This window comes from Canis lupus, chromosome 31 (genome assembly GCF_003254725.2).
Source record: "Canis lupus dingo isolate Sandy chromosome 31, ASM325472v2, whole genome shotgun sequence".
Classification (NCBI taxonomy): Eukaryota; Metazoa; Chordata; class Mammalia; order Carnivora; family Canidae; genus Canis; species Canis lupus.
This window is the reverse complement of record NC_064273.1, coordinates 26,048,906-26,120,994: the sequence shown is the minus strand read 5'-3', so window position 1 is coordinate 26,120,994 and position 72,089 is coordinate 26,048,906. Positions and strand designations below refer to the sequence as shown.

The window sequence follows — 72,089 nt, the reverse complement described above, 5'->3', positions numbered from 1 at the left end:
GTTAGGTGATTTTGTAATATTCTCTATTCCATTCTAGAATCCCCTGTTCTCCAAAAATACTTTTTTAAAAATTGCTTAAGATTCACTGTTTGTGCTGTAAACCTATACAGATTTGGGCAAATGAATAGTGGTATGTATTTGCCAGTACAATAACATGCAGAATAGTTTCACTCCCTAGGAGAACTCCCCATTCTTGTCCTTCCTTTCCACTTGAACCCCTGGAAATCACTGATCTTTTTACCATATGTCTAGCTGTGTCTTTTCCAGAATGTTATAAAATTGGAATCATATAATAATAGATAGTCTTTTCACACATTGTTGTAATTGAACTGCTAACTTTTTTTGGGAAGATTTTTGCAGCTAGATTCATGAAGAAATTGCTTTTTATTATTTTTTAAATTTTAAATTATTTTTTTTAAGAGAGAGAGAACGTACATGTGGAGAGGAGCACAGGGAGAGGGAGAGAGAGAGTCTTAAACAGGCTCCCCACTCAGCATGGAGCCTGACCTGGGACTCCATCTCACAATCCTGAGATGGTGACCTGAGCTGAAATCAAGAGTCAGACACTTAATCAACTGAGCCACCCAGATGCCCCAAGAAATTGCTTTTTAATTTCCCTTTCTTAAAATATCTTTATCTGATTTAGGTATTAAGATAATGCTGGTATTTTAGAATAAGTTAGGAAGTGCTTCCTCTGCTTACATGTTTTGAAATATGTTATAGATAATTGGTATAGTTTCCTTCTTGATTTTTTTGCTATGGTTCACCAGTAAAACATCTGTGTGTAGTGCTTTCCTTTATGAAAGATTAGTGATTGTTGATTCAATTTCTTTAATACATAAAGGGCTGTTAAAGTTATCTATTTCTCTTTGTGTGAGTTTTGGTAATTTATGTCTTTCAAGGAATTAGTTCATGTCTTAGCATGGACCTATGGAAATTTTGCAAGGACATTTGATTGTTCAAGGACAAGAACTGAATGTCCTTACAATTCCAAAAAAATAATTAAGTAGATGATTTATTTTTTCATATTGAAATGCTAAATAATGTTTTTTAAAAAATTTCTTTGCATAGTTCAAGGCAAGCAATTTTCTAGTTTAATGGACATTGCTAAATTGTCACTTTTTTTAAAAAAAGATTTTATTTATTTATCAGGAGAGACACAGGGAGAAGGCAGAGATATAGGCAGAGGGAGAATCAGCCTCCCTATAGGGAGCCCATTGTGGGACTTGATCCCGGAACTCTGGGATCACATCCTGAGCAGAAGGCAGAGGCCCAACCACTGAGCCACCCAGGCATCCCAATTTGTCACTTTCTAATTGGGTATGTGTTTTCAATTCCCAATGTACTTTGATGGTCTATGAAAATTAATCAAAAACATACATGTGATTATAAAGGTATATTTCAAATACAGCCCAGGGAAATTGGCATTTCAGATTCCTGTTAGATTTAGGGAGAAAGCCAAAATTAGTGAGAAAAATATGTAATTGTCATGTCTTTGGAAGAGAAGTTGGGAATACAAAATTTAGCTATCACTGATAAAAGTGAGAAAGCAGTGGTCCAGAGTTCGCTTAGACCTGGTTTCCAAGATGGTAACCATGAGTCGGTTCTTACAGATTCTCACAGACATGAAGACAGACAGCTCATCCTACCTGTAGACACAAGATGAGGGATAGGTTCCAATGTTTTACCTGTTAACTGAAGAGGAGTAGCCATACACATGTGAATCATTCAGCCACACAACTTGAATGATACTGCGCCACCTCTGGGGAGGAAGAAAAATTCTACAGCTTGAGGCATTTTGGAATATTTGAGAGAAAAAGGGATAATAGTTTACTGTGAAGCTTAACTTGATGAGGTGTGGAGAGAAGCATTTTGTGAATGCACGTGAAAAGAACAGATTTTACAATGGTCATATGAAAAAGAGCAACAAAGGTAATGTAGTGACTTCAAATAAACCCTCAAACTCACAACGTGAATAAACACAAAAGTGACAGTAATAAGTGAAAATGGCAACAAGTAATATTACCAATGGAAAGGTTTATTAAAAAATAAACACAAAACATTTTCACATGACAGCTATTGGGTTAAGATTTTAACAAAAAGATAACATTACCAATAATAAAGGAAATTATCTTTTTCTTTTTTAAAAAATTATTTATTTATTTTAGAGAGAGACATGGGGGAGAGAGAGCACATGAGTGGAGGGAGAGGCAGAGGGAGAAAGAATCCTCAAGCTGGCTCTGCATTGATTCCAGGACCCTGAGATCATGACTTGAATGGAAACCAAGTATCTGATGCTTAATTGACTGAGCAACCCAGGTGCCCCAATTAAGGAAACTATCTTTAAGATGTAGGATAACCCAGATGATTTTGGTCAGTTGAAGTTTGGACAATCTGAATCTTCTTTTTCCAATGTTTCTTAGCATATATTTGCCATTGGATCATAACGGATTTACCAAAATAACTCTGGAACCCAGGAATCTTCAGGTTGGATTCCTGAATCAAAGGAAGAGGAATTCAGGCTGACTTCCTCAGAAAGATTGTCACTATAACCCATAGGACCAGTATCTGCTACAGCAAGATATGTAGCAGCAGGCATATCCCCATCCGACTTCTTAGTCTGTTCAGGCCACTATAACAAAGTATCAAAGACCGGGAGCTTAAATCACAAACATTTATTCCTCATGGTTCCTCAGGAAGCACTGGGCTCATGGTTCTGAAGGCTGTGAAGTCCAAGATCAAGGTGTTGGCAAATTCAGTGTCAGGTGAAGAGCTGCTTCCTGGTTAATGATCGGCTGTCTTGTCATCGTGTCCTCATATGGAGGAAAGTGGTGAGGGAGCTGTCTGGGGTCTCTTTTATGAGGGCACAAATCACCTCCCAAAGGCCTTACCTCCTAATATCATCACATTGGGAGTTATGATTTAAACATATGAATTCTTGGAGACACAAACATTTAATGTAGAGCAACAGTATAGCCAGGATAACCACAGCCATAGCCACATCTGGCCACCATCGCTGCAGCCCAGGCTGAAGGCAACTGTCAGAGTAGCACATGGTTCCAGGAGAAGAAGGTCTACTTGAAGAGGAGTCTGAATGTCACCATGTGCATTGGGCCTTTTATACACCCTCAGCTGTATCTGGAAAAAAACTAAAGTCAGTATGTTTACCTCATTTTGTTTTTAAGTAGGCTCCATGCCCATTGTGGATTCCAATGTGGAGCTTGAACTTAGGACCCTGAGATCAAGACCTGAACTGAGATCAAGAGGCCAGACAGTTAACTGACTGAATTATTTAGGCATCCGATATGTTTGCCTCATATCATAAGATAACTTTCTGTAGATCTATTCAGTACTTATTTCATATGGCAAGGAGGCCCCTTTAGCAAAGATTTGTTATTGTGTAATGATTCGTACAATCATATCATTTTTTAACAAAAAATTCATATCCAATTTCCAAAAGCTATTCTCACTCTAAATTTAATTACTTTGAAGTATAGGATCAATTTCATGTGATGCTATAAAACATGGAAATCTGTTTTCAAAAGGTTTGACTTTGCTAATAATCATTTCCATAATCAGATATCCAGTTATGAATAAAAGGGTATGTGGGTACAAAGAATAGGGATGTTACCTCCAGCCACAAGTCTGCAAATTCCCTGTCCTCTTTTCTTAGCAGAAAATAAAGTTGTTTTTTGCTCAAGATAATCCTAGTTATTATTTGTGATTGACAGGCTGAATATATATTCCTAGTGTTACAAAGTCATCACTTAACTCATGTTCAGTATTGTGAAATATTGGGAAATTTGACATTGACTATATTTGGATGAGTTTTCTATTATAATGAAACTTGGGCTTTACATATAAATATGATTTTCTTATATATTGTGGTTTATTTACCTCATCTGAAATATAATTTCTTATTAGTAAAACAGAGAAAGTTCTTGAATTTCCTGCATTAGTGTATAAAACCTTACTGTCCTTGAGAAGATTCTGTGGAAGACTTAGACCAAAAATCCCAGTGTAGATACTGGGCTCCTACCACTAGTCCCTTCCTTGTTAGATTTCTACCATGCACCTTGCTGTATGACCGGTCTACACAGAGTGTTTCATGTAAAATGAGGGCCAGCTTGATCTTGCTTACCTATCATCTTGGGTGGGAGGTGATTCATGCACACAGAGAGAAATTCTTCCTTTGGAAAGACCAAATCTTTACCCAGAGGAACTCCAAGGTTTTCATTAAAATGAATGTTAATCTATAAAAGTTGCTGTGCTCTATACTTACACCGGGGAGGGAAGGAAGAGATGTCTCATGAAAGGAGAGATGTCCAGTGCTGTTTCCAAGGGAAAGAAACCTAGGTAAGAGGCAGTGCATATGCAATGTCACTCAAAGATAATGTCATATATAAACATGAAAATGAATTAATAAAAGACAGTTTACATGTTCTAAGAAATAATTTTATTTTATTTTTCCATTTTGAAGTGTTTATACCAATCTTCTCTGGTTGGTCTCTTGGTTGAGTCTCAGAGTGATCAGCATGTTCCTGCATCATTGCCCTATTCCTAGCCACAAGAAGATCATGTGAAAGACAAAGTGAGCCCCCCACTTTCTACTAATGCTGCACCTAAGTTATCTCTAACACCATAAGAAATACAATTTATATCATCTTTGGGCACTGACACGTGGCGGTAGGCTTATGTGTATATGTCAATAACCCTTCTTTCTAACATGGTTCTTAATGGATTACTAACTAATTTGTCCATTCAACAAATACTTATTGAGAGCCTCTGATGTGATGATATTTAAAGCAGTGAATTATACAACTTTTGGTAACACTATTTTCTTGTTCATAAATTGAGAATTAAGTAATTTGTGTAAGGGCATTTCAAGAAGTTTTGGCATCCCATGGTCAAAAATAGAATAGTTTTGATTTAATTGACTTTTGTGACAGTGAAACATACAAAGAATTTCTCTGGAACATAAAATACTCAGTGTTTTAGTAAATATATAATGAATTTACCCCCAATTATTAATAGAAATTTGCAGTTTAAAAATGGTAGTTAGCCATGTAAGTTGGTTGGTCACATAGTCAGCATCATTGTTTTGTAATTCTAAAAAACTTCATTGCCTATATACATACCTTTTGGATGAAATGTTTCAATTTCTTACAAATCATATAAAATAACTAAAATTTCATTTTCCCATTGTTTCAGTTTACTGGGTTTAAGGGGAAGTTAGGGTCATTAAAAAGAAATATTGTATGTGGAAAAAAATGTTGAAACTACCCAATGTCAGAAGAAGAGGGAAGACCATGGTCCAGTTTGCTGAATCCTGAGAAAGTAAGAAGGAAAATTTTCCTGGAGTAGTTTTGGACAAGAATGTCAAGAAGGTGCACCAAATAACTATCCATAATCATGGTAGACTTTCTGTTATCTTTGGGATGAGAAGCTTTGGATGCAGGAGAAACCAATATAAAGAAAAAAATTAGTTCTACAGACACTGTAGTAAATAATAGAGTTCAGTTGTGTGGTGTTGGGGGACAGCCAAAAACAGAGACTGAAAGAGCCCCTGTTTTTAAAAATTTGCTGCTAAATTTTTTATTAAAACAATTTTTAGTGCACTTTTTGGTTCACAGCTAATTGAGGATAAGGTATAGAGATTTCTCATATGTTGCCTGCCCCTATACATGCATAGTCTCCCACGCTATCAATATTCTCCAGTGAAAATAGTGCATTTGTTATAAATGAAGAACATATATTGACACATCAAAATCACCCAACTCCATACTTTTTGTTACAGTTGACTCTTGGTATTGTCCATTCTATGAATTTGGACAAATGCATAATGACATGTGTCCACCATTAGGGTATCATAGAGAGTGGTTTCACTGTTCTAAAAATTTTCTGTGCTCCATCTATTTGTTCTTTTCTTGCTCCCACATCCTAGCAACTATAGATCTCTTTACGGTCTCTGTAATTTTGCCTTTTCCATAATGTCATCTGGTTGTTGTATAATCATACAGTATGTAGCTTTTCAGATTGACTTCTTTAATGTACTAATATGCCTTTAAACTTCCCTCATGTCTTTTTCTGGCTTGATAGCTTATTTCTTTTTAGCACTGAATAATATCCCATTGTCTGAATGTACTGCAGTTTATTTATCCATTCACCTACTGAAGGGCATCCCAGTGGCTTTTAAATTTAGGCAATTATGAATAAAGCTGCTATAAACACCCATGTGCAGGGTTTTATGCGGGCATAAGTTTTAAACTCCTTTTGTAAATGACAAGTAGTGTGATTGCTGTATTATGTACTAGGAGTATGCTTAATTTTGTAAGAAACTGCCAAAGTTTCTTCCAAAGTGGTGTACCATTTCACATTTCCACCAGCAGTGACAGACATAGAAAGAGAAGGTGGCATATTGTAAGCCAAAGACCAACACTTTTAGGTGCTGTTTGCAGAACTCCAAGGAGTCAGAAAATTTCAAGATAGAACCTTGCTTTGAAAATCATTATGAAATTTATTATGGTAGAGTAGTATTTAGATCATATCTAATGTGGTATTTTTTTCTGGTTGAAGCACTGGGCTCATCTTTAGACTGTAAGTTTGATGTGTTTAGATATGTAATATGTGGACCACCATTTCAATTCTTGCTCTGATCACTGAAAATTTTAATATGGAGTCTGGATAGAGACTAATTGTTGTTGTTTTAGGCAAAATATAACACTCAGGAGAATACCAAAGGCAGTAGGATTTTTTTCTTTTTCTCATCACTACCATCTCAGGCTGTCTTTCTGTTGCTCTGTTATTCTTTATTTTCACCCCCATCATCTGTTAAATATACATGAACATGCAAAAATCATGAGAAAACACTGCACGTAATGTGAAATAGATTGTTGAAAAACAAACTAAGACTTTTTTCTTATAGATGTTTTTAAATCAGAATTCATGTGGAAATATGGTGGAAATGCAATATCAAAGCAAAAGCATCTTCCCAAAATATAAAATTTAAGGTATTCCAACAGTTTAATCAACAAAGATATTGTGTCAAAGTATGAACTATGTTTCTCCTGGTAGCCTAAAATGAGTGTACTCTGCATTAAAAATATAATAGAAATTCTAAGGTCATCTTTACTGGCAGCAGGATGAGTCCAACAGGCTGAAATTCTCAGTAGAATCCATAGGACCAGAATCTGGCACAGCACGATGGTGGGTAGCAGCAGCTCTACCCATACCTGCCACAACCACAGCGAGAGCCTAGACTGTCATAATACTTGCTATAGTAACACATGATGTTATGAATGGAAGGTCCAGTTGAGGAGCAGGAAATTATTCTTAGTTTAAATGCCATCATCACAGTCAGTGGTGCATGGGGCAAACCACAGAAATTGCTGGGCTAATTATTTAAAATAACTTTTACCATAAAAATTTACTGATTCTTTTGTTTACTTAGGAAAAGAGAGTTCATAAGATTTGGTTTGCTATTATATCAAGCATCCCATAATTAAATCATATGTTTTAATAAGACATTTTTGTTCAATTTTGAAAAGCAATTACTCTTAAAAATGTGATTAATTTAAGGGAGATGATCAGTTTATTATTCACTCCCCACTCCCAAGTAACAGTAGGTCTGAAAGCCCAGGGATTACATTCCCCAATATGCCTTACAAAATAAGATTATGCATCAAATTCCATCAATGAAAAACATTTGAATGACATTTAGGAGCCATTAGAAGGCATTGGAGGTCCTTCTGAATCAGTAGACTAAGTGAAGACCCTCATTACCAAGCCTATTTTGCTTTGATGTCAAAATAACCTTGATGAAATCATGTACTTTTAGAGATTCCCCTCCCCTCCTTTTTGTGGCCCATGCTTACTCATACTTATTTACTTGATATGATGCGTTCTGGTGACTTGGTGTGACAAGAGCATTCAGTTCTTTCTTCAAGTTTTAGTTTGTTGACTTTTTTTTTTTTTTAATTTTTGAGAGGTGGGGGAGAAAGAGAGAATGAGTTGGGGGAGGGACCAAGAGAGAGAGATTCTTAAGCAGGTTCCATGCTCAGTGTGGAGCCCAACATAGGGTTCAATCTCATGATCTTGAGACCATGACCTGAGTCAAAATCAAGAGTCTGATGCTTAAGTGCCTGAGCCACCCAGGTTCCCCTGGTGGTTCATTTTCTAAAAAATAACTTCAGTTTCTCAGAAGGCTGTCTAAAAATTTAGAGTTTACATATGTAGATTTGGGAATATGTGGAAGGGACAAGATAACTGAGCTGGACACAAGTCATCATTTTTGTTAGAGTGGAAATGCTGGCATTGAGGGAATGTGTGTGTTTAGCATTTTTAGATGCTGCCAGTTTACATAGCAGTTGTGTGTTTACATGCTCACCCATAATGTTTGTGAATTCCAGTTGCTACACATTCTCAAAATTACTTGGTATTATCAGTCTCTTTAATTTTAGTCATTTTGATGGGTATGCAGTGCTCTTTTGTTGTGGTTATAATCTGCATTTTCTTGTTCTAATAAGTTGGTCATCTTTTGGTATGGTCTGCTGTAAAATGCTTGTTCAGATTTTTGGCCATTTTAATTGTGTTTTGTGTCATTGTCTAAAGATTTGCAGGCATTTTAATTTTCCACAAAAAATTTTTTTGGATATATATCATGTGATTTTCTCTCTCTGTCAGTGGATTTTTCACTTTTAGAAATAGATATCTTGGAACACTCTAGTGGTTCAGTTGGTTAAATGTCTGACTGGATTTGGGCTCAGATCATGATTTCAGGGTCATGAGATTGAGCCCTACTTCAGGCTTCTCCCTGGGAATGCGGCCTGCTTAAAATTCTCTCTCTCTCTCTCAAGAAAAAAGAAGTCTTTAATTTTGATCAAGTCCAATTTATTATTATTTTTTTTAAATGGGACTCCTGGGTGGCTCCATGGCTTAGCCTCTGCCTTTGGCTCAGGGCGTGATCCTGGAGTCCCAGGATTGAGTCCCGCATCGGGCTCCTGCATGGAGCCTGCTTCTCCCTCTGCCTGTGTCTCTGCCTCTCTCTCTCTCTCTGTGCGTGGCCTTGTTGATCTGAGAGAGGCACAGACACAGACAGAGGGGGAAGCAGGCTCCATGCAGGGAGCCCGATGTGAGACTCGATCCTGGGACTCCAGGATCATGCCCTGAGCCAAAGGCAGAGGCTAAGCCACTGAGCCACCCAGGAATCCCCAAATAAATAAAATCTTAGAAAAAAAAATTTTTATAGCTAGTGATCTTTGCATCCTGTTGAAGAAATCACTGCTTATTTCTTATTAACCAAGACATTCTCACATCTTATTTTGGTGCCAGGTATGAATCAAGATGATTTTCTTATATATTTTTATCAAATTAATCTAAAATTATATGTTATGAAGTTAATCCTTTCATCTTCTATACTGCTATGATATCTCAGTAGTACATATATGGTTACTTTGTTAAATTTGAGTCTGTTTATAGAATCTCTTTTTTTTCCATTGGCCTTTGTCCTTATACTTGAACCATGTGTTAGGAACATACATGATCATGTAATTTGCTGATGATGACAGGTCTCTATTCTCCTTTCTAGTCTCTCTTACATGTGTGTACTTATTTATTTATATGGTATTGCACTGGCACTGAATGATGGTACAAAGTTGTATCAAAGTGGTACAAAATTTTATTAAGTTGCAGCTGGGGTTATCCTTGTCTTGTTGCTAATCTCAGGTGGAAATTATTCTGTATTTCAGCATTAAGTATTATGTATTAGCTATTGATTTTAGGTGGATGCCATTTATCAAAATGAAGAAATTCTTTTGTAGTCCTGGTTTACTGAGATTTCAAAAAGTTCATGAATGCATGCTGAATTTTGTATTTTATCTGAATCTCTTAAGATTTTCATATGACTTTCTTTGTTTTTTTGTTAATGTGATGAATTGTACTGAGTTTTCATATATTAAACCAATCTAGGATTTTGCAATTTTGGAATACAGCTCATGGGATTTGGTTTCAAAATGATATATTGTTTTGGATTTTTATAGCTAAGTTCACCAGAAATAGTCCCTTTCTTACAATATCCTTATTAGGTTTTGATTTTGTTAGTGTTACATTTTTCCTATTCTGTGGAAGAACACTAGTATAATTGGTATTTCTGCTTTCCTTAAGTGGCTTAAATGATTCACCAGTGAATCTATCTGATCCTGGAGTTTTTGCACGGATGTCTCAAAATACAGATCGATTTTTCTTTCATAGGTATCCGTGTTTTCAGACTTTCTGCTTCTTTTCATCTCTCTTACTTGAATGGTCTTTCTCCAGATGAAATTTCCATTTTCACATTGTTCCTTTTGTGCATGTGGAGTGAAGGAGATCTAAATCAGTGTAGAAACAAGTTGTTGTGCCTTCAAAGGAAAAATCAGAACCATAAATACTAAAATCAGTAATGTAGAAGGAAAACCATGATCCTCTTTGTTGGAGCTGGTGTGTGCGGGGGAGGTTGGCCAGGGACTTTTTGCATGCAATTGTCAGTTACGGACACTGAGCCATCAACTAAGAGGCATGGTAGATTTTCAGCTCTTTTTCCTCAAACAATAGAGGAGTGATCCGAAGAAGATAATATGGAAACAAATTGCCATGAGCACAGTAGCATCAGGAAACAGCCAACATTGATGTTTATATGTGAACAGTGCTGTTTCTATAAGCAATACATCATTTAAAGCTTTAATATATGAGGATGAAAATTTAACCAGATCAAATGTAGAGTATTGGAGTGACTCAGAGTCACATGAAGTATTTCAGGCAGAACTGGTGATCAGAACTTTGTCTTTTCTTTTAAAATGTTTGGTATAATTTACTTTGAAATATTCTATATAAAAAAGTATAAGACCAGTAGACAGAATTTCTGTCTTCTTCACTCAAATTCTTCAATTGTAAACATTTCATTGCATCTACATCTCTCTCTCTATCCTCTCTTTTTTCTCTTTTTTTTCCTCCTCTTTCTGTCTCTTTCACACACACCTTTACTTTTCTCTCTCTCTTTCTCTGTCTTTATCTATCAGACTTAAACTTCTTGGGTATCACAATCCTGTAAAATGCCACTGTCCCAGATGTGGTACTAAAGATGTATCTCTTTAATGTCTCAATTCTAGGATTGAGGCTCCTTTAAACACAATTCTGCCTCATTTTCTGGAGTCACCTTGGTCTTATAATTGGCCTGGACTTGCTGCAGATATTTTCCAACAATAGCAGAGGTCATACATAAGGCATGGGACTACTTTTCATTGTCCTTTCCTTTCAGTTGAGAGCAGACCTGCTTTGTACAAACAGAGAGAAAATTTCACTTATGCAGAGTCTAAACCAGCAGGTAGACAAGACTCTGTTTTAAGATTTTCCTAAGGTAAATGTAACAGTTTATGTGTTTGGTATTGTTCAGCATGGAGTCAGGCAGAGGGAACAAGAGGCGTTGGTGAGGATAAAATGAAGAACACAGTGAGTGTTGGATTGAGTAAAGTCTAGCTATGGAGTATCTATAGAGCATCCTTTAGGTAATCTGTTTTATATATATATATATATATATATATATATATATATATATATGAATTAGTATTTTTAACAGGTAGCAAAAAGTAATTTTATTCATTAATCTGAATGAGGTTTATTTTCCAGTGATCAAAAGGTTGAATGAGGGACAGAACCTGTCTGAGCCTTGCATTTTATACTGCTGTGAACAGTTTCCCTCTTACCTGACAAGCAAAACCATTTTAAACAGCATTATTATTTCACCATCCAGGTTCTCTAGATGTGTGGCTATAATAACTGTAAAGATCCCTGTTTTTTTTCATGTGTCCTTAAATGAAATATATACACCCATATGCACACTTATGCAAGGTAGAGAGAATTGAATATAAAAATGAAGCATGTTGCAATGAATGAGAAAGTTTATTGAAACATCAACTTAAAAACTTTTTCCATATCAAAATTATTAAGTGAAGATGAAGGAAGAAGGAATACAATATCCAACATAAACATTTTTATGACTCGTGAGGTATTACATGTGACTTTGGTCAATCAAGTTGAAGCATGCTGAATTTGTCATATGCTAAAGTTGAAGTACTCTTGGATAAAATTTTCACCATTGGAAAGAGAAAGAAATTACGTATAAGAAGAACCCTGGAAGGATGATTGGAAAGCACAGGAGGAGGAGTTCTGCTGACCGAATGGCTCTAGAAGTTCTCAGTAGAATCCATAGGACCAGTATCTGCCACAGCAAGATGGGCGGTAGCAGCCAAATCCATACCCACCGTAGCCCCAGCCCAGGCCACGGTAGCCACAGCCCAGGCCACCATAGTAGTTGCTGTAATAGCACATAGTGTTGAGAATGGAGGTTTCAGTTGAGCAGGTTATCAATTTTCTCAGTGTGTATGCTAACATCTGTCCTGGGCCTTTTATATGCCCTGCCTGTTGGGTGTGACAAACCACAGGCAAGAGTGAGCCTCATATTTTACATTAATTTGCATTTTAAACTTTCAGAAAGAAGCCCTCATAACTGAGAATCCTTTGCTATTATGTCAGGATTCCCACAATCAAAGTCAATGCTTTAACAAGCAACCTTTGTTATTTTTGGAATGCCTTACTTTCTATGTTTTCATTAGTTTAAGGGCTATGATAAATTTGTATGGGGAGCTAATTTTTCTCCTGTCCTTAATTATTCTTAATTTTGTTATTTTATTTTTCATCTTACAATGAAATGTGTGGTTAGGAGTGATGTTGTCTTTATGTGGGTATATGGGTTCATGAATTGGAGTTATCAATGAAGACACAAAACTGCTAAATTACCTATTTGTTTTTTTTTTAAGGAATAAATAATTATTTCCCCTAGATAGGAATTTCCAGTGATTATGTATAATAAAATGGCCGCTTATATATTCCTTTGTTGTTTTAATGCCACCTCTTCTTCCACCCTGAAATTTGTAATTATTCAGTATTCTCACCTTGGTCTAGGTGATTTTACTATTGAATCATGTAATTTGCTGTTTATCTTTTTATTCATTTTTCTTTAAGTATAATAATTAAATTGTTTGGGGGGATATCCAACTTAGTGAACTTTTATGTCACACTGCTGCCAAAACCCAAAATTGGGATACTGATGAAGACTCATTCATATGTAAGTATAAATATGAGATCTTTCTAATTCTCCCCTCTCTGGACCCAGGATTTCCCTTGCCTGGTCCGTTGCCCACCAGAAGTAGCATGACCTCAGTAAAGAAAACATCCAAACTGGGGCACCTGTGTGGTACAGTCAGTTAAGCGTCTGGCTCTTGATCTCAGCTCTGTTCTTGATCTCAGGGTCATGAATTCAAGTCCCACATTGGGTCTACTTAAAAAAAAAAATTTACAAACCACTGGCCCAGTACTAGTTCTTACTGGCAGTCATCTATGTATCAGTGATGCTTAGAACAGAGATAATATCTCATTTACATAAGGTCTAGACTCTTTCCTAAAAATGCTTAAACTACACAAAAGAGTTTCTATTTCCTTAAGCAAACCCTGAAAGATATACCTTATATTACAGGCATATGTATGAGGCATCACTCAGGAGGATAATGTACAATATATGTGTGGATTATTGCAACATTGCAATTTTATTGTGTTAAAAAGTAAGTTTCTTCTTCCTGGTTCTAAAAGATTAATCTCTTTCATGGTAATCATGGAGAAAAAATCCTGCCAGTTTATAATCCTGTATCTAATGAAAATACCCTTCAAAATTTAATATAAAATAAAGATTTCTTTCCAGAGAAAAGGGGCCAGTAGACCTGCATTAAGAAATACTAAAGAGCTTTCTTCTTGTAGAAGAATGATGCCAAATAATAATATGGAAATTCAGGAAGTTATGAAGACCAAGGAAAAGTGAAATACATAGCTCGTTATCAATGGCTGGGGAAATGAGCTGTGAGAGTAGGGTGCTTACAAGCTGTTTGGAGGTGACAATGCCCTGGGATGGATTATAGAGACTGAACAGGGTACAGTGTCATCCATAGATCCTAGTGTGGTAGAACAGGACCTGAGCGGAATATGAAGGCTATTTAGGGAGAAGAGCAGGGGGGTGGGGAGGAGGGTGGACAGTCCATTGCAAGATGGCAGTAGTTGAGGAAAGTGATCACAGAGAAAGGGGTAACGTAAGTGGTAACTATCCAGAGCAGGGCCTTGGAACCCTGATTAGGTTAGGAGAGCATCTCATGATGGAGAACAGCAGGGGAGGCCCCGTTTGGGGGTGCTGGAGTCTAATCTGGTTGAGGAGAAAATTTGTCTAGTCCTGCACAGGTGATAGAGACTGAGAAACATAAGTTGGGCATCCACATGGATCAGAGGCACCAGTAACTGATTGTAGGTTCTTGGAGCACATATAGGGTGAAGAGAGTGTCTTCATAGAAGTTGTAGTATGGGATTTCATCAACAGTGAAAATTGGTTATATATTGGAAGATTAATCAAATAAGTACATAGATTAAGGCAGTCATTGATCATGGCTGCCGTGTACAACTGTGATGGACAGAAAACCAGAATGAACATTGTGAGATTGGGCTGGAATCACAAGTATCAACGTGAATGCGTGGTTTTCAAAATATTTATATAGATAGGGCATAAATGTAGATGTGCATCTGCATATAATATAGATATGCATATGTTTCTTAGCTTGGCTACTGAGAATAGCACCTCCCAGTGACAATGAGCACATCTATTATCTAGACCTTCGTTTTTAAATGCTTTTGTCCAGAAAGAGGAACCAAATAAAGCACTTTGGAAAGTTGGTTGATGCCAGTGTTATAGCAGAAAAGTCAAAACATGAGATTAAACTGTCTTTTGTGCCAAAAGAAATTCTCAAAAAAATGATAAGAACATGTGTCAAATGTTGTGTCAAAATGTGTCAAAATGACACAGAAGCTAGCTTGAAGGGTTTCCTATTGCCCAAATACACCATGGCCTGAACAATAATTAAATAACAATAGGATTTAATTATACTATAGCCATTGAATAAAATATAAATTTACGTGTATTTATGGATATAAAAGAAATGTATAGGGGTGCCTGAGTGCCTCAATTAGTTAAGAGTCTGCCTTCAGCTCAGGTCATGATACCAAGATCCTGGGATTAAGCCCTGCATTAGGATGCCTGCTCAGTGGAGAGTCTGCTTCTCTCTCTCCTCTCCTGCTCCTCCTGCTTGTGCTCTCTTTCTCATTCTCTCTGTCAAATAAATAAATACAAATTTAAAAAGAAATGTATAAATAAGTGGGAGAGAAGAAAGTTTTTCCTTATAGTAAAATGCCAACTGATTACTGTATAAAGGATGATAGATTTTGAAAAAAAAATCACTAATAGGTACCCATCGTACTGATAATCAGTTCAGTCAAAAAACACAAAAAGGCTCCAAGACTAGTAGATGAAAGCTTACTGAGAAATGGCATATTTCTAAAAATGACTCCCCACAAAGATACTTCTTAATTACAAAGCAGTAGCGAGTATCTTCACAGTAGATAAACTCAGAAGCCACCACCATAACCAGATAATAAAGGTTAACATTTCTGGGAATGGGACCATCAAAATCATGCATCATATATGTAATGGGGGAGAATACAGCATCATTTCTGTAATACTTCTACCTCAAAGGAAGAACCTAAATCTGGCTCTGAATAAACACACATCAAAATTGTGGGACATTCTTCAAAATAGCTGGTCTATAAGCCTCAAAAATGTCAAGATTGTGAAAATTTAGGAAACACTGAAAAATTATCCAGGTTAAAGGAGGCTAATGAGATGTAGTAACTAAATGCAACATACAATCCTGAATTAAATCCTTTTATGTGAAAGTCATTATTGGACAGTTGGTGAAACTAGAACACTGTCTGAATATCAAATGGTAGTAATTCTCACTGCTGCATTCTTGATTTTAATGGTTGTATTGCAGTTATGAGGGAGAATGTCCTTGTTTGTGGGAAATGAATGCTTAGAGTATTCCAGGTGATGGATGGGGCATAATGTTTGCAAATCACTCTCAAATGGTTTGGAGAATAAAATAATATTATGTGTTATTTTGGAACTTTTCTGTAAGTTTAAAATTATTTTAAAGCAAAAAAGGGAAATGGGACAACTGGGTGGCTCAGTCTATTAAGTGACCAAGGCTTGATTTCATCTCAGGCCATGAGATTGAGCCCGGAGTTGGATGGAGACTATTTAAGATTCTCTGTCCTTCCCTTTAACCCTTTCCCCTTCTCTCTCTCTCTCCCTCTCTCTCAAAAATCTAAAAAAAAAAAAAAGGAAAATGTAAGCAAAGTCAATATGATTGTATGATTGACCAAAATTACAGGATAAAAGAATTCACATGGCTATTCCAACAGATGCATAGAAAGCATACAATACAACTCCAGACCAATTTATAATAAAGATTTTTTAAAAACCAGAGCTAGATCAAATTTTTAATCTGAAAACATGTGCTATAAACTGTTGACTGCAAGCTTCATATTTAAGATTACATATTTGAAATGTTCCTCCTGGGATAACAAATAAAATGAGGATAACTGATAGCATGACCTCTCTATAATCCTGCCCTGGAGTTACAGCCTAATCAACTAGGCAAGAAAAGGAAAAAATATCATTTATACAAACAAAAAAATAGTATTTTCTGATTTAAAGATGACAAAAACATAAAAGGAATATCTAAATAAGGTATTAGAGTGAATAAGTGAAGTTCCCAAGGTTTCTGTAGACAAGGTCAACAGATAAATTAGTTAGGTAGGGTTTTTTGGTTTTTGTTTTGTTTCAGAGAGACAGAGAGGGTAACTAGGAGAGGCAGGAGAGAGATGCAAGGTAGGTAAAAGGTCACTGAAAGAAATAGAGTCCAGAAATGTTAACAACATGCAGTCAACTGATTGATACCAAAGGTACCCTTCAGTGAAAGGAGGCAAGATAATCTTTTTAATAAATGATGCTATAAAATATTATTTAAAAATGTTTGTCTGTAAGTTACATTATGTACAAAAATCAATTTCAGCTAGGTTTAGATCTAAATGTGAAATTTACAGATTAAATGGTGTAATCTTTAACAACAAAAATTGCTGAAATAGGATAGAAAAGGTTGGAATGCAGTTAATTAAGAACCTCTGCTCAACACAGTACAAGAAAGAAAACAACCACAGAGTTAGGGAAGATATTTGTAGTGTGTGTGCATTAAACAATCCAAGGGACAAAATGGGCAAATAATTTGGATCAGCACTTCATAAAAGGACTGTATCTAAATGGCAAGCAGGGAACACTCACTAGAATGTCTAAAATAAAATACCTGAAAATATCCAGCTGTAACAAGGATGAAGAGGGACTAGAAACATCTTAGATGGAGGGATATAAATTGGAACAATTATTTTGGAATGCTGTTTTACTTCACCTGCTGAATGAAGGTAAGCATGTACACATCCTGTACCCAGAAATTTTACTTCCAGGTATAAACCCCACAGACATGCACACATATGTTTGCCAGATGAAATGTAATCATTAAAAAGTAAAAAAAAAAAAACAAAAAACACTTTTCTGTTAACGAATAAATTGTGTCATAGTCACACAATGGAACATTCTGCGGAAATGAGGAAAGATCTTCTCTCTGAACGTGTGTGTTTGAATCTTACAACCATGAAAATGAACAAAATAAGCAAGACCACATGCTATGCTTGTATTTTTATAAATTTCTAAACCAGGCACAACTAATCTATAATGCTAGAGAAAAGGATACTGATTACCTTGGGATTGGGATAATGATTACATTTTTGTAACAATTCATCTACTTGTTTACTTATGACTTAATGAATTTTATGCATGATTTTACACTTCAAACATTTATTTAAAAGAATATGAAACAAAATAAGTCCATCATCACCATCATCATTATCATTATTATTATTTGCAAAAGGTGCTCACCAAGCAGTACCTTCAATTTAAATGATCAGTTTTCTGGTTATTTGTTCTCTTAACTTATAGGCATAGTGGAGGTGAGTAGACAATAGTGATTATCACAATAGCATAAATCCCCTCTCCAGAGAAGCCCACGTCCCGATTAGACAGCCAGCTTTTGCCTTAGAGATTTTATGAGGAGACAAAAAACACTATTGACTCACAAAATTTTAATTTTGAAATTAAGATAATGGAGATTGATAAATGAAACAATGAATTTTGCCTGCCTTATTAACTCATTCATTTAATAAATATTTACATAGTATCAAATATATGCTGGGCTGTTTTTGAAGCACTGAATCATATGACTTAGTTCTGGTTCCTAATACTATCACTTTTTATCCTCACTGTATGAGGACATTGCAATTTTGCAGGCTCGTTAGACTAACATTAACCATCTCTGGAAAAAATGAGAGAATTCTTTTAATACATTTCTGAAACTATAAAACATGATTTAACATAATTTTGAATAAATAGATGTTGGTATCTGTATCATACATATTTTCAAACAGCATACATGTGCAATTTTGAACACGTCTGGGAGATAGCAATCAAAATCATATTTGTATGAGTTATTTTTCTATATTCAATTTATTGAGAGACGATTTTTTTAAAAGTGTTTAATAAAAATGAGATTTGCCTCACTTAAATCCATCAAACAGGACACACACACATATGTTGCATGTGCACAAAACTAACAGAAAGAAAGAAATATAAATAAAAAGAAGCAATGTTGTCAGGGACTTTATTTAAAAGTGAAGTTAAAACTTTTTCTCCACAAGAAAGATTGAATTAAACCTTACACAGAAGTTAAACGTTAATAAACATTAAATGGAGATATTTCCCATTAATTGGAAGAAACTGTATGATTTTTGTCAATAAAGAAGACAAAGTTATATCCTCTTTCCCTAACTTCACATCCAGGAATTAAGATAGATTTTCCACGTCTGAAAAGAGGTTAGAATTTCTGGAGGCCGAGTTCAGGACATTATTAGGATACATGCAACGTGCTGAGTTGCTCTGAAAGTTTCTCAGTGGAATCTACAGTACCAGTATCTGCCATACAATATGGGTGGCCACAGAAGTATCCTTATCAACCACAGGCACAGCTGAGGCCACCAGAGTCATTTCTCTAGTAGCACATGGGGTTGGGAGTGCCAGGTTCAATTGTAGAGCAGGGAATCCGTTTCCTGAGATTGAATATCACCATCTGTCCAGATTGCCTCTGTAGGGGGAAAACCACAGGTTGTGGTGACATAATTTGCATGAGAATTTTGGAGCCTCTGGATTCATAATGCCAAAAAGATTATTTTGCTATTACGTCAAGATTTCCAGAAATGCATCATGCAACTTTAAAAAGTGGTTTCTCTCCTAATTGCAAAACCTTCCTTCAAGTGTTTGTTTAAATTCCAGTTGGTTAACATGTAGTGTTATATTAGATTCAGCTATAGAATTTAGCGATTCATCACTTACATACAATACCCAGTGCTTATCATTACTAGTGCCCTCCTTTAAACAAAATTTTTTTAATTTGAAAAATATGGGACACCTGAGTAGCTCAGTGGTTGAGCATCTGCCTTCGGCTTAGGTTGTGATCCTGGGGTCCTGGGATCAAATCCTGCATCAGGCTCCCTGCAGGGAGCCTGCTTCTCTCTCTGACTAATGTCTCTGCCTCTCTCTGCATCTCTCATGAATAAATAAATAAAATCTTTTAAAATTTTGAAAAATGCATTTATCTAAAATTAAATCTGCATTAGAAAAATAAGCCCAGAGATGCTGCCCACTTGGTACTGATCAGAGGCAGCCAAAAGAGAGTGTTCATGGGAATCAAGTTGGTAAACATATATGTCTCGCTCAGATATTACCACAAAAATATTGTATAACAAATGGACAGGAAACATGTAAAACAGTTTTACATAAAAGCAAACATTTACTTCACCCACATGTCTACTTGTTACTTATCATTTGATTGAATTAAGGTAGTCATGGCCCAAAGCAATGAGTTAGATCTATGCAACTCTCCTTTGGCTTGAACCAGCATCTCATGGATTTATCTCCTTCTCACTATAGAAAACAGGAGAGTGCAAAGGGTCCAACCCTAATGGTGGAAACAGATTGCCAGATTTTGAGCTTCTGTCACATGCCCATTAATGCCATTATGGAAAGCAAGTCAAGGAGAGGGGGATACACCTTTTGTCACATACACCCTGTCCACTCTGGGGTCACACAAGTTCCATAGCTAAGCCAAAAACAGTGGAGAAAGGGAATAGAATCCTCTCATGGAGGTCAGGGAGGAGGGTGTGAAAATTTGATGAAGAACAATTTATTATGTGACAGCTGAAGTTTGTTGGGGGGATTAACAAGAATTGGAATTGCAGTTAGAGTATAAAATTGTTCAGTTTTTGGAGATATGCTACCAGATGGTTTTCCAGAGTCAATGTGTGTTTGGTAACTCCATACTCTCATCAGCAGGTCATACCACCTGTCTTGTCTTTTAGCTAATCTGGTGGGTGTTGTAGTGATCTCACTTTGTATTTCCCTGATACCTAATGCAGTTGAGTATCTTTTGCCATATTGTTAGCCATGTCTAGATATCCTTCCTTTGTGAAGTACCAGCTCAACTGTGTTTCCTCTAGAGCTGTATAGGAAGAATAATGAACAAACTCATATCTCTGCTCACATCAGAATTCAAGCTTATGTTTCACTGGCTGGTTTTACTCTCCTAGTAACTTGATAAGGTGATAAAGGTCAATGACATTGCAAGCATCATTGCTTATGATACAAGTGGTTGTTAAATTGCATTTGGACAAGGGGGAGCCTCTTGGGATGTGACCTGGCCATCTGTGCTGTGACCCAAAGATGAAAGGCTGAAACTGTAAGTAGAAAAGACGAGTGGCACTAGCCCAAAGATGCTGCCCACTTGGTACTGATCAGAGGCAGCCAAAAGAGAGTGTTCATGGGAATCAAGTTGTTAATTGCTCTGAAAAATAAATAACAGGGATCCCTGGGTGGCGCAGCGGTTTGGCGCCTGCCTTTGGCCCAGGGCGCGATCCTGGAGACCCGGGATCGAATCCCACGTCGGGCTCCTGGTGCATGGAGCCTGCTTCTCCTTCTGCCTATGTCTCTGCCTCTCTCTCTCTCTCTCTCTGTGTGACTATCATAAATAAATAAAAATTAAAAAAAAAAAATAACAGAGTATGAGGCTCAGACTTCAGCCTGCTAAGATGTGGATGCCATTTTATATATTACATAAATATATTATATATTTTATATATAATATTGTTTATATATTATAAAATATAATATAGTTTATATATATTATAAAATATAATATATTTTATATATTATCTATATTTGATGGCTTAAGATCAAATATGGCTTAAGATCATCTGAATGCACAATGCATAGTTTTACACAATTACAGAAAAAAACAGTTGATCTACTCCCACCTTTTGGTTACCTCACTCCCGTAGGAAAAAAACTTGTGCCATGAGTTTTCTTTCTCTTTATTTTCTTTCTCCTTCTTCCACACTCATGATTGAACACAAATGGCATACACACATAAGACAGAAATGAGAAGAAGCACAAAACAGCATTACTTACAATAAAATAACATAATTTTTGGAAAAGTGACATAAAGATGTCATGGTAAACAAATAAAGTAAAATGATAATGTGATATCAAAGATTAGAATTGCTGTACTTTGTGAGATATTCAAAGGGATTTTGGCTAATTAAGATCAAGATTTTTGTTTTTCTATTTTATTTGTTTTGTTTTCTGGTAACATAGGATGAAGTTTCACTTTAGAAGAGAGAATAGAAAATCTTAGTAAAAAAGTCAGAAAACACAGGTAAAAGAGACCAATAGTGTGAGTGGTGTTAGTTTTCAGCAGAATCCATAAGACTGGTATCTGCCACAGCAAGATGGGAGGGGGCAACCATATCTATACCCACCAGAGCCACAGCCAGAGGTGCAACCCAGGCCACCAGAGTATTTGCTATGGTAGCATATTATGAAAAGAGTAGTAGGTTTAGTTATGAAGCTAAGAATCAAGTTTTCTGAGTTCAAAAGTCGCCATCTACAAATGAGCTTCTACATATCTCCAGTAGAAGGTGGGGCAAACCAATGGAAGTTTGGGCCTCATATTTTAGGCTAATTTGCATTGAAAACTTCTTGAAATCTATTATTAGGAAGAGAAGGCTTCATAAACAAAAATAATTTGAGTTGTGTCAGGATTCTCACAGCAAAACAGGTGTCTTTTGTAAGCAATTGTTGTCTATTTAGAAAGCCCTAACTCATTCTATTTTTGTTGAGAGCTTGTGATTCTAATGGGAAGCTCCTTATCACATTTTTTGGAGGATATTTTTTTATCTAACAATGAAATGTGTAACGTAGAGTTATAAAAGTCCTTATATGTGAATGTGGATTTGTGGATGGGATAAGTTAATAAAGTCACAAAATGGATAATTTTTGCTTTGAAAAAAAATTTAATGAAAACACTTATGTAGCTATGCATTTCCAGTGATTACATACAGTAGACTGCCTGTTCATTCATTCATAGGCACTTTGTTTCATAAATCCATATTAATAGATGTGTCCATTCACATTTAGACTTGTGTCATTTTTGTGTCTAGGCGAGGTTTTCAATTCAACCATGCAATTAACAGTTTATTTGTATATTCATTTTCTTTTTTAAAAAAAATTTAAATTCAATTAGCCAACACAGAGTACATCATTCGTCTCAGTGCAGTGTTCCAACAATTTATCAGTTGCATATGAGACCCAGTGCTCATCATATATTAGTTGATTTGCTAGATATAGAATTTAAGTTCCTTATAGGTGAAACCTACATATGTCCTTCTATGTTTTTATATTATAATGAGGCAAAGCTCCTGTTAAAAATCAGGATTCTTAATAGGACACACATAGGAACAAAAAATAGAATTTTATGTTTAAAGACAAATTGTGTGTTAAGACAAAACCATTTATATTTAAAGTAACTATTGATATATTAACATGTCATGTCTGCCATTTTATTGTTTTCTCTGTTTATTGGTCTTCTTTTACTGGAACAAAAGATGTTGGTCCAGAAAACTAGAGGAACATATTATATGTCTAATTAAAACCTACAGTACCAGATTTTCTGAGAACAACCTCATACTATTCCCTTACTCTTTATTGTCTTCCATTTAGCAGAGGGACTAGAAACTACATTTATGAGAGTCTGTTGCTAGAAGAATTTCAAAATAAACTATTCCAATGACAGGCTTCTGTTCAAGATTGATCAAGATTGGTGAAAGAGAGGAGAAAATCACATTTTTGGAGAACAGCAATGGGGAAATATATGACTTTTGAAATATGTGAAGTTTTACATGAAATATTAGCTACTATCCTGAGAATTCTCTGTGATTTTTTCACTTTCTTGACTCACTGAAACATAGCAGAAAGTCTGAGCAATAGGGAAGATGCTTCTTGAACTTTTTTTCCCCTAACTTTCATTGGTTGAGTAAGCTACTATTTTTATTAATTAAATCTTTTCTTACCTTAAATACCCAGAATATTTTCTGTTTTCTTTTTCCCAAAATCTGATTGATACACAGCAATGTCTTGATATACACATAATATTATGAACAAGATGTAATACGTAATATTATATGCAAATTGATCCTACATTTTTTATTGTGCTGCAAAGTAAATGTAATTTTTGAAAAAAAAGGATGATATATTTAAAGTCTTTAATAAGTATGGGTAAAAGCATTTGGAGGTTAAGAAGAAATAATTATATATTCAGAGAAACAAACCCTGAGGAAATTTGTCACAAACAGACTTACACTAAAATAAATACTAAGTGGATTGTTTTCAGCAGAAAAAAATGATTTCAGCTGGAAACACAAATAAATGCAAGAGTGAGGAACAAGGAGTGAAAATATGAAAGTAAAGGTAATGAATATTATTTGCTCAAATTGTTATCATTGTCCTCATTGTCATTGTCTCTGGTGGGGGGGGTGCATATAAAACAAATGTAGAATCTATAAGCTTGAAAGCAATGATATAAAAGATGTCAGTGTAATTGCAGTTAATGCGTTTTGAGGTTCCAGCACTATGTGATAAGTATTAAAGAATGCTAATTTATGTAAGAGTATAGTAAGTAAAAAATACATGTTTTATTCTCTAGCGAATCACTGCAAGAATAGTAAAAGAGTAAACAATCATCAGGAAATAGAGGAAAAATAGGCTGTAAAATATTTGATCGGTTCCAAGAAAAAAGAAAATGGATCATAAATTCAGTACAACAAACAAAGAGAAGGATGATAAATTAAAACCCAAACAAATGGGTAATGTGCATAGACTATTTCAATGAAAATATAGGATCATAAGCCTGGAAAAATGTATCTAACTTCATGCTGCTTAAAATAGACACATCTCTAACATCATGTTACAGGATATTTGAAAGGCAGAGTATAGAAAAAAATTTCACTCTGCAAACATTAAGCAAAAGACAACTGGTGTAGCTATATTGATATTACACCATAAGACAATAAGAATTTCTAGAACAAGAGAAGGAAATTTCATAACCATGAAGGACCAATCCATCAGGAAGGCATAACAAATTTATTTAATATGACCTAAATAACATAGCTTCAATATTAAGCAAGAATACTTTTCTTATCATAATAAGATGAAGTAAAAGATGTGTGTTAATAACTGAGAGAACAAGGAAACAAAAATAAAAGTATGCAAGAATATTGAAGTCATAAACAACACAATTAATAAACTTGGCCAGTAGATAAAAATAAAAGACCAAACCAACATCAGAAAACAATTCTCAAGTGCATATATATATTTATAGTCAATTTTCATATTCTACTGATGGGAATTATAGGCTGATAAAATCTCATTAGAAAACGAAACTTAATTCTATGACCCATGGATTGCACTTTTAAATATAGACAGAGCAAAATGTGACTAATGTTTGCAAGGTATATTGTTCTCTATCATTTTACTTTCATCCTACCTGTGTCACGTTTGAATTGATATTTTTGGAGAGAGCATATGTTTTGATCACGTTTTTTTCCCTACTCTGCTTATCTCTATCTTTTAGTTATTATATTAAACCATTTATATTTAAAGTAATTATTGATATGCTAACATATCACATCTGCCATTTTGTTATTTCAGTTTATTGGTCTTCTTTTTCTCTCTTTTTACTTTCCTATGGGTTACTCGATCATCTTCTTGATTCCATCTTGATTTTCTTGCACCATTTTTGAATATATCTATTTTTATGGTTTTCTTAGTGTTTGCTGTAGGCTTCACACTATTATTTACATTACTTATCTGAGTCTACTTATAACAACATTTTGTGACTTTAAGTGAGGTTTAGAAGTCTTATTTCCATTTAGGTCTCTTTGTCTTCCCTACTTTAAAAATATAATTGTCTTAAGCATTTCCCTTACATTTATTGATACCACATCAGATGATATTACAAATTTTGCTTCAACCATCAAATATGATTTAGAAAAATCATGAGAAGTATAGTTTAATATATTAACCCCAATTTGACCCACCCTAGTAACTCTTTTTTTTATGATTTTATTTATTCATGAGAGAGAGAGAGAGAGAGAGAGGCAAAGGGAGAAGCAGGTTCCACACAAAAAGCCTGATGTGAGACTGGATCCTGAGTCTCTGGGCCAAAGACAGATGCTCAACTGCTGAGCCACCCAGGTGTCTCAATAACTCTTTTTATTTCTATGGTTCCAAACCTTCTATTGTTATCACATCTGTTTTAGAGAACTTTCCTTAGCCAATTATCAAACGTAGGTACTGAGGACAAATTTTCTAAGTTATCCTTTATCTGTGAATTCCAGAGGATTATTTTTGCCAGCTGTAAATTTCACAGTTCATTCTTTTTTTCTTTTAGTATTTGAAAAATGTTGTGTCACTTCCTTCTAGCCTCCATGGTTTCAGATAAGAAATTTACTATTATTTAATTAGTTTTTCCCAATAAGCAACACATTAGGAAATAACTTTTTTTTTTATTTAGAACTTTTTTCAGTCTTATTCTCTTTCTCATCTTTTGGGACTCTCATGATACTAATGTTAGCTTTTTCGTTGTTGTCCCATAAGTCCAGGAGGCTGTTTATTTGTTTGGTCAATTTTTCCCCTGCTGTTCAGTTTATTAAATTCTATTGGTCTGCCCTAAAATTTACTGATTCTATTATTTGTCATTTCCACTTTACTATTAAACTCAGTGAGTTTTTATTTTTATTTTTGTTGTTGCATTTTTAAGTTCTAATATTCACTTGGTCCTTTTTATAATGTCTTTTTGCTAAGATTTTCTATTTTTTCATTTCAAGAGAATTTTTAATTGCTTATTTTCTTTAAAGATTTATTTACTTATTTTAGAGAGAGAGAAAGAGTGCATGGAAGAGGGGCAGAAGGAGAGGGGATCCCAAGCAGACTCCACATTGAGCATGGAGCCTAACTTTGGGGCCCAATCCCAGCAACCTGAGATCACAATCTGAGCCACAACCAAGAGTTAGAGGGTTAACCAACTCTGCCACCTAGGTGCCCCTAATTGCTTCTTGAAGCAATTCTATAATGGTTATATTAAAATTTTTATCAATACTATAATAAAATCCTTATCAGGTAATTCCAGTATCTGATCAATCCTGATGTTGGCATATGTTGTCTTTTCTTATTCAAATTGTGATTTTCTGTTTTTTAGTATAATTAGTAAGTTCTAAAATTGCGTTCTGAATATTTTGGATAACATAAGAATAACATAAGACTTGGACCCTATTTTATCTCTATTTTTCTCTTTATATATATATATATTTATATATATATATATTTCTCTTTATATATATATATATAAACATATATATACACACATATATAGTATATATAATACATATATATATTTTTTATTGGAGTTCAATTTGCCAACATATAGAATAACACCCAGTGTGCATCCCATCAAGTGCCCCCCTCAGTGCCCATCACGCAGTCACCCCATCACCCAGCCCACCTCCCTTTCCACTATCCCTTGTTCATTTCCCAGAGTTAAGAGTCTCTCATGGATTGTCACCCTCTCTGATTTTCCCCTTTCTTTTCTCTTCTTTCCCTTATAATCCCTTTCACTATTTTTTATATGCCCCGTATGAGTGAAACCATATAATGGTTGTCCTTCTCCAATTGACTAACTTCACTCAGCATAATACCTTCCAGTTCCATCTATATCTAAGCAAATGGTGGGTATTTGTTATTTCTAATGGTGTAATATTCCATTGTAATATTCCATTCCATATACCACATCTTTTTTTTAAGATTTTATTTATTTATTCAGGAGAGAGAGAGAGAGAGAGAGAGAGAGAGAGAGGCAGAGACACAAGCAGAGGGAGAAGCAGGCTCCATGCTGGGAGCCTGAGGCGGGACTCCATCCCGGGACTCCAGGATCGGCCTTGGGCCCCTGGGCCAAAGGCAGGTGCCAAACTGCTGAACCACCCAGGGATCCCCAGGTGTCTCACCTTTTCACTGCATCTGTATCTTTGGGGTAAATCCCCTAATAGTGCAATTGTTGGGTCATAAGGTAGCTCTATTTTTAACTCTTTGAGGAACCTCCATACAATTTTCCAGATTGGCTGTACCAGTTCACATTCCCACCAATAGTACAAGAGGGTTCCCCTTTCTCCATATCCTCTCCAACATTTGTTATTTCCTGTCTTGTTAATTTTCACCATTCTCATTGGTGTGAGGTGGGATCTCATTGTGGTTTTGATTTGTATTTCCCTGATGGGAAGTGATGCGGAGCATTTTCTCATGTGCTTGTTGGCCATGTGTATGTCTTCTTTGGTGAAATTTCTGTTCATGTCTTTTGCCCATTTCGTGATTGGATTGTTTTTCTTGGATGTTGAATTTAATAAGTTCTTTATAGATCTTGGATACTAGCCCTCTATCTGATATGTCATTTACAAATACCTTCTTCCATTCTGTAGAATATGGATTACAATTCAGTGTCAAAAAGTCAATTCAGAAGCACAATTATAAAGCTACTGGTGGCTCTGGAAAAATCTTTCTCTCTTTTTAAAGCAAGTAGTCCTCTTGTGAGGTAACAAGGGCTGGGTGCATGTGTTTGTTCAGCTTCCTCTTGGGTCACTGAAACCACTCTGGCTAAAGTGAACTGCTAACTCACATTGCTTCCTCACTGCAAATGGGTGGAGTAAAAGTTTAATATCCATCTCTGTCCTGATGACACCTTCTGGTAAAAACAGGGTGTTTAATTGCACTGCCTCATTGCCTCCAACTGGGGAAAATAAGCTTAGGTTCCCACTGGGCCCTGATGATACCACAGTCAATGTGAATAATCTGGTTTTTGCTTATTATATCTGTATACACAACCATCTCAGTGTTGGTTTGATGAGTGACAAGCTGCCACAGCAACACGAATCCCACTACTGAGAAGCCCACTGTTTTTTCAGATATCACATTCTGCAGAGAATGTGTAATTTGACAAAAATGCTATAATATAAAAAAATTGTGATTCTGGAGATTGATGAATATAAATAAACAGATCTTATTTGTCATATGTTTTTAAAAGAGAGTATGGGAACAGAATGAAAAATTTTGTGTAATTAATTGTTAACATCCTTCATTCATTAATTAATTAATGTTTGTAAAGTACTTTCTACAGTGCTTATACCTACTGACTATTTTTCTAGGTGCTGAGTGATAGGATTTACTTTTTTGTAACTTAATATAATCTTTTTCCACTGTCATATCACAAGAACATGACAACTACAAAAGACAATTAAGTAAATATCCATCTTGGTAGAAAAATGGACTAAAGTTATTTTAACATATCCATAATTTTATGTGAAATTTTGAAATATAATGAAAATGAAGTGAAAAAATAATGAATCTTGTTTAATGACAAAACGATGCATGTCATTTAAATCTCCTCAAATGAAATTATTCCCAGTAGCTGGATCTATAGGATAGGTAGCCTCAGTGGAAAAATACTAGAGTTGGTCAAACCAAAATAATAAGTCTATACAAAAGCACAGCAATAAATGGTTTAATCCAAATGTGTAGTGTCAGGAGAGGCCTAAGAATGGAGACATCAGAATAGAATCATGGAAGATTAGGTTACTACTATAGAAAGTATTACTAAGTAATTAAAATAATTATTTGTTATACTTTCAGCTTATGAAGATAAGGTTTTAGTGTGATCAAGGTGATGATGATAGTATGAATACACAAATTGACATTAGTGTCTCTGAAGAAATGAGAGACCTATCTTTCTGATACTTCATCACTTTGGGAATACAAATAGCACAGTTTCTCCAGTCATGATCACCTAAAGCTAAAGGAGGCAAAGAGGTAAATTTAAATAAAGCAATACTGACAGTAAGGATGTTGATTTCAAAATGAAGTTAAATTTTTCTGTCCATGAAAGTTATTAAAATAAACTGTGCACTGAAGTGAAATGGAAGTATAATTTTAACACCAATAAAAATAAAAATAAAAAAAACTCTGGGAAATGAACAAGGGGTAGCGGAAGGGGAGGTGGGCATGGGGTTGGGGTGACTGGGTGATGGGCACTGAGAGGGGCACTTGGCAGGACGAGCACTAGGTGTTAGGCTATATGTTGGCAAATGGAGCTCCAATTAAAAAATTAAAAAAAAATAGGAGGAGAAAAGTCTATAAGTCTATAAGTCATAACAGATTTCAAACTATTTTAATCAACCAAGGTGGAACTTGCCAAATTTGAAATGCATTCTTCCCTCTCACCATTCTTATAGGCTAAGATTGGGTTGGACACTATTTAAAGAGAGAATAGAGTTCTATGTGAAGAGTTCTAAAAACAGAATCAATCATGGGAGGAGGAGTCCAATAATCTAAGTGGCTCTAGAAGTTCCTCAGTAGAATCCATAGGACCAGAATCTTCCACAGCAAGATGAGTGACAGCAGCTATATTTACATCCACCCTAACCATTGCCATAGCCACAGCCCAAGTGGCCATAGCCATAACCCAGCCCAGCATAGTAATTTCTGTAGAAGCACATAATATAAGGAGTAGATGGTTCAATTGAAAAACGGAGAAATGTGCCTCAGATTGAATGGGACCATTTGCATATAACTTCTTAAACACCCTCCATAGTGGGTGGAGAAAACCCTAGGTAGTGTTCACTGCATATTTCACACTAATTTTCATTAGAAAAATTTTAGAGTCTCTTGATTCATAAGGTGAAATGAAGCCTTCATAGGTAAGATTCTTTTGCTAAAATGTTAGAATCCTACAGTCAAATCATGTGGCTTTAAGAAGAGGCATTTTCTTTCTCAACAACAGCAACAAAGTAAATAATTCAATTAAAAATGGGCAAAGGATCTGAATACTTTACCAGAAAAAATAGACAGTTGGCAAATAAGCATACAGAAAGATACTCAAGGCTGAACGTCATTAGAAGATTGCAAATTAAAACACTGAGACACCACTCTACAACTTTTAGGATAACTAAAATGCAAAACACTGACAAATGCTGGCAAGAATGTGGAGCAATAGGAACTCTTTCACTGCTGGTGGGAATCCCAAATAATACAGTTGGTTTGGAATAGTTGGGCAGCTTCTTTCAAACTAAACAAATATCTTACCATATTATCCAGTAACTGTGCTCCTTGCCATTTACTCAAGTGAGTTGAAACCATGTTTACTTAAAACCTGCACTCAGATGTTTATAGCATCTTTATTCATAATTGCCAAAATGTGAAAGCAACCAAAACATCCTTCAGTAGGTAAATGTAAACAAAGTGTGATACATCCATGCATTGGATATTAGTCAGTGAAAAAAAATGAAGTGAGCTATCAAGGCACTAGGCTAAAGTAGCCAATAAAAAGATCTGTGGTTTCCATGGGTGTGCGGGGCAGTGAGAGAGGGTTGAGAATGAAGCACTAGAGATTTTCAGGATGGTGGAGCTATTCTGTATGATACTGTAATGGTGGATACATGTTATTACACCTTGTCTAAACTCATAGAATGTACAACACAATGTACACTGAACTGTGGTCTTTAATTAATAACAATGTACCTATATTGGCTCATCAGTTCTGACATATGTACCACACTAATGCAAAAAAATTAATAATAGAAGACACTTGTGGTGAGAGAGTGAAGCTGTATGTGGGAATTTTCTGTGCTTTCTGCACAGTTTTTCCATACACCTCAAACTGATCAGAAATCAATCTATTACTTTTTTTTTAAGTGTTTGTTTATTTTTCAACTACTGCTTACTCTGAATTTGACCAGTTGATAAATATTGCCAAATTACTTGGGATGACAGAGCACACAAGCATTGCTCTAAATTTGTGGGATTTTGTTTTGGATATTGGTTCTACTCAACTGTGGATTTCTAGAGATGTTTATATTTATATAGTTCTATTATACAGTCTTAAGTTTTATATTGTATTTAATGGATGAGTGGGTACCTTGAAAGGGAAATTACTTGATACTGAAAGTCTGCCAAGTTTTTCCATCTGTTCTCAGATGAAAACATGTCTCGTCTACTACATCATGTTTTCTATGGAATACTTTCAGTGAACTGACTTAACATATTTTTATGTGTTTTAATAAAAGACTATTCATGTATATTGTATAGCATCCAGACTATGAATAAATCATAAAGGTAGAACTTGATGAATTTCCAATGTAAACATATCTAGTAAGTACTTAGATCCAAAAATCACATATCACTAATATTCCAGATGACTCCCCTTATGCCCATTTCCATTCAGCACCAACCTTTAAGGATAACCATTTCTGATATTCAAAACTATGGCTTTGTTTGCCAACTTTTGAGTTTTATACAAATGAATCCCATACAGAGGATTATTTTATCTGGCTTCTTTTGAGCCTCATTCTTTTTGGTAGATTTATGTTTTTTGTTTTCTCACTGCTGCTGTATAAAATTTCAATGTACAGATATACCACAATTTCTTTATTCATACTCTTGATGGTCATTTGCATTGTCTCACATTTTTAGCAGTATTTTGCTAATAGTGTTGCCATAGACAATCTTGTACATGTCTCTTGATACACTTATGCATGTATCTAAGGCATGCTAATTATTGCTGTAATAATGTTGCTTTAAAAGCCCTCAAATCTCTGTGTCATATGATATTAACAGTTATGTCTTGCTCGTATGTTTGTGAGTCTATTGGGATTTGGTCAATATAATGTACATTTGGCTCAAGTTGTGGGTTCTTTCCTTCATGAATCCCTCATCTTCCTTGGATTGGTAGATACTGGAGGCATCTTCTCCAGGTGAGAAGGCTGGAGTACAACAGGGAAAGCTCAGACATGTATGGATATCCCTATGCTCAAGGCATGTGTGACAATATCTCTCTGGCCAGTGCAAATAACATGGTCAAGCCCAAAGGCAATGATCAGAGAAAAACACTCCACCCTCAGTAAAGCCAGACCAAGTGACATAGACTGCCATAATCAAAGGGTTGGGATATATATTCCTGCCCTAAGAGTGAGAGAGAAGAGAATATATTCTGCTGAATAATAATTTACCCAGGAGATCCACAAATTCTTGCCCACCATTTCATTTATGTATGGTCTGTGGCTACAGTGACAGAATTGAGTAGTGAGACACACACCATATGGCCTATAAAATGTAAAATATTTTACTATTTACAGAAAAAGTTTACTGATGTCTGATTAATCTATCAAGGTAGGCATGCCAATTAGGTATATTCCTAGAACCAGAATTACTGAGTTATAGAACATATTACCAAATAGTTTTCCAAAGTTCTACATTTTCACCTGCAGTTTTTCTATCATTACTACACTCTGTGTTTTCATCTTGTTTGTAGCATCAATGACTTACTACAATCTATTGCAATATGTTACTTCTACTTCTTTCCTGATAAGTCTAGAACCTTAGTGCTATTTTTATAATCCAGTCTTCTATGGAATATGTGTAATATATCTCATTTTCTATATATATTTAAACCTCCATATATTTAAACCTCCATATATATATGTCAAACCTTATCACTATCTGTGCATGATAGTATTCATATACATTTTTCTAATCATTCCATGCTTTTGTGAATGTCTGTGTTTCTGTCAGGATCTCTTTCTTTCTGCCTAAGCAAACTTACTGTTTCTTACAATTAATACTTGATAAAAATAAACTGTCTCACTATTTACTTGTTCAGAAATTTTGGGAGAACATTTGATTGTATGAGATTTTAGGCTGACAGTTATCTGTAATCCATTCTTCCTTAAAATGTCATCACATTATTCTTTGGCTTCCTTTGCTTCTGAGGAATCTACTATGGTTACTCTTTGTAGGTAATATTTCTGTTTTCTCTAGCTGCTCTGGTTTTGACCTTGCATTTCATTATCAGCACTTGGGTTCTGCCTAGATGTTATTATTTTATTTTATTTTATTTTATTTTATTTTATTTTACTTTAATATTTTGTGTATTAAATTCCAGTTAGTTAACATACAGTGTAATATTAGTTTCAGGTGTACAATTTAGTGATTCAACCATTGCATGCAACACCCACTGCTCATTACAAGTGCTCTCCTTAATCCTCACCATCTCTTTAACTCATCTCCCCCCACTACCTCCCCTATGGTAACCACCAGTTTGTACTCTATAGTTGAGTCTATTTCTTGGTTTGCTTTTCTCTCTTTTTTCCCCTTGATTCATTTGTTTTGTGTTTTAAATTCCATATATGAGTGAAATTATATGACATTTGTTTTCCTCTGAGTTATTTTGCTTAGCATTATACTCCCTAGCTTCATCCATGTTGTTGCAAATGGCAAGATTTCATTATTTTTTATGGCTGAGTGATATTCTAATATATATATTATATATATATATATAATATATATATAATCTCACATCTTCTTTATTCACTCATCCGTCAATGGACATGTGGGCTGATGCCATAATTTGGCTATATTAGATAATGGTGTTATAAACATTGGGATGCTTGTATTCCTCTTAATGAGTATTTTTGTATTCTTTGGGCAAATGCCTAGTAGTGCAATTTCAGGGTCATTGGGTAGTTTTATTTCTAACTTTTTGAGGAAGCTCCATACTGTTTTCCAGAGTGATTGCATCAATTTACATTCCCATTAACAGTGTATGAGGGTTCCCCTTTTTCCACACCCTTGCCAACACCTGTTGTTTCCTGTGTTGTTGATTTTAGACATTCTGACAGGTATGAGGTGATATCTCATTGTAGTTTTTATAGATTTATATAGATTTATATTGATGATGATGAGTAATATTAAGCATCTCTTCAGGTCTCTGCTAGGCATCTGTGTATCTTCTTTGGATAAATGTCTATACACGTCTTCTGCCCATTTTTAAATTAGATTGTTCATTTTTTGGGCATTGAGTTTGATAAGTTTTTATGTATTTTGGATACTAACCTTTTATCAGATATATCATTTGCTATTATCTCCTCCTATTCTGTAAGTTAGTTGCCTTTTAGTTTTGTTGATGGTTTTCTTCACTGCGCAGAAGCTTTTTATTTTGATGAAATCCCTATAGTTCATTTTTGCTTTTGTTTCCCTTGCCTCAGGAGATATTTCTAGAAAAATGCTGCTATGGTTTATATGTAATTTTAATTGTACTTCTCCTTCTTGGCAGTGCAGAGTTTTTAGAATATGTGGTTTGGTACCTTTCATCAGCTTTGGAAAAGTATGGACTATTTTCTCTTCAAAATGGCTTCTGCTTTATTCTTTCCATTCCTGCTAAACTCCAATCACATTTCCTACTGTTTCATGAGGTATGATGTGCCCTTTATACTCTCTTTAGTATTTTACATGCCAAGTATTCTGTTTTTGCCTTGGTAGAATAGCTTTTATCAATCTATCTTTAAGTTAGTAGTTCAGATTTCCTGTAGCTAGTCTATTGAGTTCTTAACTACAATATGTAGAATTTAAAATACATTCTTCAGTGAATGTATCCAGTTATAACAATTATTTTGTAATTTGCATTAAGTTTCTTATATGATTGATCATAACTATGTTTAAATTTCTAGTTTCCAAATCCAGTACGTGGTTCACATTCTGGTCTTCTTATATTGTCAATTGCTTCTTTTGTATTGTTTCAGATGTTTCCACAAGCTCAACGTCTTGTATAAACATTGTAGAGGATCCAAAATTATGCATTTCATCATAGAGATTTTGTTTTGGTCCTAGGTTATTAGAAAAATTTTGATTCCATTAATCCCAACAAAGGCTCACATAAAATAGAGTTCCTTGAATATTGTAATTTTGGTAAGGGCCCATCTATCTGTTTTCTTTCAGGAGATAGGGATACTCCTTTGGATCTTCCAATTCAGGGCACTTCTGGACAATTCCTTAACTTAAATGATTATTTCCTCAACAATTTGATATGAAAAAAATTCTCTGATTTTCAAATGCATCTGCTTGATGTCTTAAGAAATTGACTCCTACCACTTCAGAATTTGGAAAATATCTGAAGGAGAAACCTGGCTGCCTATTAATCTCAGTGTTTTGCCAGTTCATTGTATCAGAATCTTGTGTCTCCAATTATGTTTTTCTAGCCTTGAGAAAGGAAAAACAAAACAAAACAAAAAAGCAGCCAAAACTTGGTTGTTACTCTTTTCTCCAGCAATCTTTTGTTTGCTTTGCTCCTACAATCAAGGACTGCAGAAATTCACTTAATTTTCTACAATTGTCCTATTTTTAGAATCCTGGTCCCTTTATTCTTAGTATTTTTTAAAAGATTTTATTTATTTATTCATAAGAGACACACAGAGAGAAGCAGAGACATAGGCAGAGAAAGGAGGCTTCCTGTGGGGAGCCTGATGTGGGACTCCATCCCAGGACCCCAGAATCATGACTTGAGTCAAAGGTAGACGCTCAACCACTGAGTCACCCAGGTGCCCTTGTTTTGTTTTTTAATTAGCTCTTCATTGGACTTAATGCTTTTAGTTTGAGTTTCCCAAGTAAAACAACTGCTTTAAGAGTGGAAAATAAACTTAATATCTCTAACATATACATTTGATAAAGGCCAGATCTCTAGGTAAAAAATGAAACAAGCTAATATTAATTTGATACTGAGAAAATATCTCAAATCTATTTTAAATCATAAATTTTATATATAAACTATAAAATTATATATATAAAATATATAGCTGATATAATACAATCATAGATGTTGCAAAAACACAAAACATACAAATGCATATAAGTTTTAATGCTCATTCTTTTTATATTTTTTAATGTTTGGATGGAAATACAGCTATTATAAAAAGTAGTCATTTTTAAAGCTTAGATTAAGACAAAAACAACAGAGATGATAGAAAAGATTATAGACATATATAAAAAACAGATTTCTTATGAATGCTTTTGGAAAGAATTGATATTTTTACTCTTCAATTTTAGTCATTTAATAACCACAAAAGAGCACTCTGGCTCTTTTTTGCTCTTTTTCACCATACTCCCACCCCGAACTACATACATATATGAATAATTGTCACACCCAAATAGAAGAACATATAAGCTAAAGTGTTGGAGATAATTTAGTATAAATGTACCAAAGCAATATTTGCAATGAAATAAAGTTTACTTAATAATACATATATTTTTTAAAGATTTATTTATTTGATTGAGAGAGAGAGAGAGCACCATGAAGGGGGGAGGGGTAGAGGGAGAGGAAGAGACAGGATCTTAAGCAGACCTTCTGCTGAGCATGGAACTCATCACAAGGCTCATCTCACAACCTTGAGATCATGACCTGAGCCAAAACCAAGAGTCCAATGTTTAACCAATTGTGCCATCCAGATGCCCCTAATACATATGTTTTACAATAAAATTGATAATTCAACTTAATTAAATTTTATGTGACATCATACAGGTAATACCATATCAAAGGAAAGACTTTCCTATAAACTGTGATACAGTCTAATTGATAATAATGAATCAAAATGTCATGCTGAATATCTTTTATTTATCTCAGATAGTCTGGTACAAAGTCAATATTTTTGAATACATTTTAAAATTTTTCATGTGAAGAAAACTTGGAGAGAATGCCAATAAAATATGGTGACATAGCTAATAGATTAAAAATTTCTCAATAGAAGCCATAAGACCAGTATCTTCCATAGTACAGTGGGCGGCAGCAGCCATAACCATAGCCACCATAGCCACAGCCATAGCCATAGCCCAGGCCACTATAGCCACAGCCCAGGCCACCATAGCCATAGCCCAGGCCACCATAATAGTTGCTGTAGTAACACATGATGTCAGGAGTAGAAGGTTCAGTTGAGGAGCAGGTGGTAGGTATCTTTAATATGAATGCCACCATCTGCCAACGGCCTTTTATACACCCTCAGTGGTGGGTGGGGAAAACCACAGGCAGTAGCATCCTAAATCTCACTAATTTGCTTCAGACAACATCATAAATATTTTGATTTATTGGCAAAACAAGGCCCTCATAACTGAGATAATTTTACTCTTATGTTAGGACTCCACCATTTATGAGCCTTTAAAATGAAATTCTTATTCTATTTTCAAGGCTATGTCTCACTCTATTTATTTAGTTGAATAAATATCACTTGATTATGTAGCATTTTATAAAATATGAAAATAGGTATCCCATTGTTTGGTTTTGTTTCCATTCTTCTTTAAGAAGAATTTTAAGATGAGCCTTGTCTGAAGGAACATGTTCCCTGAATCTTTCACATAAAGGAAGAATATAATATATATTCATATACTTTTTTAAAAATTCTTCCTTCCAACCCAGTATGACCACTTACCTTACTGGTTATGTTATTGGTAATAGGGTGGCAAGTACTTTCATATATAGACATATTTGGCATTTATTTATCAACCTTTCATTTGGTATGTGAGACTTTGATCTTTCCAAAAAATCTGTAACCATTTTATGGGCAGAAACTGTCTATGCCTTATGCTTCCCTGTGTCATCAGATAGGAAGGTGTTGTAGATGTATCTGCAAACCATATGGAGGTTAAGCTTGATTCTCCATCCTCAGCTTATGTCTCTTTTACCAGGGCTCATTTTTGTTCTTACAGATGCCCCAGATTTGCAGCAGTGATATGTGTCCTAAATGATGTGTGGACATTTCAGAGAGGTGAAAAGTGTCCTGCAATCGTTCCTCATTCTCTTAGTTTTCAGATGATTGGTGAAGTGTTGGTGGAGATAGAAATCCTCAATCATGGAAAGACTAGTTGAGCACAGAGCACAGAATATGCTGTAGTTTTTTTTTCTCATTTTCTTTCTTTTTTTAATTTCAAATTTTTAATGAAAATTAAAATATAATTGAATTTAATTAAAATATACTTTACATAAAACAAATTTAGACCTATTTAAAAGTAGAGGTTTCTTCCATGGCCCAAAAGTACAATGTTCCTAGGAAACCTTTCCTAGATTGAAATAGCATAAAACAAAGAAACAATTACCTTAATTTATATGAAAAAATTTTGTAAGCATTCCTAAACACAAAAATAACATTTTTAAAGCTTTTTCTGATACTTCAGGACACATATTACTAACAGATGCATTAAATAAATCAGGCTGAAGCCTGGATGCTCACAGACACAGTTCAGAGCTCTGGGGTGTGATGCTGAACAGAGATCTTGGGAAAGGAGCTGGGGGCAGAAGCACCACTCTTAGAGCTCCAGGTGCTCGCTCTATCTGTAGGGACTCGCTGCAAAATCAACCCTGAATGCTATTTTCACTTTTTGCCCTTTTTTGCAAAAAAAAAAAAAAAAAATCCTCTTTTAGATTTCTTTTGTTTAGAGAAAACAAGTACAAATGTAGTTTTGTTTGTTTGTTTTTGTAAAAGCCAAGTGTTACATATTGCAAACTTTTGAAAAGCTACCCTTATAGCTAAATAGTTTTAACAAACAGATTAATATAAATTATATCTTTACTCTAAATATAGCTATTAGGAGATTTTTCAAGGAGAGGAAGAAGCTTCCTGACTTTATAGTTGCCAAATTCAAATTTCTCTGGCCCCATCAACACTGCTTCAAATAGTGAGAGTGGTGATAGGTATATAGATGGGATGAAGAACCCTGCTTTTCTTCAGGCTTCTAATTTAGATTATATGAAATTTCACAGAAAAATTCAGGTAGGTTTTTCAGCCTCTTTCAACACCTCAGCTTTTATTTAACTATTACTAACTATGGTCTAGTCATTTTTAAAACAGTGTGTTATGGACAGCTGTTTTTGTTCCTCTGTCTTTTCATATCACTGACCTTCTCATTCACAGCATGAGATGCCAGAAGTGGTAAAAGGACATTAGGGAAACTTCCAGTATTATAAAGAAAAATACATAAAATAAATTTTCTTTCTTCTGAAATTGGAAAATAAATCATTATTTTTCTTTGTTGGGTGAAGACTTACTACACATCTCTTCACATTTTTAAGGTAGATTTTCAGGTATTATTATTTTTTATATATTTTTAATAATAAATTTATTTTTTATTGGTGTTCAGTTTGCCAACATACAGAATAACACCCAGTGCTCAGTGCCCACCACCCAGTCACCCCCACCCCCCGCCCTCCTCCCCTTCCACCACCCCTAGTTCGTTTCCCAGAGTTAGGAGTCTTCCATATTCTGTCTCCCTCTCTGATATTTACTACCCATTTCTTCTCCCTTCCCCTCTATTCCCTTTCACTATTATTTATATTCCCCAAATGAATGAGACCATATAATGTTTGTCCTTCTCCGATTGACTTATTTCACTCAGCATAATACCCTCCAGTTCCATCCACGTCGAAGCAAATGGTGGGTATTTGTCATTTCTAATGGCTGAGGAATATTCCATTGTATACATAAACCACATCTTCTTTATCCATTCATTTTTCGATGGACTCCTTGGCACCTATATTATCACGTGGAATTTTGTTGGTAGGGTTCACTTGTCAAATGTGATGATGGCCAAACTTTTTTTTTTTTAACAAAATGTAGCAATTTCTTGAAAGTAAAGTAGAAAGTCCACTTAATCAAAATGATCTTTGGCTGACTGATATCAGATTCCATAAGTCTCTTGTCTCTTTACCATTTCCCAATGTCATGAGACTTTGTAAGAAATAAAAATAGGATAAGTGGGCACATTCATTTTGGAGATTTTAAATATGTGCCTAAAGGATGTGGGAAGCAGTAGTTAAGAGGCATTGGTGGTGAAGACAAAGGCAGGGGATGTTAAATGTAGTGATGGAAAAAAGCCTATTTTAGTGGCAAAAGTATTTAAAAATTTGTCATAGAAAAAGTAATTTGATAGTCTGATCAGATGTAGTAGTAGCTGCTGAATCATATGGAAACCTGGGTCACATTTGTTCTGAGACAAAAAGATGGAATGTTAAGACTCTTGAATTTGCAGACACAGAAAATCTTCAGAAACAGCCCAAGACAGTCTGTTTTCTCATCACCATTTCTGCTCATTTTCTGTTTCTTTCTCTCTCCTTCTATTCCTTAGTCTCACATACATACATATACACAGAAACAGAAAAAGCAATGATGGGAATGTTAATGTAAATGCAATGCAGCAATATTTACAGGGATAAATTGTTGTTAAATATGAACTTTAACTCTCACATGAACGATACAAGGAAGAATAATGCTAAAACAACATAAAAAGTAAAAATTTTCTATAAATTACAAGTCATCCCATTGATTTTGGAAAGCCAAAATAGGCATGCTAAATCTGAATTATTTTTTTCCCCAATAGTCAGGAATGAAGTTGGCATTTCTGATGAGAGTATGCAGGTTCAGTTAGGAAATGAGACGAGTTCAATAGGTAGAATTGCAATCTGTTTTATTTAAAGATAGTTTAGCTTGGCTGTATGTTGGCTAAACAAAATGATCAATATGTACATTGTGTCTGTCATAGCTAGAGGAGGATTAGGCAAAAGAGAAGGGTTGCTGAGTCCCAGTGCTCCTCAGCTGCTGCGTCTCTAAGGCTGTACCATCAAACACAATGTCATCATTTATAAGAGCCTGGAGATGGGTATGTGTATATATGAGCATAGCTCTAAGTTCTCTCACATTCCCAATCAAAATTTCATAGAATTCATTAAAAATTATTATATGGTTGGGGTGCTGGATTGCTCCATTGGTGGAACATCTGACTCTTAGTTTTAGCTCAGGTCATGATCTCAAAGTCATGAGATTGGGCCCCAAGTTAGGCTCCATGCTCCACAGGGAGTCTGTTTGAGATCCTCTCCCCCTTCTCATTCTGCCCCTTCCCCTGCTCACACTCTCTTTTCTTTCTTTCTTTCTTTTCTTTCTTTCTTTCTTTCTTTCTTTCTTTCTTTCTTTCTTTCTTTCTTTCTTTCCTTTCTTTCTTTCTTTCTTCTTTCTTCTTTCTTTCTTTCTTCTTTCTCTCTAAAATAAATACATATTGAAAAAAGTTATTACATGATTTGCTATGTCCCATCATTTAAGTCAGTGACATTACATCATTTAGGCGATATTTTATTGAGGGCCCCTTGTGCCATTCACTTCTAAGGCAATGGATTATATTATTGATATTATTATGGTTGTGACTTCTCATAGGCTATCTCCCCATTTATAGCATTAAGATGTGGCAATGTTGCAAAGCCATATGAAAATATTGATCCCCCCAAAAGCAATATTTAATTGAATTATTTTAACACACACAAAATGATGAAGAAAAATCACTATAAATGCAACAAATACTTTCCATGAGATAAATGTTTATTAAATTCACTGTAAACTTTTCCCACACAAAATTGTTGATCAAAAATGTAAGGAATTAGAAGCTAATATGATATCAAAGGAAAATTTTTAAATTAAAAAATTGTGAAACATTCCATGCAATTTCAGTGATTCTAGTAAGGTTTGCGGAATCTATTTTATTTTATCTTTTCAGATATTTTAGGATGATGTTGACATTTTGGAATAGAAAATGGGATTATTCATGGGCAGAATCATGGAGGCAGATTCAGGCCGCTGGAGGAGAATAACAAGTTGAGTTTCTCTGGAAGCTTCTCAGTAGAACCTGTATGACTGGCAACTTCTGCAGCAAGATGGTCGGTTGCTTCCATATCCATAGCCTCCACAGACATAGCCCACACCATTGTGGCCACATCCATAGCCACCATAGCCCCAGCTGCCGTAGCCACAGCCCAGGCCACTGTAGCCACAGCCTAGGCCACCATAGCCGCAGCCACCATAGCCACAGCCTAGGCCACCATAGTAGTTGCCGTAGTAAGACATGGTTTCAGGAGTAAGGGATTTGGCTGAGGAGTAGGGGATCAGTTTCTGTCGGTTTGAACATCACCATCTGCACAGGTCCTTTTATATGTGCCTTCAGTGGATGGGACGCATCACAGGACTTGTTGATCACATATTTCCTACTAATTTACATCAGTACACTTCCTGAGTCTTTGTTTCATTAGGCAAGGTGAGGCCCTCATGAACAGGATGATTTGGCTGTTGAGTCAGCTTCCCTACAATCAAACCGTGTGCCTTTCAAGTGTTTTTCTTATTCTCTTTTTCAAACCCTTACTCAGCTTTTATTTATTTAAAGTATTTGAACCAATTTTTATCTAGTTTAATCATTGACAAGGTTCTAAAATGTTGATTTTTAAAATTGTATCATTACTTCTAATATATTATGTGAGAGTCTTTCTTAAGGTGAAAAATAATTTTCCTAACAATAGAACTTATTCAGTAGAGTTAGGTAGGCTTTCCATGTATATTATTTACTTTCACATAAAACAGGCATAAAAGTATATAGAATTGAATTTTGAAACTTTATAAACACATCCTCAAGGTCTAATATCTGCCAGTATTCCACCATCAATACCATCTCTCCCTATATACCTTTTGTTATTTTTGCTGAATGTTTTAAAACAAATCTAAGACAAGTAGCATTTTTCTTATAAGTACTTCAGTACTTAAAATGAGATTTTAAAAAACATATATAATTACAATACCAGTATCACACAGATGAAATTTAAAAAAATTCCTTAGCATCCTTTAATATTCAATTCATGCTCAGATTTTCTTGATTAGTTCACAATTACATTTTTATAGTTAATTTTTTATGTTGGGACTCACATTTAGGCATAATGTCTTCTAATTCTTTTTAAAGATTTAATAATTCTTCATATATTCCTCTATCCCTTGTATCATCTCTATCCTGATAAGTAGATGTAGAGGGTTGAAGTGATTCTGGTCATTCTCCTTATTTTTTGACAAGAAAAATACTTTATGAGTACTCTGTATACTTTGTTTTCTATAATATTAGGAGGCTCATGGTTGTCTGGTTGTCCCATGGCTTCACATTTAGTAGTGGTGAGATTGTTAATTGAGTTCATGATATAATCTTCCCTGACAAATTTTATCTATTAATTTTTGCACGTGATGATAGTTGCATAGACTCATTATGGGTAGAAATTCTATAATATTGATTCAAAAAATTCTATCATTACACCTCAGACCACCATAACTGTAGTCCTGGCCACCACAATAGGAACACATGTGTTAGTAGTGCAAGATTCAGTTGAGGAGCAGGAAATAAGTTTCTTGAGTTTTATGGCATCATCTGCAAAAGACCTTTTATATAAGTAAATAGTAGATATGGCAAACCACAGACAATCTTGACCTCATACTTCAGACTAATTTGCAATAAAGCTCCTCATGAATCTCTATTTCTTTCATTTATGTGAAGTGCATTCCTTAAGCCATGATTACTTAGTTACAATGCCTGGTTTCTTACAATCTACTTGTTTTGCCTCAAAAGTAGATTTCTGTTATGTTGTAACTAGTTTGTCCACTCTGCAAACTAGATAAAAATATATTTAACATTTAGGATCAGACTCTATGTAAATCCATGAGCATATAAGACCTTATTGGCTTTTCCCCTCCATTTTCATTTGAAGAATATTAATGCCTACTACATAATCATGTCTGAGGTAGGTGGTTAGAAGAGGAAAGTTACTTGGAGCCACATGTCTATAAATTTTATGAATTCTTTTTACTACATTAAAGGATTTTACATCCCTAAATAGTGTTTCTCACTGATCAATGACAATGAATAATTGACCAAATACAAGTAGGTTTCTATCCTATTATAAAGACACCTCTTCTTTCATTGATATTTACATTAATTTTTAATGTTTGATCACATTTGTAAAGTTAACTATTTACTTACACAACTTAGGATTTTTAAAAATGTTCCTTTTCATTAATGCATGATGGCTCAGCATTCAGGGAGTTTGTTATCTGTTTACTGGAAACTGATGGCATTTTATGCTTTCATCTGTCACAGTGTGATCAAGTACCGCTGATACAGATATGAGCAATGAGGAGGCTTAGTTCACTGGTCCTGGTGAAGCTGTGTTCTATTCTGTCATTTTTCCTTACCACTGCTAGATCCAATGGGCTTTTTTGTTTGTTTGTTTGTTTATTATATTTTGGTGGGGAACTTCCAAGAGCCGCACACTCAGGTTAGCTGAATAGTGGCAGGAGCACATGTATCATAGGACAGATGTGGTCATGCTTGGAATTCAACTGGGTATAGGTCTTGGTACATATAGAGAAAAATTTCCTGTCTATAGGAGATCATGCTCTAAGTTTTCATTTTTAAATGAACATTTAATTTTCCTAACTGAGGTGTTTTTTTTTTTTTTTTTTTCCCAACACTGGCTGGATCCTAGTGTGAACCATAAAGGGAACTGGTATGTGTCTAACTGACTGAAATCTACTGAAGCAATGTATGCACACTGTATCACTCAAGAATGGTATAATATATAAACATATATGAGAATTCATTATATTTTCCCAACTATGTATGAAAAAATAATTTTGCCTTATTTTAGTAGGCAACTTTAAGCACACAATTGTCCGATTCTTTCATCAGAATCACCAGAGGGTTTGGTAATCATGCACTTGTCTTCTAGGTACTCCTGGCCATAGGTAAAGGATGGTGAAATACAAACCCTCTATTTTACATTGCTACTAAATTCATCTTCCCCTCCGAGCTTAACATGAGAAGAATTTGAACAATGTCAATTGGACAAAAAAGAATCATTTGGGTAGTGAGGCTTTGGAGAGGATAGCTATGTACACATCTGAATATCCATGCATTTTCATATGCTATTCATTTTTAAAGTAAGCTTTTAATTTGAAAGTGTTCTAAAAGTCACATAAAACATTAAAAAAAGATTGTCATCCTTATTCATTCATTAATTTATTTTCCATTTATTCATTAAAAAAAACCCCAGAAATGTAAATAAAATTCAAATCTGTAATACTTCCAGGCACTGTCATAGGTGTTGGAATCATGTAAATTCTAGCATTGGCATTGTTTTCTTAGTGTTATTTGATTTTTTCTCTCAAATCATAGGCTGTGGTATTTTTAGAAAGCCAAGAAAATTCCATTGTATAAGATGGATACATAGATTAAAATATTTTACCTACTGAGAAAAATGAGAAATGACTTCTAATACCATATATAGCAAACCATAAATGTCATTCAATCTTATGATCCAGTTTTAAAAAATAATTAATAGAAATTTGAAATTCCTAAAGAGTTACTTGGCCATCTATATTATTAAAGAATAATATCTGCAACATACCACATGTTGATATTTCATACTGATAAAGGGGATATGCTTTTTTTGAGCATTTGGGGAAAAGTTCTTAATTTCAAACAAAGGTCAAAATGACACAATAAAGTTAGGTCAAAATATGTCTTCAACACAATGATGTTAAAATTCCATTATGCAATTTTTTTCTGATAGGATCTGGTGGAAAGTTGTATTCAATATAAAAATAAATTTTAATATATTCAAAACAGAAATTAGAAATATGAAATTCAAAATCATTATTCCATGAAAGTGCTGATTTAATTTCTTATGTCTGATGTGCTTATGTGGTAATGGGGTGGCACTTTCTAGAAATTCTTAAAGACGAAGATGATGTGCACTTCCATTCTGTGGGCTACTATTAGATGTGAGGTGGAAAATCCAAGTACAACCACCAGGAAGTACAGTTCAAAATCACAAGAGTGGGGTGTAAGGAAATAGCTAAAGACAGAGGCATGTAGAATATGGTGATTGGAAATAGGAGTGTCATTCTGGGATTTTATCCTTTAATTAGAAACTCAGCATATGGGCTAATGTTTAAATATAATCAAGTGGTTGCAGTGATTACAGTTTCATCAAAACCAAATTTCATTTAGAAATAATTTATTCTTCAGCTTTAGTTTTTTAGCATGTTTCTGTCACAAAAGTACACACACATGTGCATGCAACAGGTGTATCAAAGTAATGTAAAAAAAAACCCTGTATTTTCAACATAGGAGATTTTATTGAAAATTGAGATAAATTTTGTTTCACATGAAGAATGTTGAACTAAAATGTATGCAGAGCAATAATTGTAATGCAGTAACAGGAGAAGAATTTTCTTTTATAAAGCAAGACATTCCAGATGATTTTATTCAACTGAGCTGATGCATGTAGAATTGCAACTGTTCTTTCTTTCCTAAGTATTCTAGAATGAGAGAATCGCCATTTCACAAAGAGAAGAACTCAAAAAGTGGATTCAGGAAACACAGGAAGAGGAGTTCTGGAGTATCTCTAGAAGTAAAATCCACAGGACCAGTATCTGCTAAGGTAAGATGGGTGGTGGCAACCATATCCTTCCCCACCAGAGCCAGAGCCAGAGCCACAGACCAATCCACCAGAATAATTGCCATAGTAGCACATGTGTCAGGGATGAAAGGTTCAGTTGATAATTGGATAAGTGTCCTCAGTTGGAATGTTGATAAGTGTCCTCAGTTTGGAATGTCACCATCTTCCCAGGGCTTTTATTGATCTTCAGTGCCAGATAGGGCAAACCATAGAAGGTTTTGAACTCATAATTTGCACTAATTTATGTTAGAAAAATTCCTTAACCTCATTTTTTTTTTTTTTTTTTTTTTTGGCAGAGGCTTTCATGAGTAAGATCTTTTTTCTTTCAGGTCAGAATTCTCACAATCAAACCATATGAGCCTAACAGTAAATAATTCCCATATTTTCAATTTGCATCAAACTAGGCTAGTTAGTGAAATTTCTTTGATCAGCTTTTATGGGGTTTCTAAAGAATGCTGATTTCTCACTTGAGTTTATAGTTTCATGGGAAGATATTCTAAGTAAAGTAAAAATTCTGTCAAAATGTCTGTGTATTTTTTGTATGATTTTGTATGATTCCTCTCCCCAAGGAGAATATTCCTTCAATTCTTTGTAAGTGAAAAGAGGACACAACCTATATTCAAATGCCATTGTAAAGGCATGAGTATTTTTATATGTAATTATGTTACTTTTTTGTTATTTCTGGAAAATTCTACACTTTTGTTATAAAGTGAAACACTGAAAAAAGTGAAACATTGACTTACATATTCGTTTTCTTTCTATCAGGTATTAAAAGGGTATGGAGCAATTGGAATCTTTGTAAACTCTTGGTAGGAATGAAAAATGATATAATCACTGTGGAAAAAAAGTATGGCAATACTTCAGAAATTTAAAAACAGAACTATTATATGATCTTTCAGTTCCACTTCTGGGCATATATCCAGGTATATATCCAAAATGATTGAAATCAGGATCTCAAAGAGATATCTGTACTTACTTTCATTGCAGCATTATTCACAACAGTCAAGATATGCAAACAACCTAAGTGTCTACTGATGGACAAATGGATTTAAAAATGTGGCAATATATATATACTAGGATATTATATTATTATTCAGCCTTAAAAAGGAAGGTAATCTGTCACTGACAACCTAGATGAACCTGGAGGACATTTAGATAAGTGAAAAAAGTCAATCACAAAAGGATATAGTGCATGATTCTTCTTATGTGAGGCATACAAAATAGTCAAACTCATAGAAACAGAGAATAGAAGGGTGGTAGACAAGGATTGTGGGGAGGGGGAAATGGGGAGTTGCTGTTCAAAATGTATAAAGTTCCAGTGATACAAAATAAATAAGTGGTAGAGACCTGTGTACAGCATTGTGTCTAGAGTTAATCATACCGTATTGTGCACTTAAAATTTTGATAGGAGTGTAGAGCTTCTGTTAAGTGCTCTTACCTCAATAAGAAAAAAACAACAAAAGAGCAAGAGCAAACTTCTGGAGGTGATACATATGTTCATTACCCTGACTGTGGTGATGGTTTCTTGGGTATAGTGATATGCTGAAACTCATTACACTATATACTTTAAATCTGTGCAGGTTTGTGTGTGTGTGTGTGTGTGTGTGTGTGTGTGTATCAATTACACCTCAGTAAGTAAAACTGGTACAAAAAACTAGGTTGATCTTTCTACAGAGACTGGGCAGAAAAGCAGGACTTTGTGCTTTTCTGTTACAGTGTGTCAAATTTGTTTCAGTATAGGCCTCTCCTTCCTCAGTCCAACTAGAGACCTGGAGACTCCTCCACCCAGTCACCCTCTGAGTTCCATCATCTTACAGTTGCCCTGGGGTGTCTGGGGTGAAGTCTCCTCACAGAACAGCTGAGTAGCAGCATAGGGGACACGTGATATCCTACATGAGTTTCGAATTCTTTTCCGAAGACAACTGGAAGGGTATGCATCATGCAGACAGAGAACATTTCTCACTCATGAAAGAGATAGATTCTCTCTTAGAAGAGGCTATGAACCAGGTTAGGCTTTAAGATGGATATTTAATTTCAGTATTTGAGGTGGTTCCTCCTGACATTGGCCAGAAACTAGATGAAAGAAACAAGAGGTTGGTTTGAATAGAGCTAAAGGCGGTGACTGAAATCTAGCTATATGCAATGATATTCAAATAGAATCTCTCTTGAAAAGTAGTATAAATATGGCTGAGTTAACAAATTCAATCCATCACATATTAAACACTTATTGAATTTCTCAAAGGTGGTTTTGATCTACCCTAAGTATTGAGAGTGATCTGTAATATAGTTGATTAAGTCTATTAGTCATAGTATAGTTGAGTAAAAGATGGAAAATGTCTGTGTTTTCTTGTTATGATAAAACTATATTCCATTCTGAGTACTCTGTTGAGAGCCCATAAAGAGACAATCGATACTTTCTGGGAAAAATAACATTATGAGTGCATCAAGACCCCAGAGATAGTTTATATCCCTACTTTCTCATTTTCTGCTAAAGTAGAATATAAAATTCCAGGGAGACATTTTCAACATTATTCACTGTCATTAATTTATTTATTAAAAACATTGATTAGGCACATAATAAGTGCCAGCAACTTTTCTCACTGCAGGGCTACAGTCTCCTATCAGTGATATTGTGTGAAATCATATCCTGTTTATTATTCATTACTTGAGTAGGTGTCAGTTATACAGGGCCTTTGAGAGAATCCACCATCCCAGAGGAAAAATTGGAGAATTCCTTGAGTTGTCTCAGTTGCTGAGACAATGAAATAGAACTTCTAAAAATATGATGTAATATAATATAAATTATATACATTTCCTGAAAGTCCTTCAAATGATAACACATTTTGAACTCTCTAGAGTGCTTTCAGCCAGATGTGTTTGATATTTGAGAATATTGTCTGGATGTTCAGAGACATGGTTCCTCATTGGAGTCTTATGGAAACTCCTTTTCTTCATTTGGTTCTGGAAGAAAGCTAGAGTAATTGAGAAAAGAAGTTTTGTTTTCTTCAATTTAGAAGTTGGAAGAACAAGGGTAATATCCCTAATCCAAATGAAAGATGATGATCCAGGTTGCTAAAACATTGTTTACCAAGAAGGGAGCTAGATGGCTTTTCCGATAGATCTCTAAAATGAGAACAGACCCACCAACTATGCAGGTATGTATTGTACTATTTTGCTGTTAAACTCAGAGGAATAGGAAGAAGTAAGAAAGGGAGAATAAAGCACTTAGGCACATATCCGAATGATACAATTTAACTGGGGTTCTAGACAGATAGATATCTCTAGTACATTTTAATAGACAGATATCTCTAGCACTTGATAATAGAAAATGGTGCTAAATTGTATGAAATGGCATTCAGCTGGTTTATGTATGAACAATAGTGCTGCCTATAGGTATATATGAAAGCAAAAGTTCTTATATGATGCTGTTATAAAGGAATGATGGCCATATCCTTATATTTTGGAAAACGATCATCTCAGAATAATGACAAAGTTGAAGTTCAAAGACAGTGCCCCACAGAGTCCTACAAATTAATCTAAATAAAATGCAATACTATTGAATGCAAAAAAAATAAGTTCATTAAAAATTAAAACTTTGCATTATGAAATATGTTGAACTAAATTAGAAAAGATAGGGGTGCCAATTAAGTGTCTGCCTTCAGCTCAGGTGATGATCCTGGGGTACTGTGATCTAGCCTGTATCTCTGTTCAGTGAGGAGTGTCCTTTTCCCTCTCCCTCTGACCTTTATCCTGCTCCTGCTCACACATACACTCTCTATCAAATAATTAAAATATTAAAAAAAATAGAAAAGATATCAAAGATGAAATTTCTCTGTAATTTTTGACACTTTCCTGGCTATTTTCATCAACTGAGAAATCCATCAGATCTGAGCTTTGTGTTTTCCAGGTTATCATGGATGAGCTTGTCACAGTTGGTACAGGGAGTAGAATTACTCTTGTGAACAACCATGGAAGCAGAGTCGGGAACTCACAGGTAAAGGAGTATAGTAGATTGAACTGCTCTGGATGTTCCTCAGTAGAATCCATAGGGGCCACAATGTGCCCCAGCAAGATGTGCAGCTCAGCCATGTCCACAGCCAGAGCCAGAGCCAGAGCCAGAGCCACAGCTCAGGCTTCCATAATGCTTGTTGTAATGGTGCATGGTATTAGGAGGAGAGGTTTCCATGGTGGAGCAGGAAATTTTTGTTCTCAATTTGAATGTCACCATCTGTATATAGAGTTTTCATATCTTCTGTGATGTATGAGGCAGTATGACCTCATATTTCAGGCAAAGTTTAATAATAAAGCCTCATGAAACACTTGTGTCAAAAAACAAGGAGATGCCCTTATAACACATATTATTAACTATTCTTCCTGGAATCCAATAATCATGTCACTTGTTAACTAGATTCTTCTTGTATTTTAGAGATCTTCTCACTCTGGTTTTGTTATTAAAGTCTATACTTAGGTTCCTTGAAATGTTGTTGATATTCAAGCCCTAAAAAGCCAATTTTCCTTGTTTTTTTTTTCTTAAAATAGTAATTTCTATGGCATATTTAGATATACAAGGAGCTGAGGGTACATCTATTTGAGTGAAGAAGTGATAAAAGTGAAGAGTTATCTGAAGTAAAAGATCTTTTAAGTTATATGATTTCTTTCCATCAGACAAAGAACTCCTCACACCAAATAATATTTTCTATTACTTACTGAGGATGAACTGACTATATTTACATTAAAGTGCTAATATAAAGCTGCATTTTTTTCATTCTGAGAGTTTTATTTATTTGTTAGCCATGGCTTTCTATAAGAGTACACCATTATATTATGCAATTGAACATTTATTTAGAAATTAAAATATTCATGCTAGATGTCCTCCTTCCTCTACCTTTTGGGTTCTCATATACTCAAATTGTCTTTAAAGTCATTAGTGAATTTCTCCAGGAAGGTTTTTTGAAATAGTGGCAGAAGAAACATGGAATATGGCTTTCTCATATCTGCTTCAGCTTTCGGTTTGTTGCAGTAGCATATTAAACATAGCACATATCTGAAAAACTCTAATATATATTCATGGGACTATCTAATAGGCAAATAGATAAACTACAAAAATAGTTTGGGGCTCATGTACCTCTTGAAAGCATCTTTGGATTCCACAGGCGTCAACAGACCACAAGCCTTGGTCTAGAGCTGTGTTCTTCAAACTTTTAAGAAAGAAAGCTAAACCAGTAGTATTTGGAACCTGTATCCAAAATTTGAATATAGCTATTTATTGATAATTTGTTACATGCATTACTTACTGGTAAATAATCATTGAATATAAAACATATAACATTATTTATATAATAAGAGCTCACATTATGATAGGTTTTGCTTTAACATGTTAGAAAATTTTTAAGTTTTTGTCATATAAAGATCTGAAGTTTTGGTTCTAAAGCAGTTTGTTGTGATTATTAGAAAAATGTATTATTTATTATACTCACATCTTTTTTTAATTTTTTAAATCAATCTGAATCCCATTATTTAGTTATACAGTTTATTTTTGAAATTTGACTAGTAAATATATATCCTCCTTAACTTCAACAGTTTGTTTTTACAAATTTATTTGAGAAGGCTTTGTTTTTATACAAATGGGGTCAAAACTCTCTTCAACTCTTCATTTGGAAAAATTTAAAACCTGGAATGCCTGGGTGGCTCAGCAGTTGAGTATTTGCTTTTGGCTCAGGGTGTGATCCCAAAGTCTGGGGATTGAGTCCAACATTGGGCTCCCTGCATGGAGCCCACTTCTCTCCCTGCCTGTGTCTCTGTGTCTCTCGTGAATAAATAAATAAAATCTAAAAAACTTAAAAAATAAAAATTTAAAAATCTTAGAATATCCTATTTTCACATTTTAATATTGCATAGATATTAGTGTCTTACAGATGGTACATCTATATAAAACTCAGTAATGTGAGGCATCTGGGTAGCTCAGGTCATGATCTCGGAGTTCTGGGATTGAGCCCTGAGTCTGGCTCCCTGCTCAGTGGGGAGTTGGCTTCTCCTTCTCCCTCTTGCTTTCCCTCTCTCTCTCCCTCTCCTTCTCCCTCTCCCTCTCCTTCTTCCTCTCCCACTTCCTCTCCCTCTCCCTTCCTTCTGCTCATTGTCTCTCTGTCTCAAATAAATAAATAAAATCTTAAAAAAAAAACCAACTCAACAACTCATTAACATGACAATGGAAACAATATCAAATAATCATTTACAAAATGTTCTGTTCCTAACACAGCAGTGTGCCTGGCATGTTTTACACACCAGGTATTGAACAAATGAGACTTAAAAAACATATGAAATGGACTTCATAATCAAACTGATCTTACGTAAAGAGATTTGCTAAAGGCAGCTGGGTTCTCAAGACTGGTACAGCACTCCCTATGTCCAATTCCTGGTTGGACATGAATTCTATATGAATGACATCAGGCATCTAAGAAGCTTTCTTATGAAGCTACCAGAAACCAGACGCCTGGAAAACTCATAGAAGCACCACTTAAAATATGGGTGTGTTCCTCTGTGTTCTAGGAAAACGAGGGCAGACAGCCAGCTCTGTGCAGCTATCAGAATTCAGGTGTGTTTTGAATTATTTGGCCTATGAATTAAAGAGAAGCCAAATTTATTGAGGAGGAAGCAATCAACTGTGTCATGTGGAAGCTCAGCTTTAAATAGTGTGGGAAATATGCAGAGGGATTAAAAAAGAACAGAAAAAAACAAATGGAAGAAAGTAGCATCTTTCCCTGGGGATAGTTACTACACACATATTTTTATCTTATAATCATCCATATGCAGAAATGACAGTGAAAATAAATAAATGTGAAAGCATATCATCTTTGCAAAAAGATTAAATTTATTGAAGGAAGTACTTAGTGATCAAGGGGAGACTTCTGTTGCATTTTAAAAGATATTCTTAAAAAAAATAAAATATATTCTTTAAGAAAGATCATAAAGAATATACGATGGAACGAGAGAAAGATGACATCTCTGCTTCTTTCATGATAGCCTAGATTTAGATTTTTACTATTTTAAAGAGACAGGATGGGATGAACAAGACCAGCAGCAGAATTCATGTTTCACAGGATGACAAATCTAGTGAGTCCAGGCATTCTAGAATTTTTCAGTGGAATCCATATGACCAATATCTTCCATAGCAAGATGGGTGGCATCAGCCATATCTGTAGCCGTGATACCCATGATAGCCAAAGCAGTAGCCACAGCTGTAGCCATGGCCAAGCCCACCAGAGCCACACAGCCCCCATAGTAGTTGCTGTAGTAGGTCGTGTATCAGGGTGAATGGGTGCAGAAGAGGAAGATGACTGAATATCACTCCCTTCATAAGATCTATAATTCTTCAGTGTAGATGTGGCAAGTCACAGGTAATGTTGCCCTTATTAGAAGTTATTTCTCATTAACTAGAGCAACACCAAAAACAAAATTCTCACGAATCTCTCATTTCATTGGGCATTGGGACACCTTCATAGCCAAAACTACTCTGCGGTTGGGTCAAGATTTTCACAGTCAAATCATGTGCATCGAACAACAGATATCTGACTTGATTTTCTCATTGAGGACTCAAATTTCAATTCCATAATGAAATTCTATGAAATCACAAAAACTATGCAAAACTGCAATTGACGCAAATTGTTTTGAGTGTATTAATAATCTCAAATTCATCTGCCCCTTGCAGTTGAAAAAGTTACTCTTGTTTAGCTTTGGAAAAATCAAAGTGCTAAAGGGTAAGTTTTATTTAAAGAATGGGATATATGTTTCCTTTTAGATAAAACTCATTTTATCTTAAATACATAATTCAGGTAACATTTTTTGAAAGATTTTATTTATTTGAGAGAGAGAGGAGAGAAAAAGAGACAGAGAGAGCCCGATTGGGTGGAGGGACAGAGGGAGAGGGAGGGGGAGAAACAGGTTCCCCGCTGAGCAGGGAGCCAGACCTGGGACTGGATCCCAGGACCCTGGGATTATTACCTGAGCTGAAGGCAGACATTTAACCAACTGAACTACCTAGGTATCTCTTAGGCAACATTTTTATAAGATAAAACTTTACAGGTGTACAAATATGCTTTATTTTCATATTTTACCAAATTCTATCTTGAGTTACCATTTCCAGTAGATAAAACATTTATTCTTGTCCCTTCTGGGTAAATAACAAAATTCACTGACATTCTAGTCTGCAGAATGAAAGCTCAATTGAATTAAAAGTTTCACCAACTCCACCTTCTCCTGAGTGGACTCTAATGTGCAGACAGATGCTACTGATCAGAAGGGAGCACCTTCATCTGTCCTGCGCTGACACCTATGTTTACATAGCACATATTGCCATTTCCCATTGCCATTAGCCAAAAGCTCCTCTGGTCAATCCATTACCTGCTATTCAGTGCTGCATCTTTGTGGCTTTACAGCCAGGAATGTTTTTTATTGTGCTAGGGAGCATAATGAATCTGAACTCAAATCCAACTGGGTAGGCACCAATTGTTATATTCTCTTCTTGCTTGTGTTATATTTGTTGGCCACTCATGGGACTTGCTCCTTCTCAGGAAAATTAGAGAATGCTTTTTTTCTACTTTTAGATACACAGTCATAAGGTAGAGTCCTTTCCTTTGGCTGCAATGACCCAAGACCCCCAAATGAGGACTTAACTGTGTCTGAGTTCTCTTGTTCAACTCATCCACTCTCCACTAAAGTTTATATTCAGGGATACAGAGGATGAAAGAAATAATAATAGCAAAGATTATTCTTCTACTTACCATGTGCCAGACACTGTTGGGTTTGACACTGCACTAATTTGACTCTCGAAATTATCTTGTGTTATTATTATTATTGTTATTACTGTCCCATTTGCAGATAGAGCAACCGAGGTACACCATTATAGTGGTCACAAAGCTATAAGTGATAGAAGTAAGATCTGAACCCAGAGAGCTGATTTCAGAATTTTATTCATATCTCTTATGCTCTATGGACTCCCATGAGGTCATCTTACAAAGAACAGAAGATTAGAGGGCTATTTCACTTAATCCTCCAGTTAAGGCTCTCAGCTTTTTTATATTTAAAAAAAAAAAACCCTGACCATTAGTAATATATTTCTCATTGTCCAAGATGTTTTACCAAGACTTCATTGTTTGTTTTTTTTTTTTTTTTACTTCATTGTTTGTTGATGAAAATTTATTAGTGTCATGAAAGGTAACTCTGCTAGTATTATTTTAAATAAAGAAATGCCTATATTCATCTTTGAGCCAAAACACAAACATTACAAATATGTTTAAGTATAAAGAAAACTCATTCATGAAAATGCAATTTTATAAAGGAAATAAAATCTCATTTCTATTTCCTGGCTATAGATTCAGGACATAAATTTGAAATCATGAAAAAAAATTGATGTTTTAAAAGTAGAGTCATAAAAGGAAATATTAATATAAGTGAGAAAGAAAAGCCCAGTTTTTTCAGGCCTTGGTGTTCCAGAATTTTAAACTATTGGCTTTTTGTTAATAGTCTCATGAAGTTGAGTGATACCTTTTGGCTTTTCCTAGTAAGCTACTCCTCATGTGAAAATAAGGAAAATCCCTAAAAGAAAAAATGTTTTGAAACAGAGAAGAAGAGATGGAGAATCTCAAATTAAGGCAGATTATTATGACCTGTTGAATGTCAGCCAAAAGAAGGCTGGTCGTTTGGTGGTTTGAGGTCAGAATGTCTAAAATGCTATTTCTTGTCATAAAGATTGGTTACAAATTGCTAACTTGAAGATCTTGTATAAGTAGGGTTTTGAAGCTAGGACAACTGATTCTTATGAATGACTCACAGATGATTCAATGTGGCTAAACAATAGCAAATGTCCTCATTGCCCCCAAAGCCTTACCCTAAAACCAGGGTCAACAAGTTACTCACAGAGGTTTCGCAAATTAACCAATGGGATGACTTGTGTGGTGGATCCCACCCACATTGAGGGTATATAAAAGGTCTCTGCAGGGGGATTGTACACAGTGAAGTGACACTTCTCTCTTTCTCTACCTAAACACAACCTCAACAACCAACACCATGTGTGGCAGCTACTATGGAGGGTGTGGCTATGGAAGCTGTGGCTATGGAGGCTGCGGCTATGGAGGCTGTGGCTATGGAGGTCTGGGCTGTGGCTATGGCTCCAGCTATGGCTGTGGCTTTGGCAGACTGGGCTATGGCTCTGGCTGTGGCTCTGGCTGTGGCTATGGATATCGCTCCCACTCTCTCTGTGGCTGTGGCTATGGATGTGGCTATGGCTCTGGCTTTGGCTGGTACTAATTGAGGTCGCACTGGGAGACTCCACTGACCTCCACACCTGGACATGGAATTTGCCAGTTTTGAGCTCCACATGCTCTGAGCCTTTGCCTTGGGTGATGATATCCTGCATGATCAAAGTAGTTCTGTCTGCTGTCACCTACAACCAAACCTACAGATTCCCTGAATTTGCTGCAGGAAGTGGGAGATGGTGAAATTTATCTGTGACCCCCACAGTTCTACTTTCATCAGGGTGATGGTGTCAGAGCAACTGCCTGGATGATATTCATGCTGGAGCTTGTTTCTGTGTTGACCTAATAAATTTGTCCAATCCAAACAGCAACCCTGGTTTTTATGTCAGTCATTTGGTGCCTAAGATAACTTACAAACTTTTTTTTTCTGTTTTTAAGAAAGCTAATTTTTTCTTATTATTTTTATGACCGTTGTCTTAGAAAAAATTTATTGTCCTTGTTGTCTTAGAAAAAAATTATTTCTTGTAAACTTCAGTGTCCTCCTCCTCTGCTACTGAGGGAATAATGTTATATGCTGGATAACTATTAACACTAAGTCAAATATTACTTATATGTTAGGTTAAGCATGCCTGACATATAGTACATAATAACAAAAAATTAATTTCCCCAAACTTTCATATTCATGTTCTTTAAAATAAATGAACAATGTTGCTATATCCTTCTTTTCCTTTCATCTTCCATTTTAAAGGTATAATTTTAAAACAGGTATCCATTTGTTAAAGGTACATATTTTAAAGGTATGAAAGACATAACCCAAGGAATGGTTTAATAATCCATTACATCCCAAGCTGGTAATAAATTATAAAATTGTCTGGCATGCATAGTGGACCATAATATTTAGGTAACTCTATTTCAGATATAGGCTGAGAAGTTTCAGATTCCAATTTAAGATGTTGGATGGGGCTCTGGTCATACCTGAGGCTTAGGTGAGGAAAGAGTCACTTGCAGACTCATGTTGCTGATGGCAGATCTCAGTTCATTGTACTTGTAGGAATGAAAGACTCATTTTCTTGCTGGTATTTGGCCAGACACCCTTGTAGGCTGGAAGTCACCCTCAGCTGCAAAAATTTGCCCAGAGTTCTTGGCTAAATTTCCAACGTGGTTGCTTGTTTTTTCCGAGCCTTCAAGTAAGAAGAAAGATTCTAGTACAATGAATGCAAAGATCTTATGTGACATAATCACACACAGCCATTTACATTTGCCATATTTCATTTGTTACAAAGCAGGACTAGGTCTCCCTCACACTCACAAGAAGGGGTCACACATAGTAATTCGCATCAGGAGGAAGGAATCAAGGGGGTATATGGAGAGTCAGCCTACCAGAGACTCAATGTAATTCATTTTTCATCATAGGAATTAGCAAACTGTCCATCATTTTCAGTGCTTTTCAACAACTTAGGTAGTGTTAGAACAATCTTTGGTAGAATTCTGACAGATCATCTGAATCTTGGCTTTTAGTGAATTATTTGTTAATATATATTTTTTTATTCCTTCCAAGGAAATTGGACTGTTTTTGATTTCTAAATTTAATGGTATCAATTTTAGTAATATATATTTTCCTAGGAAATGTTTCCTAGGAAAATCTAAGTTTTCAAATTTTTATATACAGAGCTCTGAAAAGTTGTCTCATATGGTGTTTAAAATTTCTTCTGTTTTAATGTTCCTTCCTATTATTTATTTTTTATGTTATTTCTGTCTCTTTTTCTTCATCAAGTTAGCAAGTTCTGTTAATTCTTTCATTTGGTTCATTATTTAAATCACCGTTTTTTTCCTGATTCTCCGCCTCATTAATTTCTGCTTTACTATTTATTATTTCTATCTCTGTGCTTTCTTTGTTTAGAAGTTTCCTTTGTAAGTGTTATAAAAATAATATGATGAATATTATGTCCTTTCATTTTTACCAATGAAAGTGTTCATGCTATGAATTCTTCTCTGAAAACTGCTTAAATACTTCTTATAAACTCTGTTATGGGCTATTTTCATTATTATTAATTATTTTAAAATCTGTAATTTAATTTGTATGACCTCTCTCACCCAAGAATTTTTTAATGGGAGGTTTTTTATTTTCCAAAATAAAGAGTGTTTTTATTTTTGTTCTCTTCACTATTTGATTTTGTTTTTAAAGGGCTTTCTGTTCTTTGTTTTTGTTAGCAATTATTAGTTTGTTGTCTGACATCAGATAGTATATTTTACTATACTATATATTTACTATATATATTTACTATATGTATTTACTATTTACTATTTACTATTTACTATACTATATATTTTAGTATATTTATACATCAGATAGTATATTCACTTTTTGAAACTTACTAATGCTTTCAGTGTAACAAAGTATATGATCAAACTTTGTGCATGTTCTGTGGGAGCTGAGAAAAAGGTTCATTCTCTATTACTAAGGTATAAAGGCTAATATATAACCATAAAAGCTACCTTATTGAGAATATTGTTAAATTGCTAATATTGCTACTTACTTTCCCATTCCATTTGTCTTGTTCTGAAAGAGCTGTTTTAACATTCCCTATTATTAGTGTGTTTCCATCTATGTCTTGGCTTCATATGTCTATATCTTCATAAAGAGGGTGTGTGTATTATTTGATGTATACATGATAAGTGTAAGATATTTATTTTTCCTCCAAGTTTTTAGTTAAATTCTATTTAGTTCACATACAGTGAACATACAGTGAATATTAGTTTCAAGTATAGAATTTAGTGATTCATCACTTACATACAAACTCAGTGCTCATCACAATAAGGGCCCTCCTTAATCCCCGTCATCTATTTAACCCATCCCTTCACCCACCACCCCTCCAGCAACCTTCTTTTTTTCTATAGTTAAGAATGTATTTTATGACTTGCCTTTATTTTTTTCGTTCATCTGTTTTATTTCTTTTTTTTAATATTTTATTTATTTGAGATAGAGAGCACAAGCAGGATAGAAAGGCAGAAGGAGAGGGAGAAGCAGACTCCCTGCTGAGCAAGAAGCCCAACATGGAACTTGATCCCAGGACCCCAGGACCTGAGCTAAAAGCAGACAATTAACCTACTGAGACACCTACACACCTCATCTGTTTTATTTCTTAAATTCCACCTATGAGTGAAATCATTTTTTTCGTGTTTCTCTGACTGACTTATTTTGCTTAGCATTATATTCTCTAGCTCCATCCACTTCATTGCAAATGGCAAGATTTCATTCTTTTTTATAGCTGAGTATAGAAAACCCAGAAATGAACCTGCCACTCTATGGTCAACTAATTTTTGACAAAGCAGGAAAGAATATCCAATGGGAAAAAGATAGTCTCTTCTATTGAATAGGGGTGGGAAAACTGGACAGCCACAGGCAAAAGAATGAAACTGGACCACTTTCTTACAACATACACACAAAAATAAATAGAATGGATAAAAGATCTAAATGTGAGACCAAAAATAACCAAAACCCTAAAGGAGAACACAGGTCATAACCTCTTTGACCTCAGCCACAGCAATGTCTCCAGAGGCAAGGGAAACAAAAACAAAAATGAACTATTGGGATTCATCAAGAAAAGTAACTTCTGCACAGTGAAGGACAATCAACAAAACTCAAAGGCAACCTACAGGATGGGAGAAGGCATTGCAAATGACATCTTTGATAAAGGGTTAATACACAAAATCTATAAAGAACTTATCAAATTTGACACCCCCCAAATGAATAATCCAGTTAAAAATGGGCAGAAGACATGAATAGACATTTTTCCAAAGAAGACATACTTATGGCTAACAGACACATGAAAAGATGCTCAACATCATTCATCATAAGGGAAATACAAATGAAAATTACAATGAGATATCACTTCACATCTGTCAGAATGACTAAAATTAACATAGGAAACAACAGATGTTGGCAAGGATGTAGAGAAAGGAAAACCTTCTTACACAGCTAGTGGGAATGCAAACTGGTGCAGTTCCTGGGCAAAACAGTATAGAGTTTCCTCAAAAAGTTAAAAATAGAACTACCTTTTGATCCAGCAATTGTACTATTAGGTATTTACCCAAAGGATACAAAAATACTGATTTGAAGGGACACATGTACCTGGATGCTTAAAGCAGCATTACCAACAATAACCAAATTATGGAAAAAGCCCAAATATCCACTGACTAGTGGATGGATAAAGAAAATGTGGTATATATGAGTAAGATATTTCTTGTGATTTATTTAGAATTTACATGAGAAAGCTCTCTTTTTTGTCATAGTTAATGCTTTTTTGGTCTGAATTCTCTTTGGTTAATATCAGAGTTTCTATGTTTTCTTGTGACATTTTGCCCAGATACCTTTGTATATGCCTTTGTTTTTGTTATTCTGAATCATTTTGTTTAAGTATATATGTGTATATATACACATATATATAGCATATAATGATGTCTTACTTTATGAGCCAAATTTAAAATGTTTTCTTTAATAGATAAATGAAGCCAATTCATATGTATTGATAAGACTGATGTGTTTCAAAACTCAATACATTTTAATAAATTTTTATAATGGAATTTGAATGGTTTGTAGTTTTTCTAGTGGCTACTTAGGTATCTTTGTGTATATAACAATTTTAAGGTACTAAGTTCTCTCTTCTTAGTCAAACTTTTATTATGTGATATACTAGTTATATTCATATTCTTAACTTCCACTGCTGTCTAAACAACAGAAGCTCAATTTATTTTTCTCTATTCCTCTTCTGCTACTCCCTTGTCTTTTAGTTTATCATTACTTTGTATCACAATATATTAGTGTATTATTAATCCTCAAATTAATCCCTGTGTTTGATTTGGTTATATATTACACTAAAAATATATCACTGCACACACATATACAGTCACATATATGTATGTATATACACAAGACATATATATACATGCATATCTATATATCTATTTGTCTCCAAATTTTGCCGCTCAGTATAGCCTTTTGGGTGCAGAATTTCTTAATTTCTTCTATGCTGAAAACTGTTATTCTAATAAATTGTTACATGAAAGACAGCTTCATTAAATATAAAGTCTTAATGCTTGCTTTTATTAGGTTTTAAATGCTCTCTCTTCTGTCTTTGTATGTTGTCTTTGGAAAATTCTGATTAATAGTCTCATTTTTTATCCTTTGTAAATGATTTGATTGCCTAAAAGCCTTGAGTAAGCCTTTTTATCATTGAAATATAATATTTAAATAATATATATCTTATAATTAACAGTTTTAGATTAACATTCTATTACCATTAGGACCTGTTGATGGGTATATTTATATCAAACAAAATAAAATAAACACCAGAATGCATCATAAATATATATCTGAAAAGTAAAGGCAAAGAAAAAAGTCTTGAAAGTAACCAGAGACACTACACATTATCTAAAGAATAATAGCAATTTGAATGACAGCTGATTTATCATCTGAATGTAGTAATAAAAAATGGTGTAGAAGTTTACAAATGGTGAAAAAGAAGAACTGTCATCCATGTATTTTACATCTTGCAAAACTATCTTTCAAGAATGAAAGGGAAAATAAAAACATCCTTAGAAGGAAAAAAATAATTTGTCATTAGCAAACCTACATTTAAAGATTGACTTCAAAAAGTTCTCCAAACAGAAAAGAAATTGCTAAAGGAAGGGATCTTGAAACATCAAGAAGACACAATGGAAAAAAAAACAGGACTATGAGTATCTATAATAGACTAATTTCTTCATTATGAGTTTTAGAAATCCTATTTGGTGATCAAAATAAAAATTATAACACTATAATCAAGGAAATACTATTAAAAGTAGACATGATAAGGGGATTGAAATCAAAGTAAATGCCCAACGCTTCACTTGTGGCCATAAATATTGATACCATTACACTGTTATAAGTTGCATATGCATATTGTAATACCCAGAGGAAGCATTATAAAAGCTATGGAAATATATACACTCAAAAATACCATAAATAAATTAAGATTCAATGCTGTAAGATGTTCAAAAACATAGAAAGTCAAGAAAAATAGAGTAACAAAATTAGAAGAAACAAATAGAAAAAATATAATAAAATGGCAGAATTCAGTGTTAACATATAAGTAATTACATTGAATATGCATAGTCTAAATACATGAGCCAAAAGATAGAAATTGGAAAAGTGGATTTAAAAAATCCAGTATTGGGATCCCTGGGTGGCGCAGCGGTTTGGCGCCTGCCTTTGGCCCAGGGGTGATCCTGGAGCCCCGGGATCGAATCCCACAATGGGCTCCCGGTGCATGGAGCCTGCTTCTCCCTCTGCCTATGTCTCTGCCTCTCTCTCTCTCTCTGTGTGACTATCATAAAATTTTTAAAAAAATCCAGTTTGACCTATCTATATTCTGTTTATAAAAAACTCACTTGAAATTCATTGACATAGGTAGGCTGCAAGTAAAAGAATGGAAAAAGTTACATCAAGCCATTGGTAATAAACTGAAGTAGGAGGTGGTCACATTAATCAGGTAAAATAGACCTCAGACCAAAGAAAATTACTAGAGATAAAGAGACATATTGCATATGGTATAAGGATTAATACATCAGGAAGAAATAACAATTCCAGTGTGCACCAACAGCAGAGTTTCAAAGTCAATGAATAAAAAGTGATAGAATTGAGAATAGAAATAGAGAAATTTACAATTACCCTTGAGTATTTTCAATTCACCTTCTGAGAAACTGATAAAACTAGTATGCAGAAAATAACCTGGAGACAGATGATCTGAGCAATACAATCAGCTAAAAGAATTTTAATATATAGAATTCTTCACCCAGCAATGAATATATATATATTTTTTCAATGAAAGTACATATATATTTTGAGGCCAGTCTTTAAGTTTTGCCCTGCCACCAAGGGAGTTCTTCTTAGCTGTCTTTCCTCCTAGTTCTGTCTGATAAACCAATTGGCTTATGGTTAAACTTGTTGCTGTCACGGAGCAACAAGCTGCCTCTTAATTGCTTATCCTCAAAATCTCTGTCATTTTCAAGCATACCCTTAAGCTTGACTTTCTTACACACTATTCTAAATAAACTAGTTTATTCGAGGGAAGGTTCAGTGCTCTCTGTTTTTATGGCTTGCCTCTTGCTTTGTGCAAAATATCTGAGCAACTATTCCAGAACTGGGGATAGGAACAGTTGCTTGTTCCTTCTCTTAACAGAGACACATCTGCATTACTAGCAATCACTGGGCTTGGGCGGTAGCCTCTAGTTTTTTAGGCTTGATACACTTGTAATGAAACCTCCTTCCTATCAGTGGCCTGGAGTGATGGAAAGCAAGATGGGGCCTCAAGATTGTTAGTTTGTTGGGTGATGGGTAGCACTTGGCACTACAACTGGGAACAGAGTAGATAAAGGGAACCACATGCCTCTTGGCCATGTTCACTTGGAATTTAGCCACTGCAACACAGAACAAGAAAGCATGAGATAGACGAATGGCCTGCCCAGATGAGAGAGATGCTGTAGCCTTTGACAAGAGTAGGGAGTACTATTTTGTGGATTCCTCTGTCCAGAGGTGAGCTTCTGCCATTAACTTGGAAGAGGGAGGATGGAAGAAGCAGATTGTGGCTTAAGTAGATCAAGACTGTCACTAAACCTACATTAAGTTGGTTTTCTTGAATGAATGTTTCTTCATTTGTTTTCTTTAGGACAATTTCCAAAGATTTGAATTTTTTTAAGTATGTAATATTTCTGAAAAAGGGCTGATCTCTGATGCCGCTTTTTAAAATATGATGGGGTTGAGTCGAAATCCACAGGTTCTCTGACGTTCTCTGACAAGGCCTTCTGTTGACCTGCCTTTTGAGATCCCTGCCCAGTATGGCAGGACCAAAGCCAAGCCTATTAGAAAAAGGACTGGGATCCCTGGGTGGCACAGCGGTTTAGCGCCTGCCTTTGGCCCAGGACGCGATCCTGGAGACTCAGGATCGAATCCCACGTCGGGTCCCGGTGCATGGATCCTGCTTCTCCCTCTGCCTGTGTCTCTGCCTCTCTCTCTCTCTCTCTCTCTCTCTCTCACTATCATAAATAAATAAAAAAAAAGAAAATATTAAAAAAGAAAAAGGACTTAGCTTTGTGTCTCTCCTCCCAGTTTCACTGCCTGTCAGCTTTTGGAGATGCCAGGGTGGCACAACACTATGCGTTGCTTGTTTCCAATTGATGGAACAGACAATTCTATATTATTTCTTCCTCTGGATGTCTTCAGGAAACATGCATTTTTGTAGCTGGTTAATAGTTTAACCAGCTTCATACTTTAATAGCCATCCAGAAAGCAATTTTGTATGGATCTTGAATTAGTAGTAGAGCCCCTAATTCTAACATTTGTCACTAAAAGTTTAGAAGGTAATGTTGCTTGGGACGTCTGGGTGGCTCAGCAGTTGAGAGTCTGCCTTCGGCTCAGGGTGTGATCCGGGATCTAGGATCGAGTCCCATACTGGGCTCCCCGCGAGGAGCCTGCTTCTCCCTCTGCCTGTGTCTGTGCATCTCTCTCTCTGTGTCTCTCATGAATAAATATATCTTTTAAAAAAAGAAGATAATGTTGCTTTATACTTTATCATTATTGATGTCATCACTAACACAATAATAAATGGAATGAATTAAGAAATGTCATTATGAACATCTTTGCTGATCATGAACCAGGCTACGAGGATCAAGGCTATATCTTCCAGCCTATACTTTGGGTCAGACTTGTGTTTTGTGAATTTGGTCTACCTAAGTCACTGCTTTGTTATGAATGATGAAAGGTTGTGGGGTTGAAGGCAGGCCAATATCAACACCTGTGAAAACTTCAGTGAAGCAGACTTAAATTTGGTCATCTCTCTGTGCCAACATGAGAATCATAGGTAGAATAGCTATGTGTGCAGCCGCCATGCATAGACTGAGTTCCAGAAGATATTTTGTCAGTGAGTGAAAAATAGCCATAATACATGATTTGGGGGAAAACAGTTGCAGCTGCCGGGAGCCACAAATTCAACTACTGAGTATCAAGAAAGAATGAGATTGGATGAAGTGTTAAGAAAGGGGGTACTGTTTTTACCGATGATTTTAGTCAAACAGCTATACTGAAGATGAGGTTTTGATGAGATCAAGATATATTATAGTAGCTTCTGGATCTGTTTATGAAAACACATTTTGCAAAAGTGCTGGTTGAATATAGATGTCAGTCAGGCTTAACACATCCATATCGTTGACTATAGATTGTCAAAGGGTGAGCAAACTCTCTGTCACATACAGACACACAACAGCAGACATCATAGAAATGTATACATATAATATGTGTGCATATAATATATATGCTGTGCATTTGTAAAATAAGATTACTTTCAATGAAATATGAATTTAGACATCTTCTCAAATGGAAATGGTTTAAGTTGATTATATTTAATCATGTACTAATAACATAACATCAAGGCTTTTTTTAATTGTGAGAAACTAGTCCTGATGTGGTATTGTAGGCTGAGTTGGTTGTCATTGCTTGAATAGCCTATTATATTGTTATTATAAATAATGGAGGAGATATACATAGTGCCTCATAGGATAATGATCTAAAGAGATCAGCAATCTAGAATTTCTTAGAAGAATCCAGAAGGCCAGAATCTTCCATAGCAGTATGGGCAGTAAAGGGCATATCCATAACCACCATAGCCACATCCCAGGCCTCCATGGCTATAGCTCAGGCCACTGTAGTAGCTGCTGTAGAAGCTCATGTGTGAGAAGAAGGCTCAGAAGAGCAGAGTCATTTTCTAGAGTTTTAGGTTTATAATCTATTCAGGACCTTATAAACGACCTGAGTGGTATGTGGGGCAAACCACAGGCACTGTCGGATTCATGTTTCAAACTAATTGGTATTAAAACCATCTCAAGAATTTCTCGTAACTAACATATCCAAGACAACTTTGTTGTGTGTCAGGACGCCTGTAATGAAATCATGTGCTTTTGATGAAAGATTCTTCTACTTTGGTGACTTGTTTATTCCAGATTCCTAATTTAGACTATGTCAGTGCTACCCTAACATTGTAAAAACAATATTCTACCTGTTGAAAATCCTAGTTTTACTAAAAATATCCTTCTTACACCTGCATATTTGCTGCCATGGGAACAAAAGAGTAGTTTCAAAGGGAAAGAGAAGGATGGAAAGATTGTGAGAAAGAAGACATGATGCCTGGATTCACTTGTTAACACTGAATGACTATTTTATCTTTTTTAGTGAAGCAATAATATTAGCTTTGGTTTAGACTTCAAATATACATTTATCTATAATTTTATATGTGATTCCACGCCATGGCAAAGACCTTGAACTTTGACCCCAATTACCCTGAATATATGAAAAGGAGAGACTTATTTTACTAGAAATTTGAGTTTTAATGGATTCTAGAAACTCTCAAATGATTTATTGATGTCGTGTACCACTGTATATGTTGCACTGAAAAATACACATCTCTTCTGGTATTCTTACTCAAAATGTATAACCTCAATCTAGTATGATAAAACTTCAGTGAAACCCAAACTGGGGAATATTTTACAAAACACCCAACACTTTCAAACTGTCAAGATCATGAAGGCCAAGGAAACACAGAGGAACAGTCACTAATTAGAAGAGACTAAAAAAGATTCTACAACTAAATGCAATGCGAATTGGATTCTGGAACAGAAAAAGGACACTAATGGGAAAAAATGATGAAATAAAATCTATAGTAGCTAAGAGTATTGTATAAAGTTCATTTCTTTGGATTGATAAATATACTATGGTTATGAAAGATGTAACATTAGGGAACATTGAGTGCTGGGTATATAAGAGTTTTCTATACTATTTTGGGAACTTTCTGTAGGTCTAAAGTTATTCCAAAATAAGAAGTTAAAAGGAAACATAAAAATAATCCTCCATTTTATTGATTTGGTCATTTACTAATTCACTTATCAAACTTTATTAGCAACTAATTATATACTAGGCACTATTTTTTTTATTTGAAGAGTTACTTATCTATTTGAGAGAGAAAGCAAGAGCATGGAGGAAAAGGGTAGGGAGAAAATCTCAAGCAGGCTCCACAGCCAGTACAGTGCCCAACACGGGGCTCAATCCCTGAGATCATGATCTGAGCAGAAATAAAAAATCAGACACTTAACCAATGGAGCCATCCAAGTGCCCCATACCAGGTACTATTATGAGTTCTGGGATGGAGCAATAGATAAGACAGACAAGGACAATATTGTGATGGAGCTTACATTCTAGATAAGCAGGGACAGGAGATTCAAGACAGACAAAATTTAAGTGAGTGAGTTAGATAATTTCAGATAGTGATGAGCCTGTGTAAATAATAAATCAAGATGAGCTAAGGAAAACTTAGAGAGTTATTGGTGAGGGATTACTTCTGAGTGGTCAGGGAAAGCCTCACTGAGAGAACCAAGAGAGAAGGATAAGCCATTCTCTCTGTTACTTCAAGAGCTCAAAGGCAGAGTCTTGAAGGCAGAAGCAAAGCAAGCCCATCTGAAGAGCTGAGAAGACACTGTGATCTATATATTGTAATGGAAAGGAATAGAGTTACCAGATGAGCTCATAGATGTAGTCAAGGCTGTGGCATGCAGGGTCATGTCAGCTGTGTTTTCTAAGCTTTGGGTTTCCAGATGTAGCAAACAAATACTGAAATTCAAATTTCACGTGTACGTGTCTGGTACATACTCTAGCCATCCTAATGTGGGCAGACATTGAAGGATTACCAGCAAGGAAGGTCATGATTGGATTTATGCTATGTACACTTGGAAAACTAGAAGAAAAGAATGAATAAGCCTGAGTAGTATAAAGAATCATCAACTAAATTTTGTCTTGTTAAATTTCTAACAATGATTAATCTATGAAAATATACATACCTTTATATATATTAAGATTGGAAACATATATATTATATATATATCATGTATATATTATATATTATATTATATATAATTTAATTATATATAATTAAAGATTGGAAATACAAATTGAGACTGGAGAAAAGAATGTATCCAAAGTAATCCATCTAATAAGAGTTTAGGCAGAGACTAGAACCATATGTGGGGAAAGAACCTAGCAGGGAATTCCCACATTTGAGGGTAAAATCTGAGGAGAAAAGGGAAAGGATATTTAGGAGAAGCAGTGACTGAGGTTGGAATTCAACAAGTGTGCGTGATAGGATGAAGACTAAGGTTGGAGAGCCTTTAGGAATGAAGAGAGAAGTTGGTGAATCTGGATGCTGCTCAGAGGCTGAGTAAAATACTTGACCTCTAGATTTGGCAGGACTTAAATCTTGATGATCCCTGGAAGAGGGATCTCAGGAGAGTAGTGGAGATGAAAGATCAAAACACAGGAGCAGAGAGATAAAGGGGTCTTAGAACACTGCTGTAGAGATATATTTGTGAAGTTCTGTTATGAAGCAGAATACAGAAATGGGGATTACTCTGAAGAGTATGAGCAGTGAAAGAAGGCTTGTTTAATTTTTGATTATGGAATATATTTGCGAATTGAGTATATTTAGAACACACCAGAAAACGTAGGAAAAAAAAATGGCATGCAGTGCAAAGCTCTCATTATTATAATCAGAGATACCAACTTAAATCTCAGAGGAAGCATTCATTTTAGGAATTAATTCCTAAAATTAGGAATCCAGGGAGAAAAAAACCTAGAAAATGTTATTAGAGTCATCATTTGTATATAACACAATGTATTCAATGACTTTTTAAGTAAAATACAAATATATCTCAGGTTAATTATAGTTTTTTTAATTGGCTGATGCAGTTTAGTTTTACCAGATTTAAGCAATGTTCTAAGAACTTAAATATCCTTGAAGAAGAATAAACATCATGCTATTTCAACTAGTTGTTGCTAAAAACTTATTGTTCGCTAGGCTCTGAACTGTGAGAATTGAGTCTATTGGAATTTTCCATATGGGAAATTTGAATGATGTGGTGAAGATGTCCTCTGCCTGTAATATCTTGACTCAGCAGATAGTGACTAAAATGTCACAATGATGTGGTACTTTACAAAAATGCACCTACCAAGACACGTACATGGAAAGTACATTCAAAGATATATGGTCGCTGAATAGATGAATGTGTGGATGTGATCATTAGTATGAAAAAAATTTTTGGTTCATTGACATGCTATTTTCTTTTGACTCATTTGAAATAGTTACCATGTAAGATGAATTGTATACTTATAAAAAATCTATGTCCTTATTCTGATGATCTCCAGAGAGAGTTGGTTAAAATGCAGAGGGTGGCTAACTTCTTGAACCATCTTCACTGTGATATAAACCAGCCTGGATTCCATTCTAGACACCCTGCCTAAGGTTACTTGAGGGAATACATAAAATGATATTTTGCATAAGAACTGAAATTAAGGATAATTTGAAGGTTTTCTAGGTAGTTTGGTGGAGACAGGTGATTTGGAGACCCTACTCTTCCGCCATCTTGCTCCTCCCCCAAGAACTGAAATTAAATATCAGAAATCACTGTGGCTGTATAGATGGTGCTGACTTCCCACATGCATTTTCTTAAAGACAAAGAAGTACATTTTTAAACTATAACATAAAACTACCCCTACTTTTCTTTGAATACCTTAAAGTATGAGCTATCACACTGATTTGAGTGAAGATAGTTTTAATTCAAGGGTTAGGCAAGAGAGCTTAGCATGTGAATTTAACACGTCCATACTGATTGGACGTTTCAGAAAGAAACAGTTCTCTAATTTATTGTTAACATTGTGTGATGATAAGCTTATTGGATACTTACTTAGAATGTTGACTAATCAGTGCATATACAATTAGGACAAGAAAAAAGAAATATAAAAATTGGGTTCCACAGAATAACATATTTTCATGTCCTTCAGTAGAAATTGGACATAAATGAGAATAAAACCCATTTGTATAAACAGGAAAGTAGAAGATATTTTGTTCAGACCTGTTTCCTTTGAAATTTTAATGAGTTAAATTATTATCAACATCATGAGCATGAAAGATAAATTATGCTTTCAATATAGAAAAAGGCACTAAATCCCCGAAGAAATTAATTATTTGGATCAAGACAGAAGAAAAACTCATGAATAAGAAGAAATGTTATTCTTTGTGAAATGTTATACAATAATATAATTATCTGGAGGCCAGGACCCTAGCAAATGCATTCTTTCTTGAAATAAAGGATGATTATAGGACATTAAAATGAAGGTCTAAAATGGGGCAGGTCTGTGTAGAGTGCATGAGTGTCTTCCCTCATTTAAGCCCAAAACTGGATAAAAGAATTCCAAACAAAGCAAATCACCTTAATGCCTCTGAAGCTTTCTCTTATGGTTGAGGAACAACAAACTAATGCAATTAATCATAAAATTACCCAATGACATGACACCTGTGATGTGGTGGGTGACATCCACATTGAGAGCATATAAAAGGCCTCTGCAGGGAGAACTGTCCACACTACAGTGAAGTGACACTTCTCTCCTTCTCTACCCAAGTACAACCTCAACAACCAACACCATGTGTGGCAGCTACTATGGAGGCTATGGCTATGGAGGCTGCGGCTATGGAGGCTGTGGCTATGGAGGCTGCGGCTATGGAGGCTGTGGCTATGGAGGCCTGGGCTGTGGCTATGGCTCCAGCTACGGCTGTGGCTTCCGCAGACTGGGCTGTGGCTCTGGCTGTGGCTCTGGCTGTGGCTATGGGTATGGCTCCCGCTCTCTCTGTGGCTGTGGCTATGGATGTGGCGCTGGCTATGGCTCTGGCTTTGGCTGGTACTAACTGAGGTCACACTGGGAGACTCTCACCCTCCACACCTGAACTTGAGATATTTGCCTGTTCTGAGCCCCACGCATTCTGAGTCTCATGGTTAAGTGCTGATTACCCTACATCACAGGTTTTAGACATGACTTTTTCTGCAGACTTGAACTCTGGTGTTCTCTTCGTCTGAACTACAAGTCCTTCCTTTCCTGGATATAATTTGTGAAAAGTAGAAGAATGTGAAAAGTATCCTGTGAGTTCTTACTGGATGTCTCATCTGAATAATACTGTCATAGATCCTGGCTTTCGATTTTCATACAGATTGTTTTTCTTCATTTTTCTAATAAACTTCTTCAGTCTGGCAT

General features: G+C 35.1%; 4 protein-coding genes across 4 annotated transcripts; 2 read left to right on the top strand and 2 right to left on the bottom strand.

Annotated features, from left to right (window-relative positions):
• Positions 1-41,871: 41,871 nt before the first annotated feature.
• On the bottom strand, positions 41,872-42,295 carry LOC112661810 (keratin-associated protein 21-1-like). Its single transcript, XM_025449936.3, has one exon. It carries the CDS (start codon positions 42,253-42,255, stop codon positions 42,028-42,030), a length of 228 nt encoding a protein of 75 aa, XP_025305721.3. The 5' UTR covers positions 42,256-42,295; the 3' UTR covers positions 41,872-42,027.
• A 14,446-nt stretch (positions 42,296-56,741) lies between these two features.
• Positions 56,742-56,981, top strand: LOC112661636 (keratin-associated protein 21-1-like). Its single transcript, XM_025449725.1, has one exon. The coding sequence runs from the start codon at positions 56,742-56,744 to the stop codon at positions 56,979-56,981; it is 240 nt and encodes a 79-aa protein (XP_025305510.1).
• Positions 56,982-66,555: 9,574 nt separating this feature from the next.
• Positions 66,556-66,690, bottom strand: LOC112661914 (keratin-associated protein 22-1-like). The gene has a single exon (XM_025450025.1). It carries the CDS (start codon positions 66,688-66,690, stop codon positions 66,556-66,558), a length of 135 nt encoding a protein of 44 aa, XP_025305810.1.
• Positions 66,691-71,439: 4,749 nt separating this feature from the next.
• LOC112661637 (keratin-associated protein 6-1-like) lies at positions 71,440-72,081 on the top strand. Its single transcript, XM_035709420.1, has one exon. The coding sequence runs from the start codon at positions 71,485-71,487 to the stop codon at positions 71,743-71,745; it is 261 nt and encodes an 86-aa protein (XP_035565313.1). The 5' UTR covers positions 71,440-71,484; the 3' UTR covers positions 71,746-72,081.
• The last annotated feature ends 8 nt before the right edge of the window (positions 72,082-72,089 follow it).

What these genes read in the sequence shown, in the direction of transcription:
- LOC112661636 (XM_025449725.1), top strand. Translation starts at nt 56,742, where the DNA reads ATGTGTGGCAGCTACTATGGAGGGTGTGGCTATGGAAGCTGTGGCTAT.
- LOC112661914 (XM_025450025.1), bottom strand. Translation starts at nt 66,690, where the DNA reads ATGAGCTTCTACAGCAGCTACTACAGTGGCCTGAGCTATAGCCATGGA.
- LOC112661637 (XM_035709420.1), top strand. Translation starts at nt 71,485, where the DNA reads ATGTGTGGCAGCTACTATGGAGGCTATGGCTATGGAGGCTGCGGCTAT.
- LOC112661810 (XM_025449936.3), bottom strand. Translation starts at nt 42,255, where the DNA reads ATGTCTTACTACGGCAACTACTATGGTGGCCTAGGCTGTGGCTATGGT.